This window comes from Gadus macrocephalus, chromosome 5, assembly GCF_031168955.1.
Source record: "Gadus macrocephalus chromosome 5, ASM3116895v1".
Taxonomy (NCBI): Eukaryota; Metazoa; Chordata; class Actinopteri; order Gadiformes; family Gadidae; genus Gadus; species Gadus macrocephalus.
In genome coordinates, this window is record NC_082386.1 from 15,013,675 (window position 1) to 15,079,321 (window position 65,647).

Consider the following 65,647-nt stretch of genomic DNA (forward strand, 5'->3'; position numbering starts at 1 on the left):
TGGTCCTTACACCGTATAGTATTATTAGTATTATTATTGTTATTATTATTATTTTATCTTGTCACGCACCAGCAAAAAGGTCACCCAAGTTTTTTTGAAGAAGGAATATATACAAGTATTTTTTTGTTCATTTCTCGCTCATCCTCAGTGTGAAAGAACAGTAAAATTAAGTGTTAGTTTTTTGTAACTAATGTAAAAACAGGTTTTATAGAATTGTACAGATGTTTCATTTGTTGCTGCTTCTTTTTTCTTTCTCTGGGTTTTTTCGGAAGTGTACTCTTGCAGGAAGAAAAAAAAGATGGGGGGGGGGGGGGGGGGTGTAGTTTGTGGCCATTGTGTAGTACCTCTGTGCCTGCAAATGTTGTTGTCTTGTTTTTGAGTTTCAGATGAAGAAATATATAAATCTATATGAAGATGACAGGTCTCAAACTCCAGGTTTCTAGGATTTTACGAAGATTGTTCGTCCTCAATACATTCGTTGATCGTTTTATTTTGCAATGTCGATATTTCTCACACCTTTTTAATTGTGCTCAGTGTCGTCGTCTCTACTTACAAACATAATTTGTCATTCTGTTTTGTACTTAAACGTCTGTGGCAGTCAGTTGCCCCTTCGCTCTCACTATATGAACTATCAATGTTTAGACGCATTCGCTTTTCAAATATTCTTCGCTAAATTTATAAACGTATCACGTTAAGTTTCAGGGTTTCGTCACGGTTGATAAGCACGCCATTGGTTTCTACCCTGGAGTTTGAGACGAAGCGGTTGATACAAACAGAAGAGAAACACGAGCCTAGCCTATGGTGTTTATGCTCTCTCTGGTCGTGTATTCGTTGGCCTTCCTGTGTTCACCGCAGCAGTGCATGGCCTGTTGTGCTGACTGTAAAAATGCATTTATTTTAAAAAATAAAAATAATTTTTATTTAACTTCTCATGGTCTGTTTTTATTACTTCTGGTTATTTATTGTTGTCATAGATAGACAAAGACATGTGTTTTTCTTTATGTTAACGCATCTCATTGAGTTGTGATGTAGCTTCATATCCACCAGAGGCCATACTTCCCCACAGTCCATTCTTCGCTGTTACGCAGAAATGTTTCATAGCGCTGGCCAGAGCGGACAACTGCAATTCCTTGGGTGGCACGGGTCGCACACCAAAACCAAAAGCCCTAACTGAATTTGAGGAGCTCTATTGGTGTTGTAGGCTCTAATCCTAAAACTATGTCAATTATGAGCTAAGAATCACGTGCTGATAAAGTTCATTATTTTACAGTTAATGCTACTAATTATCTGTCGTCCACAACAATCTTGTTTAAATTTGGGGCAGGGGGCAGCTATGGTATCATGGTGGCCATGGCAGCGACAGTGGTGCCAAGGACCTCCAAAAGTGTCTAAAACTACAATTTATATAAACACTACATAGCCTATTTGTGGACAGTGCTGCATGGATTTATTCTAAAAAGTGAACACAAACTTCACTTTCGCTGGCCCCTCTTGGAAAACCACTGACCTAAATCAATGCTTACTTCCTCCAAGACGTCTGGAACAAGCTCAGTCTCCAGAGTGCATAGGCTACATTAAATATGACGTGTCTGGTGGACTTGGCTGTACAGTGTGATACAGGCCACATGTTGGTTAATCCCATAAACCATATAAAGGTGTTCATAAATCTGGTTCCATGTAGGTTTAGTCGTTATAGACTTTGTCTCTCTAGGGTGTTAGTTGTTGGGTTTAATCCCCAATTTTCACATTCAATACCTGTAAGGCCTCCTTGAGCAAGATGACCCACCCTACCTGCTCATTAATGGCATCTCAAGTAAAATCACTTTGGGTTAAAGCATTTGCCTGATGACAAACAAGTACGCAGCAGAGACATTTCCTAAGTGGGAATGTATTTGCCATCAGGTTAGGGTCAATGCAAGGATTGGAATACAAGACAAGTCGACAACAGGTCAGTTACTGCCTTGGTGGAACGGCTTGACAATGGTGCAGAAACTGAGCCTGCACATTTATTTTTCCAGTTTGGGATTTTGTTCTCATTGTGTATGATGTAACTTCCTCAGTACTCCTCCTCGTCTGCACGCTACTCTAGCCTTCACACCATGGCGTTTCAGAACCATCATGTGGGGCCTCAGCAACAGCCAGTCTCCCCACTCCCTATCTGTGTTAATTTAGAAGGGGCTTAGATAACGTGTGTTGCTAGGATGAACAAATAGTCAAAACTATGCCAGAAAATCACCCAGATCTTTACAGATGTGTTTGATCCAACTCAATTTCACAGCCAAAGACAGATGTGTGTCATTTTGTGTGTCCACCCAACAACAACAGTATGAGAGAAGGAATTTGTGTTTGTGTGTGTGTGTCTGCATGTTTTATTGTGTCTCCCACTACGATCAAGAGTTCACTGCATTGTTGTTTAGCACCTTTAAGACGCTTTAGCCAGTGTCTGCTTCTTGGAGGCCAATGATGACATCACCGCAGCTAGATAGATCTGCCCAGAACACGAGAGGTGGGGTATCGATCTTAAAGGTGGCATATACCACCAAGTGTGTGTGATTACAAGCCTTTACAAGCCGTTTTGAACATCTACCTCTTCTGACATCACAAGTGGGCATGTCCACCTAGATGTATGATGGATAGATGAGCAACGTTTGCTACAGTCAACTGTATAGGCTGGTCTGATCTATCAAGCATTCATCTAGGTGGACACGTCCACTTGTGATGTTGAAGTGGCCGATTTTTAAAACGGCTTGTTTTAACATGGTGGCATTATATGTCCCCTTTATGGGACCGTGATTGGATGAGAGGCAACGTTGGGGTTGACTTTGAGGACTGTGAGATCTTGATGACCGCAACCCTGAAATGACTGCATGCATACCCTCTTCATGGAGAATCAATCAAATTTTGGATGGAAGGATAAAAACTTTGAGAAGGTTAAACTTTGGGGAAGCTAAGTGAGAAAGTACACTGAGTGAAGTGTAATAAGCTACACAGCATCTGTTGGCATTAACACAGCTGTGGCTTCCAAGAAGTTTGACCCCCGCACTAAGTTCCCATCAAGAGGACATTTGAGCTCCTTTCGCTGCCTCCAAAGTAATTTTTCTCAAGACAGTTGATGAAAGTACATGAAATAAGGAGTAAATATAAATCATTCAAAAAAGAAAGAAATCATTTGATTGACATTGACATGTTTTTGTGATAACAAGCCTTTAGTAAAAAAAATCAAATAAGAACACTGTGGATACATAATTTGTGATTATTTGGATGATTTGTAAAATATTGGGTGGCCAAGTTTTTTATAGCCAACAAAAGGCTGCAAACTTTAGCGGCTCAGTTGTATTGTGTATTTCCTAATGCATGCGTGTTTGAATTTCCTCCTGGTCAATCTCCAATAAGCCAAGTACTTCTTGGCAGGCTGTTCAGCGCAGGATTTATTTTGAAGTCTACTGAAAAAATACATGGAGGGTTTTGGAGAACTGACAATAGGGGCCGAGTGTGTAAATAAAAACAATTGTAACAATCTAACTTCTTTGGCTGGGGAGTTATTTACTTTTTCTCAAACTCGGGGTGGAGGAACAACGCAACCAATCATGATAGACATAAAAAACTGTTGTGCGTTTGTTTACCTCGAAATAGTAACAGGACGATATTGGAACATAAAACAACATGAAAGCACAATCTTTCACAACACTGGAAAGGGAGGACACTATATGCTGATGTCATCTTTTTTTAAGTGTGTACTCGTAAGGTTTGATACTTGTGCTTACAAGAAGCACATGTGTTTGCAATATCCAAGCAGACTTTCCTTCTCTCTCATGTTGTTTTTTGGGATAGTGAGACTTTCCAATATGGCTGAAATGTATACTGTTGAAATGTGTACTATAATGTATAATGTATATCATTCCCTTACGGATATTCTGGTTTTGTTTTCAAGCATGGGTTGTGATGAAAATGCTTTTGAAATAAAATGTCCTAAAGGAAATGTCTCTTCCTAGTCGTGGCAGATGAATTCAAACCTCTGATGTGTTCAGATAAATTAGCCCAGCTTAGTTTGCCTTTAGTGTGGTTGTTGAACAGGTGAAGGCCTTGTTGAACAAACCTCGCACACTGTGTTGGTCTTTGCCCAAGGGTCAAGAGATGAATTCCGAATGAACAGGAGGGGAGGTTAGAATATGGCTCAGGAAGTCTCTGGGTCCATCCCACACTAGGTATGGGCCTACTTGGTCCTATCAGAGGACTCAAATTGAGATGTGACCATGATGACCATTTTCTTAATTGCTATGCCTGTTAGCATAGTAATTACGAATCCATCAAAGAAACAAAGAAGTAGAATTGTGTGAAGCACACACACAAGCTCTGCTGCACACAGCGCACTCATACTGAAGAGGGTGCCCTATCAAGACCCCTCTTCCATCAGCCTTTGTCCTTGAGAAAATAAACACAATCTACGCCCTTTTTGTGTAAGTATGAGAGCGAAAGAGAGAGAGAGAGAGAGAGAGAGAGAGAGAGAGAGAGAGAGAGAGAGAGAGAGAGAGAGAGAGAGAGAGAGAGAGAGAGAAGAGTTATATTAGTAGCTACTCTTTTTCTCGCTTGAATGCTTCAATTGTTCTAAGCCTCACTTGTAAGTGGCTCATTTGGATAACAAAGTGCCCTCCCAGTGACACACGATAGGCCTAGACACGCTCTGTACACTGAGCGTGGATTAGTATGCATCACTTCCGCACACTTTTGAGTCCTTTTTATTGAAGGGGATCCACTTGTCCCCTGGCTCCTCTCAGCCTCCCACATCATTACACCTAATGGGATAATTCAACCCTACTCGCCCACGGAATCCTGTTCCTCTTAAAAAAATATCCCAGTCGCCCCAGCCAGTTCCGGCCAGCAATTCACAGAGGGCGTCAACGAACTGGATTTACAAGGACGAAGGCTTTTGTTTATGTTTGTTGTGTCAGATGCGCTCTAGCCCCTCTCTGTCCCTGAGGCATTATGGTAAATGGGGTCGATGAGGCAGTTGTTAAGGGTAGCCAGGTATATCATGTGGACCTGTGCTGCTTTGTTGTAGAAGAACAATAAAAACAAGGGAACGATCATGCACAAGGCTACTGTGAGAGGTGTGTTGTTGGGACGCAGGCTGAATGAAGATGAAGAGGGTCTGTTCTTCACGGTCCACAGAGGACACATTAATTTAATAGATGCATTTTCTTTTATCAGATTACTTTTTTTATTTGTCTTTAAAGATTGCCCCAGCTTTATTCATCCCCGGGCTACTATACAAGGGTTTATATTGTGTATTACCCTCTTTGTTCTCTGGTGGTGTCTTCTGTGTCGGGCTGAATGCCGAATCGAAGAAAATGTTCTTATAGGGGACTCTTGTCGGATCAATGAGGAATCAATTGACCCGTTCTGACCCATCTCTTTTCACTGCGCACTCGTTATATCTTACAAAACCTTGTGGATCTTTAGTGACATAAAGATTCTGGGTTTAATACGAACCGTTATCCTTTGTAATTTCTCAAAATAGCTATGTTCAAAAGTCCAGAACAGCGTGTGACTGAACAGCGCATGCCATGCCTTCCCTGCAATAAAGAAGAAAGAGACGATAAAGGGAAGAAAGAGAAATCTAAATTGGGAAGTAAAATTGAACGTTGGTTGGATTGCGAAACCTGCAAGGATGTGAGCTTATTGATCGGCTTAATGAGCATCCGCTGATGGCTATCTGGGAGAGAGACCTTTAATTCCAGAGAGAGAGAGAGAGAGAGAGAGAGAGAGAGAGAGAAACTGTAGACAGGGTAGAGAGTCCCACTCCAAGCTTGGTTGTCAACTAAGATATAGAATGAAGACAAGGGTCCTACAGCTCGATCTAATCTATGAATATCTCCACCCGGCATAGCAGTCACTCAATGTACATTGAGTATAGTTAAGGCCTACTTATTCTTCGTATTTACTTGTTATAGAAAGGTACCATTTTGGCATGCACGTGTAGAAATATTGCAATGCAATGTCTAGTTTAAATGATATAGTAGGTGTTGAATTGTATTAAGTTTAATGAAGCTAAAGAGGTCTTTTTGAAAAGGGTTGTCGTATTTATTTATTTTCCATATCAAATTACTTTCGTGATATTTTGTTGATGACCTGAGCAGGTGAAAGCCAACACATACCCACATACACAAAGAAACACACACACACACACACACACACACACACACACACACACACACACACACACACACACACACACACACACACACACACACACACACAGCCTATCAGTAAACTGAGCAGCAGACTGTGGAGATGGCTTCTGTTTGTTCCGTCTAATGATGCATGGCTTCATTATGAATGCCTGCCATGCAGATACAGTCACTCCAAAATCCAACAAATCAGCACACATCCGGCTATTAACTTTTCCCCAGACTGGAGGGATTCAATCCCTTGTTTCATTTGTTAACAAAATCCTGCTTTCAGGGAGTAAGGCAGCTCCCTGTTAATAGAGGAAGAGGAAGCACTTAATTTTCCTTCTCGAGCTAGAAACTAATTATGCTAGGTGAGAAGAAGTTGTCATTCCATTTATTTTTTTATTTTGTAATGCCTCTATTTATTTTATAGTGCCTTCAAGATTGTTAGAATTGTCAGTGAGATAACACCTTCTATTTTCTTGACCATGCCTAATAGGGGACATTGTATTGATTCTGTGTGGGTATTTACAACAGGAACTGTTTTCTTTCTTAAAATTGGAAGCTCAGCCTACCTTCCACACATATTTCTAGAGTTTGTTCCTCCTCTCGTTCCTTCGGTTTTCGACTGTATTCAACTTCTTCAACTGAAATTAGGTCCAGAGAAGGAGGATTAACCAGGTTATCTGTCCAACAATGGCTAAGCAAACAAGGGACTAAAAGGGGCAAAAAAGCCCAAGGAAGTATTTTTATTTTGACTGAATTGAGAGCGGAGACACTCTTATGCCTTGTCCTGCCAGCTGTGGTGTAGAGAGCACAAGAATAGCACAGGTGCACTGAGATAAAATCTCTCTCTCTCTCTGTCTCCATTTCTCTCTCTATCTCTTGCCATTTAACACATTAACTCAATTCTTTGTAAATAGAGGGAAGAGAGGAATTTCTTAGAATGTATATAAAGATGAATAATTTGCAGTGTCTGATTCAAACCCAATTTAACGGTGCCCGTATGGGAGAGCAGACCAATAAATAAAGCGAACCTAAGACCTCTTAGCATTTAATCATGCTGCACAATTTGGGAGAAATCTGTCCACAAAAGTACTTGATTACTTACAGGAGTATGAGAAAAAACTCAGATCTCTATGAAATGCATTTGCTTTCACATCGCCAACAGAAGCAAAAATGTAATCGTACAAATGGCATGGATAAAGAAATACATTTAGAAAAATACTATGTGTTTTATGACAAATCTCATACATTTTCTAACAGACACCTGCAGATTTATCAGGCTCTGTTAATGAGCGTGAATCACGATTCGAATCCTCAAACTCAACCACTTACCAAGTTTATTTTGACACCTTACCTACTTTTATGGTATGTGTGCTTAAGATAAAGGCATGTGATACACATAAAGACGATGGCGTAAAAGCTGACATATCCAACACATACAGAGATTGGGGAACTGAAAGTGTGTGTGTGTTTGTGGCGTGGGGCAGCATGTATGCATGATTTTATATTATGAGGTAAGCGTTAAAACAATGATTATTTATTTAATTTGCTAATCTTTTAAATGTACCTATGTTACTTGCTTCTCACAACTCTCAACTTATTTGGGTAAAGTTAGTTAAAGCAAGGCTAGGGATATGACAAGATATCTAAGGACACAGTTCCAAACGTCCTTTTCTAGGAGAGAGAGAGAGAGAGAGAGAGAGAGAGAGAGAGAGAGAGAGAGAGAGAGAGAGAGAGAGAGAGAGAGATCTGTAACCACAGATTCTGGCTGCAGTGTCTATTGCCTGAGCTGCATGAGTCACAATGTACCGGTTAGTGTTGAGCAACGGTGGCTTGTGGTGGGGTGAGTTGAGGCAACCGGCTGCAGATACAGTAGGAGTAGAGACTGTTAGTGCCATACAGTCCCTCGGCGTAGCCTGGCTCCTGATGTTCTGCTTTCTACGCAGAGCGAGAAAGCAGAGTGGCCAGAGACCGAGTAGTTTAAATTCCCAGACTGATCGACACACTCCTGATAGTGTGTGTTTGTCTGTGTGTACTTCCTGCCTGTATTTCTTTTGGGTTGCATGCGTGCATTTTTGTCGGTGTGTGTGTGTGTGTGTGTGTGTGTGTGTGTGTGTGTGTGTGTGTGTCTGTGTCTGTGTGTGTCGTGTTCCCTTTCACCCCGGGCTTTTTCCATGATCCCTCGAAACGCGGGGAAAGTGACTCATAACCTCAGAAGTGCATTTAGTAACAAGCTGTGGCTTGAGGAGAAACGTCCATACATGGTCTTCCTGCAGGTTTCAGAGCACACAGAGTCCTGTGTGTGCCTGAGAGTGGACCTCCTGTCACCCTCCCCCAGCAGAACTTAACCACAGACAGACAAACAGGACTCTGGAAATCAAGGTCTGAAGGTGATGCTAAAACCAACCAAAGGTTTGGCTCTTCACTGAATAATTGAAGCCTTACGGTAAATCTGCCTATGGATAAGGTGCAGCATGGGTGTTGCACTGCTAGGCTGATTAGTGTTGCAGAATATTCTCCAGAAGATGACCTGAGCATCCATATCTATTGATATAAGTTTGAGTCATGTTTGGTAACCACCAGCTTTTCAGCTTTTCAAACACATAACAACAAATGAATAACACTTTCATACTATTGGCCCAATAGCATGGGGGTTTATGCTACATGTTGACCAGAAATATTACACAAGTTCTATGGAGTTACACTCAAGCTAAACTGCACAACCAATTAATTGCTCAGAAGATTATCGTCCACATTGAGGACTGGAGTCATTGTCACTTCAACAGAAACACATGGAATCTGATGCACAAACACACACACACACACACACACACACACACACACACACACACACACACACACACACACACACACACACACACACACACACACACACACACACACACACACACACACACACACACACACATTCCTCTGCAACTTTGGGGTTGGCATGGTTATGGGAACACATTCTTTACGGCCACATAGTCCGACCTGAGTGCTTAAACACAATCACCCACGACACATAAAGGACTTTACTACTACTTACTACCTAGTTAGGCCTACAATATAGTTTGCAAGAAATAAAACGATTCATTAAAAGATAATAATGTTCTATATAAATCCTGCTGTTTAATTGGACATTTTGAGGAAGAAAATGTGAGAATGCTTTGACGCTAAAGTAAACCCAGTCACAAAAAAACAAAGGAGTTTAAGTACTTTCAACTATATAGACTTTGGAAAGTGGTTCTGCAGATCTCTGAGCAAGTGGGTGAGTGATAGAGGGAGAGCAAGAGAGAGAGAGAGCAAGAGAGAGCGAGAGAGAGAGCGAGAGGGAGAGCGAGAGCGAGAGAGAGAGAGAGAGAGCAAGCTACGTAGTAAGTGAACGTGATTGGTCCGTCTGTCTGGGAACCTGCTACTGCTTTTCCTCCGAGACAGCGATCGTGGTGCGAGAGCCCCTCAGCAGAAGGATCAAAGTACAACAAACTCCCGCTGGTCAGATACAAACGGCCGTTCAGGAACCGAAACCAGTCGCGATGTTAATTGCGAAGTCACTCTGTTTGAAAAGATAACAGACCGGACAGCAGCTGTTTGAAAAAAGTTGGCTTACTGGCTGCTTGGAGACTGCCAAACGCATAAACCACACGTGGATCAAGTCGCTGAAACGGAGGTGAGTACGACACAGTCGCTCCTTTTATCAAGTGTTTTATTTATCAACTTTAAATTGGAAGCCTACTGTGTTGTTCTGACGCTTGTTGTTTTTCATGAATAACTTTTAAAGTGAGGTGATTACCTGTCTCATTTTTGATACGTAGAATATTGACTACGTCAATAGTTGTTGAAAGAAGTGGCGGGTATTTGTTGCTGCGTTGCGTGTGGGTGTGTTGCGCGGTCACGCGTGTGTGCACTGGCGTTCCCGGATTTGTCCACGGTTAATTTAACAGTGAAAGGTGCAACAGTTGAACTAACTGTATGCGAGCATACTTGTTATTGGTTTGGTTGTTATGGTCCCAGATAGCACACACTGTGTGTGTGTGTGTGTGTGTGTGTGTGTGTGTGTGTGTGTGTGTGTGTGTGTGTGTGTGTGTGTGTGTGTGTGTGTGTGTGTGTGTGTGTGTGTGTGTGTGTGTGTGTGTGTGTGTGTGTGTGTGTGTGCGCGCGCGCGCGCTTGTGGAGTGCAATACAATACGTCACCCATACTGTAGAAGACAATACAACATGGGTAAACACGACGAGGTCTTCCCTCTCCCATACAACGCACTCCAAATAGTTGTACTCTGATCTCTCTGCCTGATGACAAATAGTTGGGCAGGTTCAGCTCTTTATGGTGTAACAAAGCTGCATGGTTTGACCATTTTAGCCCTCTGTACTTTAGCTGTATCTATTAATTACTAAATCCACAGAAGTTGTAACAATCAAATGTATAAATTACAAAAACATTAAAAGCCCATATTTGTTGATCCTTCTAGTCTGTCATTTATGTATTTTTATTCATGTTTCAAAAATGTGGATCCAGGTTTTAATCTGAAATGATTCAATGTGAATGCATGTAGTTTTATATTAAGATGAGGTGGATATGAATACAAGTCTTTATGTAGGGCTGGCATATGTATGATTGATATACGCTACTATGTTTTCTGCCTAAAAAGATTGATACAGGTGACCACTGAAATGGGGGCTAATGTTATTGTCAGTGAACATCTCCCTGTGAAACCTCACTGCATGTCACTGTGTTACATTGCTTGCGTTATGGTTCAATTAAACTAATATGGATGCTTCAACAAATGAGGGAACCCCTGTATTTGGTGCAAATTAACCATCCTCTCCCAGCCCCATGAAAACACACAGATAGAATATTCTACAAGTTCCCTGTATCAGTGCTTTTTCACCATGAAGGGAGTACAGTTTCACCATGAAGGAAAAGCCAACAACCAGTTGGTAACAAGTGCCATTGCAATGGTTGAACAGTGCAGCCAGAAACCCTGTGTGCATCCTCTAGATATTACACACACTTTGTACTGAAACCGACAACGAGGCTTCCTTCTTCTTCTTTGCTTTTGTTGGCTATCTCTGCAAAACAGGGTCTTTTGTCAGCCATGAGAGATGCTTATCTTACCCGTTGCCCTTCCCACTGCTGAGCTCTACATTTTGCACTCCAGCATTCTTGTATATAGAAAAGTAAAATAATAATTCCCTAAAGGCTTTGTCCTGTGGTCATGAGGTGTCAAGGCCATCATGTAAACACAAACATATCACAGATCTGGGTACCCTTTTGTTTCATTGCATTACAGTGTGTCTTTTATAAACTGCTTTATGTAATATAATACTCACTTTATCGGCCATCTCCTGGTCAATTACGACACTCCCTTCCAAACAAACCACTGGAGAACAACAAACCATTGAAATTTCCCTGAACCCAAAAATGTCCTCCTTATTCCAACTTTGTTATCTTAATAGTCACCCCTCTGTATGGGGTGACTATATACCAAAATAGACCACAGATACATAAATACTATACTAATAAACCACATATGCAATAAAAAACAATAATACTTTACTTTCTATTAAATTAATAAAACCAAAAATAAATCGAAACCTATATACTAAAAGGATTTGGACGGTTTAAGACCCCAGGTTAGTGTCGAAATGTTCAATGTCCAGAAGTAAGTGAGCCATGTATTTTGTCCAACTCGCCTCCTCTCGCGATGAAACTGAGCAGTTGGTTATTGACATCAATTAAATTTCAAACGAGTGTTTAGCATTCATAACTTTTGACCTTGATTTGTCCAACACAAGTAAGCCCATATGAACTGCCCTGGCTTGGTTGTTTTTTGCCAACAGTGCCCGCAAACTTACAAATTGATTCGGTTTGGATTCAGAGTTGACACGCCACTGGGCATGCTAACTGACCAAGAGACTAAAATTACTGGATAGAATTCGGATCGAAGATAGTGGCTGCGTAATAGGCAGTTCACAAAACTTAGATACAGCAATGGGACCTGATAAACCCTTGTTCAGGATATTAATGATGCCAATAGATCGCCATCTGCCCAATTTCGGAATCCCCCTATAACGCAAAATGGGGTGGGTTAGCCAAAAATCATAGTCCATTTACATCTGGACACAGACAATGTCCACAGTCGACCTGGGGTCTTGACGAACTGGACTAGTCTAGCTATACCTAGACTAGGCCTTATTGCTATAGAAGTAAACCGTTAGCTCTCTGGTCTTTGTCAATATCCTAGGGTATTCAGTTGGTAATTTATTTTGTGATTTAGCTACCATGCTAGCGATATCTATTGACGGCTGTTTGATAACCTTATTACCATTCAGGAATTTTTATTGTTCTAAGAACCCGGGCAGTTAAAGATTGACATAATGTATGGGCTTGACGCACACTATTAGTGGCTGGTCCATGGCTCGCTATTGCAGTATATATCCCAGGAAATAAATGAGACCGGCTAGTGTTTATCCTCCGGGGTAAGGGGTCATTCGCTAGATTGCATCTGTGCAATAGACCAGTTCCTTTTAATCATAGCGTTGTCTGAATAGTAAGTCTACTGACGGTTTGATGTTCTGTGTCAAATGGCTTTGATTATTGTCTTGAGCAAAAGAAGAACACATGTGATCTGTATAAAAGTAGTGATCTGTATAAAACATTAATGGTTAAAATTGTTCCCAAATAAAATGCCTTAATGGTGTATTCAGAAAAATATGTGAAATACTATGCACGTTTTGGCCTCGGAATAATTTATGTTATTGTGTATTGTGTGTTGCTATGAAATGGTGTGGCCAGTTTAATGGCTGCCCAAGACATTGATCAGCGAACAGCAGGCACAAATGCAGACCGAGCGGACAGTCCGGCCTCCATCATTTTAGGAACATTAACAGCCACCATCTGTGTTTGTGTTGATGTGGGATCACCACTCGCTCCCGAGTGCTATTTTAGCTCTGCAGAAACAGTCTGTTGTTTGTCTAAAATTGTGATGCGTGAAGCTGTGTGCTCTAGCTGGTTTGATGTCATCAGTTACTCCTTAATGTTGGTAACAGAAGTTAACCAGGATTACGCAAGTGGACGTAGTTGAGGTGAAACTTTCTGTTTTGTTTTGAAATGTCCCCTAGTTCGCCCGCAAAGGGAGATTGAAAAGAGGACCTGTTCACAAATGATATTAACATTCCTCTTGGGTGATCCGAGCACAAGTGGACAGCTCTCAGTACAGGTGTGAATGCAAGTGGGGGAGACACATTGAGGACGCTTTGAGATCAGATCGGTCAGACAACAAAGAGAGAGGCCATAGGGCCTTATTCTTATAGCAGTGTCTACGTGTACACAAATGTGTCGGGGACCACATAGAAGAACCGCTCTCACATCTGACGTCCTCCTAGTGAGCTGAAGTATGTACTCATTGACCCCCTGCCCGGCATAATCATCAATAATCTGTGATTATTATAATCTTTTTGTTTTGTTTCAACAGTTTCAGTTTCACTGCTGGTTAAACTGTTTCAATTGGGCCGCTCGGTTGGCACCATAAATGTTCGGAATGTTTTCAAACAAAATCTGTTGTTAAAGTGAACGTACGTTAGGAAAACAGCAGGTTGAAGATCTGAACCAGGGGGTGTTTTGCACAACACAAAATCGTTTCTGCATGTTTAAGACTAAAGGTGGAGATTTCTCAGTTGGGCGGCCTTGGACGCTTGACCAACCCCAAGGGTGTCAGCGAATAGGATATTGGTCAGATGCCACGTGGAAACATGTTTAAAGGCACCCAGTGCAACTTTCGAGGCTTAAAAATAAACATTCAATTTCTAGTCTTTTTTACACATAGTAAGTTTCAATAACTCCATACCATTACATACCGACATTCAAGCAGCAAATATGAGACGTCGTTGTGTGGTGAGAACTGATAGAAAATCGATAACAACAACAATGCCGCCATTTTCTTTATTTTTTGTAACCTACAATAAATAAAGCAGGCTTCCAGTCAATGGAAAAATGGCTTCTCCCCACCGGCGATTGTTGTTGTTTACGATTTTCTATCAGTTCTCACCACACAACGACGTCTCATCTTTGCTCCTTGAATGTCGATATGTAATGGTATGGAGTTATTGAAACTTACTACGTGTAAAAAAGACTAGAAATTGGATGTTTATTTTTCATTGAATGTTTACATAAAGTTGCACTGGGTGCCTTTTAAGGAATCAGTTTCTATTCAAGATGTAAATTTATGCAGCAAAAAGTACAGATGGAAACTTTGTAGTGAAACAGAAACATTTAGCCTACTTCAAATGAGGGGGGTGTGTGGTCTTCTGTCTGCCTCATTGTTGGTAATTAAGGTCTTAGCCACCATTCTTCTGTATCCTTAAAGTGATAATAGGAGGTAAAATCAGAGTGCCTCTGCCGTGCACTTACTATCCAAATAATAACAGCTTTGTGCCCATGGCCTTGCACACAAAAGCACAAACAATCACATAAGTATCCATAGTGAGGTTTGGGATAAGCTATAGTTCCCTGGTTGGGTGCTCTCTAATTCATGTGGATGAGGCACTTGAATGTTGGTTTCACATGGAGCAAACACGGTCGCTCACTCACTCACTCACTCACTCACTCACTCACTCACGCACGCACGCACGCACGCACGCACGCACGCACGCACGCACGCACGCACGCACGCACGCACGCACGCACGCACGCACGCACGCACGCACGCACGCACGCACGCACGCACGCACGCACGCACGCACGCACGCACGCACGCACGCACGCACGCACGCACGCACGCACGCACGCACGCACGCACGCACGCACGCACGCACGCACGCACGCACGCACGCACGCACGCACGCACGCACGCACGCACGCACGCACGCACGCACGCACGCACGCACGCACGCACGCACGCACGCACGCACGCACGCACGCACGCACGCACGCACGCACGCACGCACGCACGCACGCACGCACGCACGCACGCACGCACGCACGCACGCACGCACGCACGCACGCACGCACGCACGCACGCACGCACGCACGCACGCACGCACGCACGCACGCACGCACGCACGCACGCACGCACGCACGCACGCACGCACGCACGCACGCACGCACGCACGCACGCACGCACGCACGCACGCACGCACGCACGCACGCACGCACGCACGCACGCACGCACGCACGCACGCACGCACGCACGCACGCACGCACGCACGCACGCACGCACGCACGCACGCACGCACGCACGCACGCACGCACGCACGCACGCACGCACGCACGCACGCAGAAGTTACTAGAGTCAAGGCGACTGCAAACAATGTGAGGAAGAGCGAGCTGAGCCTCTTTAGGCCTTCGTTGGACAAGGCTCTGTGCAAAAACACTCCCAACTGTGCCAGCAATGTAATTATCAAAGCGACAGACTAATTTATACCAGTAGTTCCTCCTGAAATGCCTCTTATAAAGCTCCTTCAGCCACCAATTTGGTTCTTCCCTGCACTTTGGAAAGAGATTAAGGGATATAAAATAGGCCGCTTGGACCTCCAGTTTCCCCTGGGTCCTTCTGCTTGTGACTATTGTGGCTAACGGACTCCACGCCGAGTCCCTGGATATCCCTTCCAGCCTTCAGGCCCTGGCTCCTGCCAGGGGTCTCTAAGCATCTGTGGCCCCACGAGGAGAGCCTGGATTGGCTGAGCTTGTTGCCGCGGCGCCGGCAGAAGTAGCGGCGCCAGACGACTCGGAAGTTTTCCCCTCTTCGAAGATGTCTCCGGGGGCACCGTGAACAACGGAAACAGATTCCATATTAACGCCCTGGGCAGGAGCGTAGCCCGGGAGCACTAGCTCCTGTTCCCCTCTCAGTCAGCTGGGGCGGAGGAGGCACATGTCTGATAAGGTGCTAGTGGAGGTAGTTTTGCAGGCAAATAGAATGAAACCAGTGATATATTGGTGTAGCTCTACCCCTCGCTTCCCCCTAACACAGCTCCATCTGTTCCCTCCTCTCTCCAGCCATGCTCGGTGAGCATTGCATCAGTCAACCCAGAAGCCAGGCAGCACGGTGGCTTGCCGGATTCTATTCACTGCCTGGCGGCTCCTTTTTAGCCTCCTTCTCCTACAGCTCCTCGTTCGCCTCCCACTCATTCTTTCCATCATTTCTCCCTTCAATCCACAACACCCCCTGCTTCCACGATCACCCACGATGCTTTGCTTGGCCACCTCAGGGGGATTTGGGCTACCCTCTGCCTGGTGACAGATCAGTGGGGGCCTCGCTCTCGCTCTCGCTCTCGCTCTCTCTCTCTCTCTTCCCCCCCCCCCCCCCCCCTCTTGAGTGCACATTGGATGATGGAGACAAGGAGGGGGAATGGGTGGTGGGGTGGGCTCCCTGAACGGATTAGTGATGACAGAGAGAGCCTCAGCTGGTTTACACTGTGAAGTCTCCCCTCCCCTGCTGGTACTCCTGCTGACGATGGAATAGCACAGTCATAGAATGACCATATGTATGCAATGCGGACATGATTACCACTGTCCCTGTGCGGACATGGTAATCATGTGAGCCACATTCAGCACTTAATGCTCCTTGACACCGTTTTGAACCGTATTCAAGCCATATATGAGCAAAAGACAAATTTGTCATCTTTTTTATATGGCGTGAGTAGCTTAAATCACTTTCCTAAATACAGCCGTTATTTTCATTTGTTTTACACATGGTTGTTTGGCAACTTTTTGTGGAAACACATTTTGCAGTGCAAGCGTCTTTAAATGTGTGGTCTTTTCTTTATGCGTGCCCAAACAGTATTTGTAGTTGGTCAACTCGGCTGTAGATTGCTTTGGAGCAACAGTAATTTGCAGTTGGAGAACAGAATATTGCTCAATAGGGAGTCATTGTTTTTTGTGATGTAGGTTTGATTTGCTTATAGGTCAATGCTCCAAGATATTTGGAAATAAAAGGGGTCAGCCATACATAACTGTTAGAAATAAAATATTCTCCACTACTCCACACAACACAGTTAGCCTTTTAACTAATTAGTATTTTTTTTACCTAATATTGACCATAAAAATTCCTTCACAATCGCTCCTCAATCCCAAGAGTCCAGTTGTGTTTTGCCAGATATTTTAGTTTTTTATAATTGTCAAGGATTTTTGCCAAGTCTGCTTTAAGAAACTCTCTCAGACTAGCAGGCTCGCTCTACTGAACTCTATTTATATTTGTTATGAGAAATGTTTAAAGCAGGGGAATCCAAAGTACATTTTAATTTTGACAGAATTCGACTTGGGTTACAACCTGGAAGAATAACTCATTGTACGTTATTCATGGAAATATGTGGTTCTCTTTCCCTGAACACCATGTTGATGATATTATCATTAGTACTATTCAGCTACTATGTTGTCAGAGTACGTCACTTGTTTTCATAGGGCCATCCATTACTTTATTTTGTCTCTGCACCTTTTAGTCAATTGTCATGCTGGGTCTCGGTCATATGTAGCAGAGTCTTTTTTCCCCTTCAGGGATTAATACCGTTTGTGGTACTGTCTCCTGAGCTCACAACAAACTACAGCATGCCACCCTTTCCTGAATAGACAATGCATTTTCCTCCTGCCCAAATGAATGGGAGATTCTGATCCTCCTCTGGTTTCACTTGTTTCCCACCCAGACCTGCTCCTGGCTGCCCTGAGAGATGAGTTCCAAGTCCACTATCAACAAGGAGGTGTTTACGCCCAACGATGAGAAGATGCTTGCAGCTGTGCAAGTGAAGCGGCGCACCAAGAAGAAAATCCCCTTCTTGGCCACTGGTGGCCAGGGAGACTACATGACCTTCATCTGCCTCTCAGGTAAGAGGCCAAACAAGGCATACTTGTTTCGGGTCAACGTATTTTATGAAACGACACAGTACAGTAATATAGAGTGTTTGAATAATAATCCCTCCCCACCACCTCCCTTTATAAAAACACAGTGACAAAGAGCAATAACATTAATGAATTAGGTACATTGATGTAAAATAAAGATAAATTAATTAAAAACTAATAACATAATGACAATGCAAAAAAGTTAACCACATTATTTAGTGCTCCTGGGTCATGGGGGTGCAAAATAAGTTGTTGGGATACGATAAAATGGTAGTCGATCTGAACTTAAAAGTATCTGAAGAGGTCACATTTTTATTGGTTGAACGTGGCTTGAAGTCTGTTGGTGTGGCATACCAAAGCTTTTAGGGAGGAAGAGTAACATGAATGTGGTTCCATCTGGCACCACTGAGTTTCAGGGTACAAGGCCAAGTGTAAATTGTTTTGCATGTTGCCTGGCCAATAGTAAAGTTACAAATGTGCTAACCCCAACCCTCCCTCTGATCTGTTCCTCTTTAATAAAGAATTCTGAAGCCTTGGTGCTTTATTACCCAAAATTAAAGAGAGTAATCTATAAAAGAGAGAGTAATGCACCAAAAGAAGAAGAGGGAGGAGAGGCCAACATTTAATAGGTAGTGAGATGTAAGCTGCACCTTTGAAGGTCTTCTTTGACGTTTGTTGTTGGTGCAGGGAAATTGTTTTAAGTAGTTATGGTACATTTTGGGTGCAAATCATACTGCATGATATCCAGTTCAGGTGGATCGATGGGAAAAAACCCCAGCTTTTTCCTATATTGAGTTAATAGCTAGATAACGTACCAAAACATCACCAAGGTAGACTGCGGTCATTGGGGATCAAATCCAACCCAGTACTCTTTTGCTGAGAGTGGACCCTGACCGCTACACTCTCCTTCCCACACTCCTACTCCCAATCGTATGGCTTTTATCTCCTCTTTCTATTTCATTTTGGTTATCAGGATATCTTTATCTCAATCAGCCTTTTCTTTCTGTTTTGTTTTTCAATCTGTCTTACAATCAGTTGTTTTATTTATTATTACAAACTGCCTGTATACTTCCTCTACAAAACAATCTGTTTGAGTTGGAAATATTTCTTGATAATTCACATTTCTATCCTGAAATGAGAATTATTTTAGTTAACAACACAACTGCTTATGAAGATGCCTTTCTGTTCTGATCTCAAAGTTGTAGTCAGCAGTTCTTGGCAACATTACATTATCTTGGTTCAAGGTTTGTCACAACTTAAATATTGACTAGTGGGAATTTATGTCCGGCATGAGTGACTCCATGTTTGCTTTAGCGCTCCCTGTACTTGCTTTTAAAAGGTACACAATCTTTTTTTCATACTCTGTGTGCCTTAATTAAGGCATTTCTTTAGGGATAAACAATATTCAATATTCCATCTTAATTTGCTTGCTGTAGTTATTAGTTCTAATGTTTCTTCTTTATAAAAAACTATTTTTTAAACTGTGCAGAAATGTGCTCTTTTTGTGTTCTGTAAATTCCTAGCTTTAAGAGGTTAAGTAGAAGGGTCGGCTAATTCAACCATAGCCTTACTGAATCCATCAAATGAGGATTAAGACTTTGGTACCAGATGTAATCTGGATTAAACAAAATAATATTGCTGTAAATCCATGTTGCGTTGCTGGCTATGCAGCCTATTAAGGAAGCAAGGCTTACATTGTCACATACTAATGCCAAAGACTTACTTAAGTGTCCTCTTGCTCAGAAGAACAGAACAATTACAATTGAAAAGGCCAACAACAGTCCTTTCTTTTTTATTTATACTGTTCCTAGTCCTTCCATTAATGTCCATTCCATATTTGTAGGCCTCTGCATCTCATGTTGGGATGTTCAAGCCTTCAGTTGATATGATGTGATCCGTCTGTTCTGACATAATCTTCAATGAATTCACTATTTTAAAATGCTTCCTTACCTACTGATGTATTCCATTCATGGTCCATACTGTAGTCTACATAATGATCGACGTAACATCATTTGCCATGTAATACTACATTCAAGTGCAGTTAATGTCCCTATCATAATCACCACCACCAAATCTCGTGTTTCTTTTGTTGGGCCACCAACAACAACAACAACAACAACAACTGTTATGGTTGACTCTTAATGATGTGACATGGTCGCTTCTTTCCATTGGCGAGTCGTGAAGGAATTTACTGTTGTACTGTTAGTCATGTGGACTCACTTTACACTATCCAAGCATTGTTCTCTCACTGTGTTTGCGTGTGTCTCTGTGCTGGGTTTGGTCTGTATGTGTGCTATCAGCCTGAGGATGACTATTAAACCAGCCAGAGCTGCTCTACTTATTTAAAGTGTGTGTGTGTGTGTGTGTGTGTGTGTGTGTGTGTGTGTGTGTGTGTGTGTGTGTGTGTGTGTGTGTGTGTGTGTGTGTGTGTGTGTGTGTGTGTGTGTGTGTGTGTGTGTGTGTGTGTGTGGTTGTACAGTATGTGTGTCTGTGTGTTTGTCACATGGCTCAAGGGACAGATAGTGGAGGCTTTGAGCCAGGCAGTGACATCGTTATGCACTCCACAGTATGTTTGAACAAAGAGACATCCATAGAAGGAATAGACACAGTGCACTGCTGTTTCCCAGTCACAGGCTGACCGCCACCAAGCAGTCCCAAGAACATTACCAGGGTGTGACAGTGATGCCCATGCACCCCATTATTTTGTCTAAAATACAGTGGATATATGTTTAAAAATGACTGTCAGAATCAGAAATTCCTCCCAATACCATAAGGGTACTGCAGCCTGCTCGAGCTGATAATAATAATAATAATAATAATACATTTAATTTAGAGGCGCCTTTCAAGGCACCCAAGGTCAATTTTAGTACATAGAGGAAACTATGCAGCACCCCCAGACTGTGGCGTCCAAGAGAAAGTTGAGCTTTTTGAACAATGATATTATTTAAGTGAATATTATTATAACGTTATAGTATAACGACGCAGTGTGTGTGGATGGTGAAGCTCTGTTTGAGAAGCAATGTAATCAATGTCCTCGTCTGAGTGAGGGTTAGGCTTCCTGGACACCTTAAGTATAACGCTACGGTGTTTGGTGGATTTCATATACAACATTACTTGTTATGATGCTCATACACAACGACTGTACTAAAAGAGTATCATAAAGTTGGTGTGGGTCGTTACCATGGGGATAACACGCCCACCTCCTTCCTAAAACTCTCAACCCAAAACATTTTTTTTTTTTAAATATCATCGTTTGAATTCCATCTGAAATAGTGGGTTCACTGGCTTTTTAACACAATCGAATTCATAAACTAATATGAGCTATAATCAGTAATATGTTAGTTAAAAACAGACAATAGGGGTGATATACTCGACACAAAAATGTACAACGTACATGTACATTATGTTATTTAAATGACAACAAGTAATTTACCACAAACAATGTAACAATTGGCCAATTTAAAGAGTTGCAAGTAGAAATCCTACATGCTGTAGGTTTCACATAAAAAGGTAATTTAAAAAATACCTTTTTATGTATTTTGTTCATTCTGGTAGTTTGTATATTGCTAATGAAATCCATTGTTGACCACGTGACTGCAGCCTTGGAAGCATTTGAACAGCGCTGCAGGTCATTGGGTGGGATCGAGGGATCGATGGCTCTGTGAAGTGGCTGTTTGGTTGCACATGTTGCTGTGTTTGTTTTAGCCTGAGTACTACTACATCTATCATTGACCTCCAAGAAAGCTGGACAGCCGCCCCACTTTGGCCATGCTTTGTTCTTGTTTTTGTGTTGCAAGTGTTGTTGCTATAGGAGAACCGAAATGTTGAATGATCATTGCTCACTTCCTAGTTTTAACCCTCAAGGCAGAAAAACCTTAAAGTTCACTTAGTTACCAGCAAAGCACAACAATAATAATACAATCTGATGTGCTGCTAAATGGACAGCAGAGCAGCTAACTCCCTTCCTTTCAGAAAAGAAGACTGGTCTCAGAGGGACTATTTTGTTAAAAGGTCACGGTCTTGTTGTGGTTTGATTTAGACAGATCGCTAATGAGAACAAGGGTTTTGTGTGAGAAATGTAAAAAAAAAAGTTGTTTTAGTATCTGTTGAAGTTCATTGGGCTGTAAGAACTAGGGCGGATGAAAAGAAGAAATGCACTACCCTCCTGTCCTAACTTTACCTTTACACAGTGGTGTGTGTGTGTGTGTGTGTGTGTGTGTGTGTGTGTGTGTGTGTGTGTGTGTGTGTGTGTGTGTGTGTGTGTGTGTGTGTGTGTGTGTGTGTGTGTGTGTGTGTGTGTGTGTGTGTGTGTGTGTGTGTGTGTGATGTTATGAAAGTGGGAGCTGTAGTGTAGAAAGCCTGTAGCAGAACTTGGTATTTCAATTACAGAAGTGAGAAAACGACCCTAAGGATATATCTGATGGCATTAAGTCGTAGCTCGGGAATATAACATTTGTAAAGAATCAATGTATGGTGTGGAGTTGTTTGTTTGTGTGAAATGGTCATTTTATACATCAGTGTTTAAAACTAATGATTGTTCTATTGTAAGGTTTGTATAGTATTCTAAGGGACTAAACCAAACACCTTTTTTCCTACAAAAGTTGAGGTTGTTGCGACATGACTGTTCCTGGCATCCTTAGCCACTAACAAGTTTAACAAGCGTAAAAAGAAAGACAAGGAACCCAAGTGCATTGCAACACCTCCATTAAAACCATGTCCGTTCAAGTGTTACTGTTCTCCTCACCCTCTTTGTGTCTCAAACAGAGTGAGGCGGGATAAAGGGTAAGATGGGAATATTAATATTTTCAACACTTCACAATCACAACACTCATGCCTGGATGTGCAGCAAGAATGCATGCCTGATGCGTTTCCAAATCCTAGAATGGGAAAACTCAACAAGATGAACACGTTTTCTCATAAGAAATCCAACAGCAGCGGGTTAAGATTGAGTCTTGAATATAAGTGGAAAAGCCCCCTAGTGAGGGTTACCTGTGGGAGAATGTATAGTGGTACAGAAGCTAGTAGATCTGAGCTTACCCCCAGGGAGCAGGAGCAGGATGAGGGGTTGGGTCTGTTGCTCTCTGAGGCCTCTGTGTGTGCTTGGGATTTGGGAATTCTAGAATGCCTTTGATCTCCTTCCAACATGCATGTGCATAGATAGAAGCACACACACATACTGCACACACACACACACACACACACACACACACACACACACACACACACACACACACACACACACACACACACACACACACACACACACACACACACACACACACACACACACACACACACACACACACACACACACACACACACACACACACACACACACACACAGAGAGAGAGAGAGACCGTGGCTGGATGCAGGCCAGTAAAGACATAGACACTTACTGACTTGATGTGTCTTTAGTCTTTGATCAGGGGAGTCCATGCTGTGACTCCATGGAACACCCCCAGGTGTATAACCCATAACCCAGCCCTGCTCATGCAGTGTTTGGCAGAGTAGCAGTGGGATGCCAGAATCTGTGCTGCAAATAACACACAGGGGAGTTGATGTTAGTGGACACGGTGGTGGGTTTTATTTGTTTATGTTGAGGAAAGACAGTTCTTCTCCCATTCTCCTGTATGTGCCTTCACACATTCTCCCTTTTATTTGTGTGTGTGTGTGTGTGTGTGTGTGTGTGTGTGTGTGTGTGTGTGTGTGTGTGTGTGTGTGTGTGTGTGTGTGTGTGTGTGTGTGTGTGTGTGTGTGTGTGTGTGTGTGTGTGTGTGTGTGTGTGTGTGTGTGTGTGTGATTGAGATAGAGAAAACCAGACCTTGGGGGCTTGAGAAGCTTTCTGCTCAGGAAAACAGAAGCAGACAGTCTGGTGGATAGATGCAGAGAGGAGGATTCAGCTGTTTTTATTAAACAAATGTGTGTGTGTGTGTGAATAAGAGGGAGGTTAGACTAAGTGCCTTCAAATGGAGGCAGCCTTTCGCAATCCTTGGTGGGTGTATTTGTGAATGTTTATGAATGCATTAAAGTGTGTGGGTTGGTTTGCATTTTGAATGAATTGAATGTATAGATGTATTCTCTGAGAGCCGTCTTCCCATTCGTGTTGGTGTGTTTTATGTGGCTTTTGTAAGTTGTGTGTGTGTGTGCGCCTACTTCAGGGATGATACGTCACATTGTTTGTCCATTCCCTCAATCCACCATATCAAACCTTTTTCAACAAAATCATTCTATGGCCATATCTTCATGACAATGAGCGTATTTTGATTTGCTTTAAATATTCCTAATTAACAGCAATGGCACATTATTTCCGACAAAAAAAGCCAATTCCCAACTGTCCACAGAAAAGCATGTTAATTGACTTTATTCCTACGACTCTTTCACTCTATGTCTCACTCCCTCATTCAACACTGATGAACATGTTCAGTGATGCTGACCATGGACTGCGGGTTTCCATTCCGATTTACAGTACAAGACTGTGAATGGAGCACTGGATAATTTACACCGCATTGCCTTCTTCACCTCATGGCAATGCTTCAACGCCGTTCAACAACAGAACGCATCACATCTTATCCATCCCCCGGGGTTGTGCAGACGGGACGGGCGGGTGGCCTGTGGGATTCACACAGCTGGGTTAAGGTGCCCCGGCTTATCACAAAGTCAAATGAGCTCTGTGAGCTCGGCCCTGCGTTCGGTGGTACAAACACACTGTCGTGAATCTCTCTGTGTTCATATTTGACCACTTACTGTCTATGCGTTTGTGTGATATACATGTGGTTGGCTGGGTCCTTGTGACTTTGCAGGTTACAGGAGCTCAACAGATAGATGATGGTTTGGTACATAATATAGATAAAATATGAATGGGTTTCAATGGAGAGAAAGGTCCCAGCCTTTATATGCCCTGGATTACACATATGATGTTTTTGGATTTAAATTATAATTTTCACACAAAGAAAACAAAAAACAAATTGCGACAAAGTTTGATAATGTTAGGTCTTGTGTGAGGCCGCTTTGTGAACTACAGCTCTTCGCTGCTCTCGACGCAAATGATATACGTCACCACCACTCTGGTACAGACATGGCGATCTCTCTGCTCCACTTCACCGCTTTTTTCCAAGGGGAGGATAATGGCATTGAAAGAAGTGAAAACCATTATAAGTCGGGGCATTTGTCGATTTTGAGTTATGACGATGGGGAGATTGTCTGTCTTGTCAACGCCAGTCGCAGGGAGCGTGACGTCACATACGAGACATGTAGTCTTTATCATTGTGTTTTCTCTACAGCCATTAACTGAACAATTGCACAATAAACGGTCAAACTGTTTACTCAAAAATTATAATTTAAATCCACAAACAACATATGTGTAATCGCACGTTTTTGTGTTTTCCAATATGTGTGTTTGTATGTGTGTGGTTCGGGCGTAATTTTCTGGGGCTGTGCAGAATGGTTCCTCCTGTGGGACTGTCATGGGGTTAACATAACCGCAGTCTTGGAAGATGAATGCATGCCTCCCGGTGTACAGGCTGGAGAGTTGTCAGTCCAAGCTCCCCTCAGAAGCAGATACTACAGCTGGAAATCACCAGGCCAAACTGCCATAGCATGTGGCCGTGCCTCATGAGTAAAAATGCCCATCATAGGAGAGTAGAGCTGACAAGTATTGATTAGGTAAAATACCTTATTCATGTGCATTTGTTATTATCACTTAAACTATTAATTGATCAAAATTACAATCGGTGTATAATTGTTTTGGCACAAGATATGAGATTTCCTTAATGTCAAAGGTTAACTCAAAGGTTTGAAAGTTTTGAAAAGTGAGATGAGAGCTGAGGGCAGAAGTAGGGAGGCCTCATGTCAATCATGCACATACCGACTGCACCTGAAGATGGATGTGCCTGTAACCAGGTGTTCGAAAGGAAAATAAACACACGCATTGGATGATGACTGCATGCATAGCCCTTGTTTTCATCTGTTTCTTTCCAAGTGTGTGTGTGTGTGTGTGTGTGTGTGTGTGATATCATATTTCATTTGAAATGTTGTTTATATTCTGAACATTGCTATTCATTTCCGCCAACATCCTGTGGATCTCTCTCCCCCCCCCCCCCCCCCCCATGCCCCTTTACTGTCTGTGTGTGGCTGGATATGCTGTGTGTAGCAGTGCACCCATGCCCTCCTGCAGAGTGTGTTGGACTGTGTCTCAGTGGGTGGCCCATCATTGGGTTCATTTGACTGCATGCTGAAAAATAAACCTTAGTCCAGCCAACAGCTGAAGGGCCTTATTTAAACCACTTATCCGCATATGAGCTAGCTGGTCTTCGTGTTGTGTTGCTGATGGCTAGCTGTGTGTGTGTGTGTGTGTGTGTGTGTGTGTGTGTGTGTGTGTGTGTGTGTGTGTGTGTGTGTGTGTGTGTGTGTGTGTGTGTGTGTGTGTGTGTGTGTGTGTGTGTGTGTGTGTGTGTGTGTGTGTGTGAGAGATGTGTGCACGCGCGTTGAAGCATCAAGACACGTTTCATTGACGCTGACTTCCCCCTTTCCAAGTCCATTGGCCAAATGGACTTTCCCTCAGTGTCCTCTTCCTTTAGCCTCCTGTTCAGCCTGGGTCTCTCCTTCCATTCTGGGAAATTCAATGGAAAACATTTTATTGTTTTTATTTCCGAGCAGTTATCCAGTGGAAGTGGTGGGGTGATGGTTCCCTTCAACACAGGATTAAGATTGTACATCTTTGGAGGATGCAGTTAAATTGCAGTGTCGAAATGCCCGGCCATTGTTGCTTTAGCCCAAACCCTGCCTTTAAAGATTGAGAAATGAGAAATTAATATGGATTTAGAATTGGATTGGGTTGGCCTGTCCTTGCTTAGTGGCACCCCAGTGATGAGTTATTGTTGAGCTCAAGGGTTTCAGTGATGCAACAAAACTGTTTTTCCTGACCAAATATGCAATCCTTGTAGAGTATATCCTTGTTTTCGTTTTTTGCATTCCTCTTCACAACCCAGCTAATTGCTTTCATCTGCTCCGGAAAGAGGCCTCAATGGAATGTAAGGAAGAACAGGACATAAACAATCTGTGAATTCTAGGAAAAGGTATCTCCGGGACTTTCAGTGTGATCCAATAAGGCTCTCTTCCATTACCTGCCGCTGCATTTGAACTCACAGCTGGTCGCCGTGACATCACGGTAGGCTAGCCAACACATGAGGTGGGGTTGGTCTTTGGCATTCTTTCTTGGGCCGTTTGCAATATCACCGCTACGGATTCCCGCATCAGTTGGATTTCCTTTCCTCGTTGATGTTTGATTAAGCGTTGCACAAGATGGAAACTTTGAGGAGACGTTTAGGAAGCAGCCGCCAGGAAGAGGAGTATGTTGTTCCGAACCGGATGCCACCACACGTGTTTCTGATCATCTGTTCCTCTGACCCGTGAATTACCTCACTCGTACAGGAGTGATAGTGACCCAACCCGGGGCTGACATCGCCACCTTGGTGGTGTTTCAGCAGTTGTTTTCCAGTGAAAAACCCCAAAAATACGATGTTTGATGAAAGAAGATGGAAGCATTTAAAGGGACCACAGACTGGCAGCTGCGTCAGCGGCAGCCATGCCTAATAATAAGATTCCTTGTTCTTGTCAAACTATCTTACTGAAAATGTAATAGGCAACTTTATTTAAGCATTCCCCAGCAAATTGGATTAATCCATATCCAATCTGTGTCCGAGGGAAATGAAGATTAGATAGTCTTTATGAATACAATTTTTGACACGTATAAATGCTTGTCTTGAAAACCCTCTATTTTAATGCACAATTGTCAACAGAACAATGATTTCCACATAATCAGTGTGATTCATTGTATCATATTTCATTATTTATATTCCTTTTATAAAAAGCATACTTATACTTGCACGTTTTTAACCGGAACTGCAAACTTATACAATTTGTTATCTCAATGAAGTCAATATAATACATTTTCACTTTCCTACAGATTTTTATCATGGAATGGCAAAAATATTAGAAGTCTGAAAAATCAGGCTGCATTTTTCTCCTGATAATTGAAATCCCAGACATTTCATATGAGACCCCCTCTTTGACCATGTGTGTTTCATGGAACATCTAGCCTCTATATATTTAGTAACCGTCTGACGTACAGGGATCAGATTATTTCAGGTAAATATCGGAGAGATGTCTAGCCATCTTATTGCAGAATTATTTTATTTTTTTGCTCTAGTCCAACTGGAAGCAGGAGGGTTAGCAACGGATATGTTTAAATACCTAAAATGAGACGGTCCAGTCGGTAAATGGGAGTACTCACCTCCTAATCTTTGCATCTAGAATTACATGTAGTATGACACATGTTATGATTAAGATTGTGTTAGACATGATTTGTAGTTTTTGGCTTTGGTTCTCTTTAACCTGGCAAAAACTGAAATAATTTGTGATCTAAAAGATAGTCAGATATACGGGCCCATATAATTTATTTTTGATTATTTTTGAGACATGATAACTCATGAGCACGTTGAGGAGCACGTTTAGCACCAGAGAGGTGTCCAATATCCCCTGAAGAACAAAGATTAAAAACATCTGCAGGAGCTGAGGAAAGATCTCAGCCTTGCCCTCTTGCTCCCTTTTCTCCATCACTATCAATCACACCATCAGACACATGCACACACACACAAATCTGCACCACATCAGACTTTTCCCTCTGCTTAAAACGTTCAAGTAATGGATAAATGAAAGCAGGAGAGAGGGGGCAGGAGGCAGTCAGGGACGAACAAGGGGATAAAATGGCAAAAAGAGGGGATAGGAAGGAGAAGGATTATGAAGGTTATGAATAGCTTTTATCCACATGTCATGCCCACATCACATCATATTACATTTCAGTCTATCCGGGCATCTTTCTATCTTGACTCATTATTTGAATCCCCCAGCTCCTGGCTCACTGCCTTACCTTCATAGTCACCTGCCACTTACCCCTGAGCTCCACTGAAAAGGCTTTGTCAGGCCGCCATCAGCCTCGCGTCAATTTGCCTCAATACGTGTGACAAACCTTTTGTCCATTTTAAAGAATCTCTATGAGGATTGTTCATTTGTGAGTGAAGATGGCGAGTTCACCCTGCCGTGTTCACAGAGAATTGCAATTTTCTTTTCACTCGGATAGAGCCTATTTCATTGATAATTACGGCAGCCGAATGACAAAGTAGACGGAACACCCACTAAATGCGACCCTGATGGCTCCACTGAAGCTAAGGGGTTAGGTGGACCATCAAGTAGGCTCAGTGACCTCCTGTCAGCTCAATTCAAACTCATTATGGAGCCAGCAAAGCACCGGCTCAAAACGAGGTAATATTCACCTTGTCTTTCATTTAGTCCACCCTACCTGAATAGATGCACCTCTGGCTTTAATATACTTTAAACTGAGCAACTATTTACACTACATCATGTTCAGGGTTCACAGTCAACCTTTAGTGTATGGAGGTTGGTTCAAGTTTAATTTGAAGGGAAAGGGAAGACATTTTTAGGTGGGCATATTTCATCGAAGCAAACTCAATGAAAAAAAAACTCCCAGAGCAGTATCGACCCAACCTTTTCTGTAGTAAATCCCCTGAAACTCATGGCAAATATTAGTTTTACTGTCGTCGCCAGCTCCAAAGTTAGCAAAGTTGACCTTGCTGTAATCATTGATCCATCCATGTTTTGTGTGATTTATGACTCTACACTGCAGCGCTTCAGATGTAGATGTACGTTGATTTCAGCACACATCATGAACCAATAACTCATCAATGGAACATCTCATTGCGTACAACACACCCAGCTTTAGTTCGATTTGGAGTATGAAAACCCTCGCTCAGATCGGGTTCGCGCGGCAATGCACGATTGACACCTTCAGAGGCAGTAAATTCCGGGCCGTATCTGATTCCACTGTGGTGCGCTATCCGGGAGCCGATAACTCTTACATCATTTAAAAGCTGCCCGTATTGATTTTGAAGTGTTCCGCATGGGGATTTGCTGAGCCAGTGTATCTGGAGTTAACTCTATCAGTCTCTTAAAAAAGAGAGGATTGGATTTATGTTATCTACAATCCAGAGTTCAGCAGAGTGCAGGGGAAGGGGTTAGTGTGTGTGTGTGTGTGTGTGTGTGTGTGTGTGTGTGTGTGTGTGTGTGTGTGTGTGTGTGTGTGTGTTGGGGGAGGGGGGGGGTTGTGTGTTGGGGAAATTGAATGATTTAATCCTGTGCAAAATTATATTTGGCAGTGGGTATATTTGATGGTATTCTTCAATAATCATCTTTCTCAACAATTGCCTGTGTAAAAAACACAGTGAGGGACCATAACAAGTGATGCTCATATGAGTCATATCCTAGTGGAGTGGTTAACACGGCCGAAGATTTCTGCCGACGGGACGAAAGTTCTTTAGTGCTGTACCGGTCAAATTGGCTGCGGTTTTGGACCAAGGGTTCGGCCCTTGGTCCAAAAGAGGTTTATCTATCACTTGACTTCTTAATCCCATCTACTCAAATCAAAGTGAATGGGGAAGGGGCATGGAGGAAAGCAGGGGAGGAATAGAATGAGGCTATGAGAAAGGGCCAGAGAGATTGAGATTGAAAAATATATTTCACGGTTTAAAATGGGCAGAGGGAGAGATGGCTGACAGCAACCGGTGATGGATGCCCTGCCTTGCTACAGAGTTTAAGGCTGGAGTACGTAGGAGATCGATGGACAGATCTGCAGGGTTCTGAAGCAAAAAGCCCAGAAAATTCCCACTTCAAATAGTTGAAATTTGAATGAACAAATAATGATTGCAATGAGTAGTTTCTCATTTCTTTCAATCCACACGGCTTGCCTTGTGGCTCAGAATATACGATTGCAATCAGCTACGATTCAAACAGACATCTATCGGGATCTATGGTTTCAGTTATTTGACCACACGCACGCACGCGCGCGCAGAGGATATAATATCACCCATTATAACATAAGAAATAACTTCCTTTTTTTGGCTTAATCTCATCAACCACTTTCTTATTGTTGTTGATCATGGACTTGAAAGGTTTTAAGGACAGAGGAATGACGACGTCTAATCACATTGATGGCTAGGATAAGCTCACAGTGGTTTATTGTCACAGGTGTTCAGAGAAACGTCTGGCCAAGAGTATTCCAGTAAAATATCAGCTAAATATTTGTCTGAAATGTGTTATCGGCTCCAAAATCAGGAATACAATCTCAAAGTAATCCTACTCAGGCGGGCTGCATTTTGAACAGCTTTTTTTTTTGCCTTAGAGGGAACGAGAAGTGGTTCTGCATGCCTATTTATGATGCATGCTTCGACCCTGTTGAAGCTTAATGTTTATATTCAGTTACACATCATTTATACACTGTGTACACTTTGTTTGAATTAAACTTCATAGGAAAAGTTAGGTTCTGCTGAAGTAAAACAGAGAAACGGTGCACACTTCAATGTTTACTGTATGCACATGGTGGTGACTCACCTCCATGACTCACCTCCATCCATCAGCCCTCCCCCTGCTCTATGTTGGGTCCGATACTGTTCTGTTTATTTCTCAGGATCTCAGGGTCAGCTTTTCTCCAACACCTCTAATACTTCACCATTGCCATGAATATGTGCCTCATAATATGAGCTAGCCGATTGATTTGTATTCCTATGGTCCACATTGCTGCAAGTCAACATATTCACTCTTTTGCCATTCTTTTTCGCTTGGATTATCATCCAAGTTTGTAGTAGTCTCAGAGGTATTCCCCAGACACTGATCATTTATTCGAGGTATCTGCCCTATTTTAATATTTACTGCTTCCTGACCCCTGACCAACATGAGGATGTCTCAGATAAAGTTATATTCTCTGTTATTTTACCACTCCCTCCATCTTTCCTGTTCCTTGATTGACTAGCTGTAACAAAGGAGCAACACTCCCTTTCTACAACGCCCCTACTTAGTTCTACCATTCCTTACCTTTATTCTATCTTTTTGTGGGATTTATTATTATTTTCGTCATTCTTCATGCTTTGCCTTATTGCTTCTCTACTTTTTTTTCCTTTGTCATATTTATCATATCCTAATTATCTTCAATATTGTTATCTTCAAATATGATATACTGTATCTAGTTAAATGTATTCTCGCTCTTCTTCTGTTCTTTGAGGACTTCTCCTCTGTCTGACAAACAGCTCGAGCAAGTGTGTGTGTGTGTGTGTGTGTGTGTGTGTGTGTGTGTGTGTGTGTGTGTGTGTGTGTGTGTGTGTGTGTGTGTGTGTGTGTGTGTGTGTGTGTGTGTGTGTGTGTGTGTGTGTGTGTGTGTGTGTGTTGGAATTTGAACAAAAAAAACTGAAGGGAAATACTTTCAAGGTGTTTGTCCAAAACTACTGATATTGAAAAAATGCAGTGACACAGAGTGGAATGAGGGAAATGGCATGACACACATTCTGCGGAAAGTGGAATGTAAATACCCTGTATTTATACCCTGTACCTGTAGTTAGTATCTCTGTGGTTTACACATGATGCCTCCTCATAGTATTTTTAATCACAATTAATCCAACAATGTAAATATCACTTGACGTCATTTTCCCAGTGTTATATGAACTGAGCAGTCTGTTAAAAGAGGGATGCATTAGAATACCTTTATTTGAACTAGAACAATGTACTCTGACAGGAAAACTATTTGAATTCCATGTAGAGCATTTATCTTATCATATATCTTTTAAGTTTTCTGTTTTCAGTTTAAAGTCTAGATCCCACATTCCCTGCATGCTTTCATGTAATGAGACTAACATTTTGGTCCAAGGGAAACATATCATTTTCTTTGAAAGAGAAAAGAAAGCATTTGAATAAAAAATGTTGACTGTCGAGAAATAAACAATGTAAGTATTGCCATAAGCATACCTACAGAACAACCTTTTCTGCTACATCTGCTTACTTTTTTTCAATCAATGTTGGCTTTTAACTTCTAGAGTATGAAGTTGCCTTCCTATATCTGCTTTTTAACGTGTGTCTACATTTTCTTTCTAACTCGCCAGAGTCGCCACGGATCAATGAATTCCGTGGGCGGGCATGTCTTCTACCCAAACATCAGCTGGATATTACTTTCTTTGTTTGTTTAGGTCATTTAATCAGACACACCATCTACCGATGAATTAGGCAAGCCTTTGTTTATGTTCTTCCCGTCCCCCGACCTAGAGACCTGTTAAGGGTTGTAAATGAAGCGTTTTACTGGGGAGGCCACAGGCGATATAGCAGCTAATGGCGTATGCTTTCTTCACCTAGCCTGACCTCAGTGTTATCCGAGTGTTCTTTATCAGCGCATGAAATAAGGCCTGAGGAACTTGCCCATTAGTATTAATCGCATCCCATTTTTTTTTAAGCCAATAAGCCTTTATTTAGGTTATCCGGTTGTCTGCCTCCATTAACAAATGATTTATGTGCGTTGCCATTAGTTGTGTCTTTGCTCAATGTCCTTCGAGGGCTTGTCGATGGGTGCTGTCAGATTTGTGACTAGACTTGTTACCGTCACGTCTCATCCCCTTCCACATTCTCCTCAAGACACGTCTCTCATGGCTGAGAAGTTCCATTAATATGCTTTCATAGCTTCGTGTATGGGCCATATTTTTGTGGATTGAACGGATTATGTTAAATGTTTAATGGTACATGATAATAAGAGGGATGTCTACTAGGCATTCATCATGTGTCTGATGATCTTCTTGCTCGTGATGTTTCAAGGTCATGGATTTTCCCCTCACGGTTTCCAATTATGCAATTCCCGCTAAACTCAATAACGAATTGAGTTTATCAATAACGAATAACCCACGACAAAGGTCCGGGCTTTGAAACACTTGGGCCGCTGTTCCCCAGTGCTGTGCACAAACCTCTGCTCGGCCTGGGCAGCAGGCAGCATGCTCCATCGTAGTAAGCCCCCCTGACTGGCATGCCTGCTCATTGCGGTAACAAAGGTCATCCTAAGGGAGCAGCAGGAGTCGCTCTCTGCTTCCCCAACACTTCCTGTCCGCAGGCAGGGGTCTGCAGAAAGACACGCCGGGATGCGGAGGAATGCCATATGCTGCTCAGCCACCAGCCTCACACCTTTCCTAGCACAGCCAGTCACTGATGAGAATGAAACACAGCGCACCAGAGCCCTGCTTTGGGTTAACCATCTGTCAATTCTTCAGTGCTGTGATTACTAGGCTACCTGTAATGCAGCACTGGCACACTTCTACTATCAACTGCTTCAGGCTAGGTAGGCTACGTGGAGGCCAACCTTTCAGAGGCACATGACAGGTAGCTATGTCTTTGTAGACAAACTACAAACTTCTCGTGTTGTTACCGGTACTCGCTTTGAAAGAAAAGGGGCTATTCGGAACACATTGGATATCTTTGGAAAGCAATGAATTGTATTTCCCTTACATGGACAGGAACTTGTTTATTGAAACTCAGCAAGGCAAGAGAAGCAAAATATATCCCAGCGAACTCCCCCTCTGGATGCACAATTATGAATTTGGAATTAAACAACCTGTTTGAATCTCGGTCAGACAGGCAAACGCCAAGTTTCAGATACAAGTGCATCCCTTTAATTCTCCAACATAGATGGTAATGTATTTTTTCATTCAACTATCCACCATAAGTTTAAAGCTTTGATAGGGTATCTTTTTATTGTGAATATGCCAACTGCTGTGAATAACTTGGCATTGCACTTCAATTCAATTTCAAGAAGGCTCTGGTTGGAACACAATGCTGGGATCTCTGAGGTCTTAATACCACAGTCTTTGTAGTACAATTCAACCTATGACACAACTTCCTTTTTTGTTTATTTAAGGTCTCGAAAATCTGATAAAGGGGTTGTATGAAGTTTAAATCCCGGTTGGGCTTAAGGGTTATCGCCCCCAAATGTAATAAACAATTACCTTATAAGTGTATGGCTACATAACCATTCTTCATTGAAATCTACAAACAATTGGACAAAAACAGCACCAAAGAAACAATTTCCTCAAGGCAAGGTTGGATCGCGCACAAGGGGTCTGTCCTGTCTGTCCTGTCTGTCCTGTCTGTCCTGTCTGTCCTGTCTGTCCTGTCTGTCTGTCTGTCTGTCTGTCTGTCTGTCTGTCTGTCTGTCTGTCTGTCTGTCTGTCTGTCTGTCTGTCTGTCTGTCTGTCTGTCTGTCTGTCTGTCTGTCTGTCTGTCTGTCTGTCTGTCTGTCTGTCTGTCTGTCTGTCTGTCTGTCTGTCTGTCTGTCTGTCTGTCTGTCTGTCTGTCTCTCTGCCTCTCTCTCTCTCTGCCTCTCTCTCTCTCTGCCTCTCTCTCTCTCTGCCTCTCTCTCTCTCTCTCTCTCTCTGCCTCTCTCTCTCTCTGCCTCTCTCTCTCTGTCTCTCTCTCTCTGTCTCTCTCTCTCTCTCTCTCTCTGTCTCTCTCTGCCTCTCTGCCTCTCTGCCTCTCTGCCTCTCTGCCTCTCTCTCTCTCTCTGCCTCTCTCTCTCTGCCTCTGCCTCTCTCTGCCTCTCTCTCTCTGCCTCTCTCTCTCTCTCTCTGCCTCTCTCTCTCTGCCTCTCTCTATTATATATATATATTTCAGACCACTCTTGCTAAACTTTATTGTATTTACTGCCCCCTTCAAATAAGCCATAGAGATAAACAAACGGTTTCAAAACCTGTTTGAGAATAGATTACATTCTCTCATTGTATATTATCGTTTTATTGCCTTTTGTGTCTTAGAAATCTGATTTCGGACATAAAATTCAAGAAAAGAGCACAAGATGGCAACATTTTGAAACAACGTCATGAAATGCCCCTGCCCTCCCTGCTCCCACTCTCCCTGCGTTTGTCTGGCACTGAGGTGTGCTGCATTTCACGCAGCTGTGATCTATAGGCGAGATAAATTCCCCAAAGCCCTGATTGGTCACAAATGAGCCTGGAGTGGTCTGGAATCTAAATTGGATCACACTGAGGCAGGCACAGTCAACTTGAAGCAGATATTCTCACTCCAAATTTCACTCGCTAATGAAACAGAAGCACTCAAACAAAAAGTACTAATTTCAAATAAATTGCACTCAAAATAATAATCATTTACCCCCTCCCCGATAGTAGGCGGGAGAATTATAGAAACAAAATAAGTGTTCTGTCCAGTCTTAACGACAGCGCTGTGTGATGTGAACAAGCGTAGCTCGGCTGGCTGGATGGCGTGAATAGGAGGGGTTTGGGAGGGTCAAAAGTGCAATTCTTTGATACATTATTGATATCAATGTTGATCAGCATTGACCAAACATATGTCCAGGTTATTTTACATTTAGGGCATTATGGTACTATCTAGTTAAAATGTTACATCATCATTAACAATCTTTAATTTATTATTTATTCAAATTTATTGTCATCGCAAAGTGCAATTCCAAAGAAATCAGTTAGCATCAAACCACTCTATCCTATCCAAAATGTGTCAATAAGTGGACGATGATACTAATGTTGTCATGGTGAATTCCATGCTGGCTCTTGCAGTACCTGGATTCTTTAGCAGGGGAATCGACCAGTGCCAGTAACACGTGCCTCATGGAGCTAAGCGCTAGGCGCAATCTAAAGGTTAGACAGGATGTAGACTGGCACCTTGGCATCTCCATCAATGTGTCTGTTCAGCCCAACAGGCTCTTGTGACAGCAGGTTTCTGGGGACCTCCACTGTCATCTCTGGATGGGTCCGGGGCTGGTATTTCACTTTTAAGGGCATCGCTAGGCACCCTATCGGGCTGCTTGACAGCTACGCATTGCAATACTTCCCGCAGTTCTATGATCTCTCTGTCTATGTCATTCCTTCGCTCCATTCCACTCTCTCCTGCTGGTTTTTCCCGGCTCTGTTTCAAAAGTCAGACACATAGAGATTAAAATAGAGAGTTATCTGGCAATTAATTGTGTACGAAGTTGTTGATGTTACCTTTTCTGCGGAAAATATGTTCTCTTTTCTGTAAGTATTGGAGAAAAACTAAGTTTGGATTGATTGCTTCATGTTATTCAAACAATTCCCCTGCTGTGCAGTGGAACCTCAGTCCAGATGGAGGCTGCTCGACTGGGGGTAGAAGCAGCACAAACCTCAGCTCTCCCATATCCGATCGGTCACAGAAGCTCTTTGTGTGTGTGTGTGTGTGTGTGTGTGTGTGTGTGTGTGTGTGTGTGTGTGTGTGTGTGTGTGTGTGTGTGTGTGTGTGTGTGTGTGTGTGTGTGTGTGTGTGTGTGTGTGTGTGTGTGTGTGTGTGCCAGATTTCAGATGAGTGCTAGAGTTTTTTTTTTTCTTGGCCCATATGTTACACATATTTGGTAATTCAGTGTAGTAGTGAATAGAGCAAATATACAGATATAAAGTATGGATTGTATGTTTGAAAGTTTTGCTTGCTGCATTTCATGCGACATCAACCAGTGTAGGTGTGTAGGCTAGTCACACTGATAAACCCGGCAAGAAGAGGTTAAACAAAGTTGTGTTTAGTGCTTGGCTCAGCGCTTCGAGGCACCATTGCTTCGGTAAGGTCCATGCTATATATTTCGGCTTCCTCTAAATACATGCAGATACTTTGAATTTAAACAAGAGCTTTGCAGGTTTACCCTTGATAAAGAAAATCCACAGAAAAATACAGTTTGAGTAAAATACGATTTTATTTTTAGGTGGAACGCTGGTGTTATAGGTTACTAGAATGGAATGGTGATTGTGCAGACTGCCGATGTCCTTGTTCACGTGTACGTATTTCACTGGTAAGTTGTAATAAAAACAAAAAAAGTCAGACGAATTTCACTCACTCACTAGCTGTGCCTGACAGATTGTCTTTCTCTGTAAGGATGTCTTCATGTCCTTGATCTTGTTGAGGTGTCTCAGGGGAGATTACCCTCTGAAGTTTGTGTAGAGATCTGACAAGGGAAGGAAGAATGACGTGTCATATGCGACTTTGAGAGGTCACGTTCAGCGCTTTTATAAGGGCAACTAGATGGACTTTTCTGGTTTCAAGTCCCAATGACTTGTGACTTTTTGCCTCAATCTTCACTCTGACAATAATCCCACCTTTCCGAACATTTACTATCCCAACCAACCTGGTCTCACAGGAATCTACGGATGAATAACTCGAAATCCGTGGACACATCACGGAAACACGCCGATTTCCGTGATGTGGCCACGGAATTCGCTCCAATGCAAGTTAATGACGCTGATGTTCCGTGGCTCACACACGGATCCCCGTTTCAACGAGCGAGTCGACCACGGGGGCTTAACTCAAAACCCGGGGTGGTCTCACTGAAACACTTAAATTGTCCTTGTTGTGTCCACGGAAGTTGCTCCAATGCAAGTAAATGACAATGATATTCCGTGGTACACACACAGATTCCCGTTTCAATCTGTGTGTGTGCTCCCGTTTCAATCTGTGTGTGTGCCACATTTGACCACAGCGGGGGCTTAACTCAAAATCCGTGGTGGTCTGACGGAATCACTTCAATTGTCCGTGATGTGGCCACGGAATTTGCTCCAATGCAAGTAAATGACACTGTTATTCCGTGGCTCACACACGGATATCGACGTGTTTCTGTGATGTGGCCACGGATTTCGAGTTAAGCGTCCGACCGTAGTCATTTCACGGATTCCTGTGAGACCATGTTGCAACCAACGGTTTATACCTCAACTTCACTACTCTTTAGAAGTTTATGCATACTTTACAGCACCTCAATAGGGAAAGGTCAAAGGTTTAGATGTGACTGACAGACTTCTTGGAAACTGTAGGAAACATTTCTATGGTCTATGGTGTTAGGGCGAGCTGTAAGACTGTCAAAATGAGTGTCTGATCTGTAAATCAGCTTCTCTTTATTGAAGCATCCACTCAAAGCTGACCTTGATGGGATATTGACTTTAGCACAAGATCCCATGAATATCTTTTGATATCTTGCTGTGTGAAGCTTTTCATTTCCTAGTTTTATGTTTTATTTTGTTCTCCATTCTATTATCTTGTAAAAAAAAAAAAAAGTGGTTTGGGTACTGGTGAGCTGTAAATGTGATATAATTTGTGAACTGATTCTTAACTAATGCAAGTGCACTCGAGCATGACGATGCCAATAAGAAGGGGCGTTTTCTATGAAGACACAAAGAGACACTTATAGACATAATACTCAATGCTCTGAAAAAGCATTGAAAATGATTGCTGATGCCGTTAAAGCCTCTTGCCATTGTAACCCAAGGCTTCGTGAAACACAAAACAAACGGCTTCACAATTTACCAAATAAATTGAAAAGTTAGCAGAATGTTTTCAGATGTTTTAGTCCCTTGGTACTAGTTTCTCATGTTCATGGCTGTCATGTTTAAATGCCTGGCAGCTAACCTATGTTCTGTTATTCTTTACACATATTTAATCTTTCATGAGTCGCCTTGTATGTAAGCTATTTTGACAGAGTTGTTTCTGCAATAATGGATACAGAGGGTGGTCCATTTGTTGCGCTAAGACCTATTTAGCTTTACCTAACAGGACACAGATTATACACAGGATGAGCTCAGCAATGAGTCCTGTTAAGATGTCCAAGTTCAAAGAAATCGACCCACTATATTGACAGTTTTGATCTTTTTTTTCTTCAAGCAGAATCATGCCTTTTTGGCAATGATTATAAGTAATCTGCTCCCTAGCTTAATATTTGGGTTATCTTTAATTGGTTGAGGACTTTTGCTTAAACTGTCTTCTGTAAGGCTCTCCTGTAGACTTTTTTTCTGCACAGTTGAAGGGAAATTGAAATATTGAGTGTTAATTTAAGCCGCTCTGGAATTCTTTCCTTCCGATTTGTGGGATATAACTTTCAGTATTTTCAATATTTAATAAGGCGGGATATTTTACGTTCTTTTCCAGCTTTGGTTGTTTTTAAATGCCAACCTTTTTTCGTATTATCCTTCCTCAATACGGATTTTGTTTTGCTGGCCGGTTGATGGATTTCTGCGTGAGGCCGGGGTGCACCGGCTAAGAAGTGCACATTGCCAAGCATAGACAGTAATGTGGGCACCGCGTTGTACGGACCTGGGCAGCATGGTCCGCCTCTCAGCTTGTATTTTATCCTTCTTACATTGGGGATAAGGAAACAAATCCATCCTTTCCCCATCATTATAAGTCTAAAGAAATCCATTGCCAAACACAGTAGCTTTTTATCAAACTCTTGTTACGCTGTTCATTTCATGTTTTACTGCTTGTTAGTACGTCAGATTTTACCGTGGCACAGCAGATTATCCCTGGGGCCCTTGCCCAGGTCAATTGGTCTGGCGAAGCTTACGCTTCAAACCGTTTTATGGCTTTGCACTTTCCTGTTTGTATTTGTATGCCTGTTGTCACCTCCTTTTCAGTCGTCCTCCTCTTCTCCTCCCTTGTTAGTGGCTCCCTCAGGGTACTCAACTTTATTCATTCATCCAACTCCTTTAATGTTTGAAGATGAAGCAACGAGCTGATGTCCACAAATTGGCCAATTTGCCATGGATAAATAAATGTTACAAATAAAAATCATATTCACTTTATTCAATCTAGAAATGGGTCTTTAGCCCTGCAATACTTCTGCCCATTAAAATTATTCCCTGCATTCCCTGCATTCCCCCCCGCCCCCCCCCCCCCCAAAAAAAACACTATTACAAATAAATAAAGCAATCAACACAATTTAACCCATGAAATTCCAAGTTTGTTGGAGCTGATAGTTTCAGTGGAGAGTAGAACAGTAGCTCTGTTTCAACAAGACCCGCAAGCCATTAGAGGCATTAGAGATATTTCAGTGCAGCCGATGTAATCAAACTGTGACAGCCAAACCCCTGGGTCAGTGGCCCAGGGTAATTAACTGTTCCCCTGTGCATCTATGGATCCTGGCTGTGGAGGAATCTCTTATTGTGATCAGGCTATTAAGGGCTCCGCAGCACTGCAGGATATAGGAGATTGAGTGATGCCGCATTGTAGATTCCTGTGTGTGTGTGTGTGTGTGTGTGTGTGTGTGTGTGTGTGTGTGTGTGTGTGTGTGTGTGTGTGTGTGTGTGTGTGTGTGTGTGTGTGTGTGTGTGTGTGTGTGTGTGTGTGTGTGTTCTAATGTGGACTTGAATACGAACAATGCCCTTGTTTTAACCTGTGAAATTTCCCCACCGGTACCCCCTGCCAAGATGGCCAAGTTGTCCAAGTTCAACCATGATTAATCTAGAATCCTGGTTAATTTGTACTTATTTGTGCCAGTTAACTTCAAGCCTTCTAGCCATCTTCTTCCAAATGTTTATTTTAATCATTCTCCCAACACTTCCCAATGAAAATGTTCTCCAGTGAGATGTTGTTAGTCTTCCTCTGCCTCAGGTTGTTCATTCTTCAATCCGCTGACTGAATCCTTTCCATTGATCAGTGCACTGTCCCAGACTGACACTACCGCAGGCTGTGAATGAATGCATCACGGAGCCATTAGCTAGGATTTAATAATGGGCTGTACTCGCTTGCCACCAATATCAATGAAATATTTATATTAATTTGTCTTCAATGAGCATATCAAATCAACCCTGTACGTTATCATCTGTTCTTCTGAAATGCACTATAATGGTATAATAATATTTTTTGGTACAAGGTAGGCTTCATATTTAAGTACAAATTGTTAAGAAATATCTTCCAATTGTAAGGTATTGCTTCACCTCTGAGACTTTAATCTATTGGCTTTGCATAGCTGATTAACAATTTGTCAAACTGCCTTCCTTTTATTGTGCTTTTCCTGAGCACGTTTATAATTGGATTGAAAAGGGAATTGGCTGGATGTAAATCAAGACTTAATCAAGTCAAAATCGAGAATCATTAAAAAGCCCTTTCAGGTTGGAATTACACTTATTTATGTTCCTCAAGGTAACCGGATAGAAGGAAAGTTTTTCATAAGCTCAGACCAGCTGAATAGTGGCCTGTTCACTCTGGCATCACTTTCATCGACTGAATTTCTCGAGTTGGGTGACAATTCCATTTAGCCTACCATCATAAAAATATTTAATCTGTTATCATAACATGGCAATTGAGGAAAAAACGTGACATACGAGATGTAGAGATGTGTTATTTGAAGTCGACTATAAAATAGAGTAGGATCACTCAATTGTATTTTTCCATACCGTAGCTTCTTCTGTGCACGTGGTCGAGGCGTTGACTGCATAAAATAACGTTGAAGACAATACAAGCAGGGATGAAAGTAATACTACAGTTGTATTCATGAATAAAATAATCAGTATTCCTCTTGCTTATTAACGACAAAACCCTGCCAATTTGATGTGCAATTAGCATAGTAGCCGGTATGAAATAAAAAATATATGATGTCCCTACAGAACATTTAAACCTAAATAAGTGGATCGGATGCAAGTCAACATTTATATTTAACAAATAATCATATGGGGTTGGAAAATTCAAATAGAAAAATGGGTGTTATAATAATTATTGGGAATCGAACCCAGAACCTCTTCGCTGCGAATCAAGTGCATACTTGGGACACACTGATTTCCACAATGAATCAGTTTCCCTTTGTTTTCATTATAATCATCATTAGCAGAAACACTGTGCATTCTCTTTCAACTGATTTTCATAACCATTAGCATTAATTATTCTAACTTCATATTCTTGCTAGAAATAAGCCATTAAAGTCAAAATACAGCAGTTAAAATCAGTGGGTTGTTTTGTTCTACTCAGTTAGTTCTATAATTACTATAATTTGATCACTTCAAACTTGAGTTGCATCTTTCTGGCCATACAGTTGGTTTGCAAAATAGGTAAACATCGCCGCCATAGAAATAAAATGTAAATGAATGAGTCAGAAGTTGAACACAATAGTCTTACTGTGGGTAACTGTTGTGGAGTGCATTGTTGCTACTCAATTGAGAGTGTGTCGAATGCTGCCAGTCTCTTTTGTGCGTGTTTTCTGAGACATATTTGTCTTCTCTATGACATAGTGTGTGGTATCCCTCACTGTGCACCACCACCGCTCTCTCAACAGCCCTGCTTGGTTTCCATCAATGCAGATCCAGGGCTCATGGGGAGATGCCTCCTTGCTGGCAGCCTGTGGAGGCGATTGTCCTTGGGTGTAGTGGATGGGCTCATGCTAGCAGCTTGCCTCATCCTGCTTGACAGGCTCTCTCCGAAGATAACGGTGTGTCTCAGCTCTGGCAGGATGGCAGTGCGGGGGTTTGCTTTAAAATAGACCTGTAATCATGGGACCTAGACGGTGAGAAAAGGACTCTGAGACTTTCTAATAACGTGCCAGCAGATCCAGAATTCAACCTGTAGGGAAAGTTATTTTATTGCTGTTTGGTTACTTATCTGGTCATATAGTTTCCTAAGCGATGGTAGTGCTTTTTAAGAGTACAACATGATTACACCTTCAGTGTTGTAATGGTGGGTCATTCTGTGTTGATGTTATGCTTAAGACCCAAAGGCCATGGACCATATGCCTGGCTTGAATCCGCAAACACTGACATCACAAAGCTTTGGGAGGCCTCTCCTAGTAAAGCTACACACAGCGAGTTCTTGCTTCAGTTGTTTAACGATATGGCTTGCAGATGTCTAGTCTAAACACCAAAATCCCTTTTTACTTTTGTTCAACTGGTTATTACATGAAGAACACTGAACCAATATTTGCACAATATATATTGACCTCACCTGTAGTGTATGATTGGTTCTTGGGGTTTTACACTGACTGGCGGATGAACCCGGCCTGTTCTCCCAAGTAGGTACCTTGGCTCACTACATTGTGGAACCAAGTCACTTTTAAGTGTGTACAAAACTGAACCATGCTGACTTTCTAGAGGACTCTTCGTGCTGAGTTCCAAGCGAAGGTCATCTTCAGCTAAAAGGCTTACATTTTTTTGGCATCCAAATGGAGGTACCAATATTGGACTAACTGGAAGATAAAGCAGGAATGAATGTAGATGTAACGTTGCCGGTGGATGGGTCTTAAGCATTTGTGTGTTGTCCCTAGTCAGGTGCAGCTGCCACTCGCTCAACAGGTGCCTTTTATGGGATGCAAATTAGATTACCATGGTTACGGTAACGGATGATTTCTCAAGGGATCCATAGCCCACCTGCTGGATATGGGAACTTTGAAATGCTTCTGAAGATGGAAAGACTGTTATTTATGCAAATTTTAACTAATAAACAACCTTTTTGCTATTGTTGCGTTCTCTTGTGTATAATATTTAGTTCATGCCTATCAGATTTTGGTCATTGTGTAATTCTTTTAAGTTGGGCCTTCCTGGGCGGTCTTCATAATTCTGTTTTGATTGTGCTGAACGCTGGCCTGAATCTAGCTGTGTGCATTGCACTGCCAAAACACTTATTTTGGCACGAGTTGCACTGGATCACATTTCGTTAGCAAAGCACTCTGTTAAACATGAAACGCAAATGCTCGGGCCCATTTTCAAAGTATAAAGTGCACACACTTCGCACATGATCATTAAATTCATGTAAACAGCATTGCAAGGAACCACAACTGTGATAAAAATGTTTGGCTGGTATGTGGATTCCCTTCAGGCAAAAGCTCATGCCCTTGGCAATGAGCACATTGAGGCCCCTGTGATTCAAAGGACATTATAGCAAGGCACAATGACAGCGAGTGGCTGTGAACCATACTTTAATCTTCCTCAGGCAGCCATCTTCAGGCAACGCTTTGGTAGATTCTCTATAGTAGCCACCCATTTTACATTTTGTCTTTTCTAGATTCATAATAAGTCATGTGTTCTTTTTAGATAAGGGTGTTGAATCCCAGCCAAAAAGGTTTGAACACCAATGCCCACAGTGTAACTTTGAGTCTACCTGGTTATTACTGGACGTGTGCTTTCTGGTGATAAATTCATTCATATTTATTTTGGTATCCTTGCCTTTTCTCATTAAAGAAAAACATGTTCAGAGAATTAATTAAGAAATCAGCAGGGATCACAGATGATGGACCCCTTCAGTATTCGGTGACTTTTAGTAATTGCTTCGTAAGCCAGGGAGCGACTTGCCCTAAGTGTGAGGCAGGGTCCGAATATGAAATTGCCTCTTTGATTAAGACCTCAGTATAGCGAGTGGATTGACTGTGCAGCAGTACTGCAGCCTGAGACGACAGATATGTTTTTTAGAGGTTTACCGATGCATAATAGGGTCTACCTCTCAACATTATGTCTGTAAGTATATAAAACATATCGAATTCAACCTTATCTTTTGTGCAAAGTGATTCATTATTCATATCCACTTCCTGCAAATAACCCTTTGCATTTATATTTTCTCTATATCTGAAATATATTTGGAAAAAAGTTCAAAGATTACAAGATCATCCAATATATAGGTAGACTAGCACCTTTATTGAGTTTGCATATTAAATAATGAACAAGAAAGGAATGCTTTGCTCCATTATGTTTTACTTTACAGTACAGCTCCCTTTCAACTACTGTGCTCTGCTAGGGATTTTTTTCCTCATCTGCAGTCAGGTGAGTCGTGACAGATCTCCAGACACATGAAGCAGGGCAGGATTACAGAGAGTCTGGCCAGTAGATGATGGCCATAACACCACACATGAAAAAAGACTGGCTTTCTCTCTATCATTTGTCTATTGCTCGCACTCTCACTGTCTCTGTCTCTTGCTTTCTCTGTCCAGCAATCTCTCTCACTCTCTCTCCTGTTCTCCATCCCCCTCTCTCGCCCTCTGGTTACATCCATATTTCGACCTCCTTCACTGTACATCCTCCCTTCCCCCTTTTTCCCTCGGATCCCCAAGTTAATCATGTTAGGGCTGCAAGCGACACTGTGCTCTATACAGTACTGTTTGCAGTTCACATGGTATTGAATGACCTTTATTTTTACGGTTTTACCCTTTCACATAGTGGTGGATTATAACCCCCCACCCCTGAAAGGACATTGCCAACTTGTGACCCAAGATGTATCAATTTAACATGGTGGTGGTCTGTGCGGTTTGGGATTGAATCAACGTGATGAAGAACAAAATGGTATGAAACGGTGGCACACCTTCCCCACAGCCTGTCTGTCTTCATCTTCCTGTCTCTCCTTCTACTGTACTCCCCCCCCCCCCCCCCCCCCCCCCCAGAGTCAGGCCACCCTCACACAATGAGCTACAGCTGTCCAAATTGACCTAGCAGACCTGTGCAAACATCCCTTCTGACGCAAAACCCATCCCCACTTTTATTATGAAAATCCACTCTGAATGGAGAATAAAGGGTGCGGCTTCTGAAACATATTTCAGGAAAACAAAGCACTGGTGAACAGCAATGCATGGAACCATTATGATGACAACAATGACCAAGATGTTAGCATTTTAATTTGAAAAGTACCAACACTCCAGTGATCAGTACCAGATATAGAGTAAGGCAGCACCTGGGGACAATCTGGATATCGGACATGACACGTGTGCAGAGCTAACATAAACCAGGGTACCTGCGTAAAGCATAACACAATTATGTTATGGCCTTCCAGGAGGTACACAGAAGGTTCAGCAATCTAACCAATCAGAGGAAGCCCTCGGGTCACATGACGAAACTGTAGCCCCTGGATGATCCATTTGCAGTGAGCTTTGATCTTGGCATGGAAAGCCTCAAGTGTAGAATTCCTGAGTGGGAATGACATGGAAGTGTATGGGAACGCTTGGAGTAACAAGGTCATGGCAGGTCAGTGTGATGTCATGGAGCAGGACGTGGATTGTGGTGTTTTGCTTGACGACATCCTCTGATTAAAATGAGGAATTCAAGCTGTTTTGTATATTGTCCCAAATACAGTTAGTAGAAAAAAAGAAAATTCACCATCAGCAATTCATTAAGAGAGTCATTATTGATGAAGTAAAACAACCTTTTTGGCACAGTTTGGAAGGTCTTCTAGGTGCATTCTACACATTGTGGTACTTATGATACATATGTTACGCCCCAGTCTAGGGGTGCCTAGGGCCTAACATGAATGAGCCCTTGTCTTCCTCAACTCCCAAGTAGCCACAACCCAAATCATCAGTGGTGTGAAGGAAAGATTTATTTATGCAAGGTAAATAAATCTATAGATATACAAGATAAACTTCAGGGCGGACCAAGGCCAAAATAACAAATAACACAAACCTATCTAGAAAGTAAGAAACTAGCTTTAAGAAAACAAACTACAAATCTTACCTCCCTATCTAAGTAAAACAAGAGAAAACACCGTAAACAAAACTGGCAGTCCACCCTTACGATCACACACGTTAACTTTCCACTATCAGGTAATGTCCCACAAGACAGAACGACAATGTGGCCGGTTGGAAGCGGAAGAGGACGAGGGAAAAACCGGCTGCCCTCAGACGGCCGCCATCTTGGCTCCTTTGTAGTGGTTGGTTCCCGGCTGCAGCCAACCACAGGCCAGGGCTCGAAACTCGTCCACCAATCATCTCCGCGTCCTGGCACACTCGTTTATGCATGTCAGGAGAAAGAGAAAAAAGCACAGGGCACACAAACACACAGCAGAACGAACACAAGAAATGACCATAGTCATAACACATATATTTTTATTATTTCTGTACAGATGCACAGTATAGACACATCAGGCTCTAACACACGTTTAGAAGGGATAAATACTGTACTTGGATCACCCTTTGCTTTTTTACAGGAGTCTGCTGTACTTGATCAGGCTGTGGCTTCCTTTAGGAAATGTATCATCAGATTCTTGTTGTTACTGGAAACAACAGTGGAATGTCTATTGTTAACGTTCTCTGTTGATTCTGCCATCCACAGCTGTTACAGAGGAAGCATGGGACTTTTGGTAGTCTGGTTGACACTGATTACACGCAGGTTTTTGATCCCAACTGCTCCAGTGGTCATAATGTAGCCAAGAGGTGGTGATGGACTAATCAGCCACAAATCATTAATGGCCGACATACGGCCAAAAAATATGACCTGTGACTTACCGATCAACTTGAAATCAACTAATTGCAGGAGCCGATAACATGAACTGTTGTTGTTCAGTTAGGGAGACAACAATTAATGTTAAGCCTGCTTTGATATAATTCCTCTTTAAAATACACACACACACACACGCACACACACACGCACACCTGGAGACCCAACACACACACAACTCACATTCAAGGTAGGCTTCACTTTGCTATGGACATAGCCCAATTTGTTGATCTCAGTGATGGGATGTTATCAGCCTGCATCTCACTGGAGAACAGGCTTCACTCAGCTTAAGTTAAGAAACTTAAATTATGCAGGTTTGTGCTAAAAAATATTGTTAGTCGAAACTATTCAAGTATCTATAACCTCAAAGGACAAGGCTACTCCCCAGTTATTCCTTCTGCTTTATGTGAAACTCACTGGCTGCTCCACTGCTTTAATGGATATGGCTTTCTTGAAGCATACACTTTATAACCACGCTGTCTGCTGTAGCTCAACCCTGGTCTAAATTTGCGAGTGTAGCCTCCTTTCATCGAGTTCAGAAAACTTTTGGAAACTTTATACACTTCCTTTGCATACTGCTTATTTGTGTTTTTCTTATATTTGAATTGTTGTTTTGGAACAGTTTACTTGTCCCAGTGCAAATACATTCATCCAGTTTGTGCAAAACTCACTTTTCCTAAATCCAAGTATGCTTGCGTTTTTTATGAGTTGCACGTGATGGAGTTGTGAAACTGAAAGACATTTTTCCATAAAGAATTTCACCATAGGCTAAGGCCGACCCCAACAATAAACCTAATCCTACTCTATGTTTTTTATGAGGGTTTTTCTTTTTTATGTTCCCAGTTACGAATAGGAAGCCATCCCAGTTGTCCATTACCAAAGTCAAGCAGTTCGTGGGCTCCTCTGCCTTCACCAAGAGGTCAATGTGGACCATAGACCAGCTACAGCAAATCAACGGCATCGACCCCAACAGAGTGAGTATGTCCATTCTGCACTGATCTACATTGTTAAAAACCCTCCCTCTGCAGTTCATGGGAGAAATTGTTTCTTCTTCAGAAGGCTGCATAGTCTAGTGTGGTTAGAGTGTTTGACTCAGAGCCCATGGGTTCTGGGTTCGAACCCCGATGTCCACAGTCTACATCCTTGACCAAGATGCCCTAACCTGCTGATTAATGACATGTGTCCATAACAATTTATTCTCTCTGTTAATTTTTACAAAAGCGTCAAATGACTCAATGACGAATAGTTTACTTGTCCCCACCCATCACACCATTGCTGAAGCTTGACTCATGTCCTTCTTGCGTGCGCGTGTTTTCCCAGGACTGTCCTGAGTTTGACTTGACGTTCGACAACGCCTTCGACCAGTGGGCCGCCAGCTCGGCAGGGGAGAAGTGCACCTTCGTCCAGATCCTCCATCACACCTGTCAGCGCTACACACCCAACAAGAAACCCGAGTTCGTCAACTGTCAGGCCAAACTGATGGGAGGTAAATATTGTCTGCGGCCGCAAGCAGTACTGTCCCTCCTTAATCCTCACACGCACACGAGTGCTATTTGCAACGGTGAGGTCTTCTGTGTGGAATAACCACCATTGGTACACCTTATGTCTCTACGTCACAGGCGTAGCCTAAAGGCTTAGTTATGGTTGCACGTCGACGTGATGCACTGGGGTTTACGGACCCATTACATCCATCCAAACCTTACTTGCGTCCACCACCAGGGCCTGATGTGCGCCTCCATAAAATTGGGAGGCAAAAACTTTAAAAATACTATTAACCAAAACCTTTCAAAGACTATGATCAGAATCGGGGAAATCAAATAAGTACATATTTTGCATTTACGTAGAGACCCACGGTTATCCACGGTTGTTCGTCTTCGAGGTATGATTCTATGTGGATGAATCACACTTAATTGACGACCAAACCAGTAGCTCCGACCATCCAACTAACTGTTATAGTGAGTGTGCTGTGTGTAATTACATTCTTCACTTACTGTGTGGTCAGAACCGGAAGACCACTGTTCTGTTTTTGATGTGGTGTTTTTTGGATTTAATCAACATTACTATTACTCATTAATTATGTATCCCGGGAAAACTCCCAATTCCTGCCACTCCCACATGTAAACATTAACATCATCCACTACAAACACACATTTTCAAATATCCTAACGTTTGATTTTTAAATGAATGGTATTTGCATGTGCATGTGGTTAATGTAGATGATCAGTCTGAAGATTGTGTAGAGATAGAGTTTGTTTTCACAAGGGTTTGGCGATATAATCTCTGCCGTGGCCATGGCGCCTGTCGGGGGTGTGGAATTCTGAATGGCATAATCAATTATCGATCTGTTTATCATCATGTCTTCAAACAGCACTGGGCCTACTGGTTTATTCATGGGGTTATTTATGGAATTACATACTCCCCCCCCCGCCCCCCGAAACATCTCCAACCTCAACCACCAAACAATAACCCTTCCCATGCTACAACCAAAGGTTAGGTGTGTGTGTTGGTTGCACAGTGTTTGTGTGTGCAATTGAGGCCATCATTCTATCCATTCATTGGATATGGAGGGTTGTTGTACTGTGTGTGTGTGCGTGTGCGTGCGTGTGTGTGTGTGTGTGTGTGTGTGTGTGTGTGTGTGCGTGTGCGTGTGCGTGTGCGTGTGCGTGTGCGTGTGCGTGTGCGTGTGTGTGTGTGTGTGTGTGTGTGTGTGTGCGTGCGTGCGCGTGTGTGTGTCTCATCTGTCTCTGTCCGTACGTAATGTGTCTTGTTTGTTGTGATACTTTTTCTCGTACTGTGTGTTTGTGTGTGCGTGTGGGCAGTGCTGTCATGGTGTGAGGTATAGCACTGTGTCTGCACTGCAGGAATTCATGTGGGGAGCAGATGTAGCATCACACCCGCACGCCTACAGTCCTTGGTTCTACACGCTATTATCCCATTGTAGTGCTCAGCCTGGCTGACATCACAGGCATCACACAAGTTAGGGGATTACAATGCTTTCCATGAAGGAAATAAGCCCCTCGTAGCTAGCTTTCATAGACACACGTTATTACATAGCACTTTTCAAGCGTAAGCAATGCGTCTCAATAAAACGTTCCAAAGTAGTTAAGAACAAATGGAGTGTTACAGGACGAGGAGCGAAGAGGAGGCCACCGCCGGTTCTGTCCATGTCGGTTTAAGTCTCACACCAGTGCAAAACAAAACACATCAAGCTGCTCGGGTGTGGGACCATGACTGCGGTGGACTCTTCTCTTCAGAGACCGTCAAGGAGTGGACCTTCTGAGGAACACAAAGAAGGATATAGATTTTACCCATGGGATGTCGCTTTATGTAAATTCGTTGGATGTCAACATAGGGTAGAAGAGGAAAAAGATTGGTCATACATCATTCGGTAGTTAGTAGCTCACCCCCTGGGGAGGAAGTTGAATGTCCAGAGATTGTTTATTTTGCCAGAGACTATTAGGTGAATTTTTTTCCAGGGAGAGTCAACCTAATAAGCTGTGTGAAGTGGTCACTAAGGGCTATACAGTATGAACTGGAAGGACCCCATCTCAGACAACAGGAATGAAAGGCAACATGATCAACCAGCCATGCAGTTAGATCCTCTAGAAGAGACAGGCAATCATCTCATCCTTCAAACTCATGTTTTATTGGTTGCGCCGTCAACACAATACAACCAATAGCCTGACACTTTTCCCTGCATTTTAGGAGCATCAAGAATTGTAAAAACATACAGGGAATAATACGTCAATTTATGTGGGGGATTTTCGATGCCTTAGTCTTTTATGTGCTGGGGCCATCACAGCGTTTGGAGGCATTGTCACTGGTGACAGTGTGGAGCTGAATTTAGTGGCACTTACCCTGTCAATTTGCTGGATACAAAACCAAAGGGGTTTTGTGTGTGGTGGACATAATTTGGTCTATTGCTCTTCTTTAGCACATATGGCCGATAAGTGTAAAGTGTTAAAGGTTTGTGTATGTATGTGTGTTTGTGTGTGTGTGTGTCTGTATCTATGTCTGTGTATATGTGTCTATTTTACACAAAAATACCATCACTTACTCATCTGGGATTCCTATTATGTATGTTGTTGTTTTTTACAGCCATTCTTTGTCAGACATTTTTTGGAACTGCCTTAGGTTCTTGTCCAGTGACACCAAGCCAATAGCATATGACCCGTTTCAAGTGCATAAATAGGGCGTGCACGGTGAAGTGTTTTAGATGTTCGTGAGGCTTGTAATTGGTTGCTAATTAAAAGATGTAACACGTTGTGTTTGCCTTTTGATCAGGGCACTCCCCCACGCCCTGTTTCCTATTTACTCTCCAGAACCTTAAAACGTTTTCAGTTCTTTCAGGTCAGTCAGTTTTGTTTTTTAAATGATGCATTGAAAAACTTTTTTTGGTCCGTTTTATCAGGTTAGAGCCTCTGCATTGAGATAAACATATGACTGTTTATTAGAGTAAAGTGCTGTTAAATAAATAGGTGAAATATCATTTATCTTGTTGCAAGTTTAATATTGGTTGAGCTATTACTCCTTGGGTCAGGTTACTGGAAGGGAAGTCATCTTATTCATGCAAAAAAAGCAGTCACTTGTGAAGCTTCCCATTAGCAGATGCATAGATAAAGATATAACACACCATTTTGATCTAACAATAATCGAATTGGATTGGCCTAACCTGCTTTAACACAACTTTTGGATTGAAGTGCTTTAACATCACCGTGTTCTCATTTTGACAGTGGATTTTCCAACAAAAAAGTAACAGTTTGGGACTAATTTCAAAAGATACAAAATATTTGTAAATATAAGTTAAAACATTTTGACTTTCATTATTTTCTCATGACAGAGGACCAGGATGTAGTTGTTCGTTGCAGGGTCTTTTTGAGCAAGATGAGGAAAGAGTTGGTTGTCCAACATGGGCATCTACGCAGACAAGGTAAGACAGGGGTGTCTCATAAAGTCATGAAATCACATTTTAATTAACCCCGTTTGTTGATACACTTCCAGCACTACCCAAGGACTTTTCCCAAAAAGGCCAGCTTTCCTGATTACCTGTGTTTACCAATAAAGCATCAACTTCGACTTTGTCCCGTGTTAACATATACAGTACATGTTTGTTTACATTCCTGGCATTCTCAAGTTATTCATCATGTATCAGAGAGAGGGATGATGACCCAGGATAAGGGGTTTAGTTGTTATCAAAAGGTCATGTTTTAATCCATTACTCTAAGGACAGACGGGCTATTCTGGTGCAGAGGGAGGGTGTGTCAGCTTAAGGAGAATTACAATAGCGTCCCTGTTTGGAGGGACCGGACGGGGCTCTGTGTAACTGAGTATATTTCCTTGTTCCTTCACACCAGGCATCCCTCGGTCCAGACGGTTATGCTGAAAAAGAGAGTATCATGACATCTATCAGCTGATTAAATTCCCTCTCAGACGAGTATTCATGGTAACCTAGTACCTGTTTATCTGTCAGATGTGCCGTGGCTCTTGTACAGTAAGGACACAATGTTCCAGGGTATCCCCCATATTAGCATACATATCTCTTAGCATAAGCATTGTTTGATAGTGATGCAGTGATTGTTGAAAAAATAGGGTATATTCCCTTAAAACATCTGGCTAACACCAAAAAAAAATCCTATTTGCATTTCTGTATTTTTTCTTAACTGTAAGCTGGTTACAGCTTGTTACAGAGTTCAAACAATATGCTTGAGCAGCATTCAACGTTTACAAAACCAAAGCACACATTTGTCTCTCTCTATCTCTCCTTCTCCCTTTTGTGCTTTATTTCTTTGTCTTTGCCTCCAGTAGATAATCTGACAAGTAGTTGGCCTGCATGGCAGTCCATTTGGGGTTTCACTTGTTTTGTTACCAAATAGCAATTCAAGAGAGAGAGTGATGGAGAGAGATCATTTTGTGCAACTAAATCGTATGGTTCTACGTTCAATTCTCCGGCAGCAACTTTGGAAAGTAAGTAGGGTTGTAGTAAGCTAAATCAATTCTTGTTAGACTGACATACCTGACATAAGTCATTGGGTTTCGGATCAACTCTTGGTCCGAGTCCGATTCATCTAGGGCAGAGTATCTACGGGTCGCACACCAGACAAGTTATTGGTATTAATAATCAATGTTATTTCTAACACAATAAAGCCTATCACTCAAAAATACAGTCTGCATATGTCCCTCCCTCCCTCCCCTGAAAAGAATGGGTAAGAAGCGCTTTCGTCTTTATGAAAGTAGCTGCAGCGATAGTCCGATCAATGGGAATAGAGTCGGACAAGAGCATATCAACCAAACCAACCGACCCAGAGGCTGTCATCCCTGGTAAACAGATGGACGACTTGATTAACATGGTTGTTTTCATTGAGCGTGTATGTTATCGAAATAAGAGCAGACTTTCTTTTCAATGGGCATTATTCTGCAGTTCTGTCCACCTACACATGACAGTGCATGTAATTACATGCACCAACCAGGAGAATATGATTACACTCTGTCTCACTGCAAAGAAACAGCCAGGCAGGAAAGTGGATGGGAATGGTGGATGGAAAAAGGTGGACCCGTTTCGTTATTGGTAGGCTCCCAAATGGCCGTGGGTTGTGTGTGCCGGACGCTGTCCAGGGCTGGGTTTGTGGGGGCTGAGGGGCCGTGGAGGGCTGGGTTTGTGGGGGCTGAGGGGCCGTGGAGGGCTGGGTTTGTGGGGGCTGAGGGGCCGTGGAGGGCTGGGTTTGTGGGGGCTGAGGGGCCGTGGAGGGCTGGGTTTGTGGGGGCTGAGGGGCCGTGGAGGGCTGGGTTTGTGGGGGCTGAGGGGAATGGGATTGCCGGTATTATGCTTGCGGGCGGCTCTGAGCCATAGAGGATTAAGAGAAAAGTGTCTGGAGGTGAAGAGGTCTTCCTTCCTACAAGGACGCTGCATCCTTCATTGCAAGCCCTTACATTCCAAGGCGGAAACGTGGTGAAGCATATTGGGTAATAATGATAACAGTGATCTTTATTTATATGCTGCTTTGCATGACAGATGTTTCATGGTGGTATTAAACCACTAAGGTGTTTAATAACAAGAACTCTACATGCGCGGATAAACACCATCATAAGTTACTGTAAAAATATCGAGTCCTGTTAGATGGACAGACGCCTCCTTCCATCCAACCGGTTTTCTTGCCGGTTAGAAAAATGTTGATTAAATACCAGCAATTTAACTTTCCCCAAGCGGTGGTTGAGTAGAACCCGCAGAGACAGACAGCCTAGAGCCTGTGGTTTGTACCGTCACCCCTAGAGAATCTCAGTTCAGGGGAAAAAACTCCTAGCTGTGCTTGTGCATTTGCATTCACACAATGTGCTTCTGTGCGTCTCGCGTTGTTTCAGTGTGTGAGCTTTGATGCAGTGCAGCGCCTATAGTGTTCGCCTTTGTGTTTGTGTACGTGTGTGTGTTTGCTGAACACTTAACGCATCGAATGAACTTCTTTCTGAATGAAAAAAAGATTCCTCTCTGTCTGCACGGGGGCGGTAATGTGGAGGCCACTGCACCAGTGCCCTCTCCTCCTATCTATCCATCCGCCTACCTCCCTGAATGCCACAGGACAGAGGAATGTACTATATATTGCACAGCTCCAGTCAGGGAATCACAGAGTCTTAATAACACCCTCGGTCCCTTCTAGCCTTGCACTCTCTGTCCTCAACATTTCCCTCACACTCATTTATCGCCACAGTTTTACGGTCCAGGAAGGAATTACCTCTTGGTATTGTCCCCAATGGGCATGTCTGTATTTGTTTCTCTATTTTCGCTGAGACAGTTTGAAGTTAAGACATAGAACTTAAATTTGCTCTTATTTGGCCTACATGGGTGAGGTGGGTAGGCGAGTGCTCGGTATTTATATATTAATATAAATATTTTCTGAATATAATGAGCATACTCACAACTTAGGCTGGGGTCTACAGTGTTTTGCAGTCCTCTCTCGCACACAGCCCTAGTTGTGGCTTTTTTTTTGTTTCACTAAAGAATAGCTACGCGTCATAAGTGGCACTGCAAAGCAAAACCCCCCATTGTCTTGTTGGGCATTTCAAGGGAGGCAATTCACAAGCAACAATGGACTAAATAAGTTCCAAATCAATGCCATTGTTTCCCTCTCCCAAAGTGTTTTTTATACCCATATCTACATAGTGTTTCCCAAGGTGATGGATTATACCAACCTGGGTGAGTGCCAGCGCAGTGGCAACAATGAGAAAATGGAATTGGTTTTTGGTTTAGTTCATTGTGGGCACAATGCACCCACAATTTGGGCACAACAACTTTAGGGCTTCAGGTGAATTGCTTTTTTAACCGGCTTGTCCGCCTGACAAACCGGCGCTTCCCGAAGTTGCATTGTGCATTGCGACCTACGGTTTATTGACATTCAGTCATTAAAGAGCAGGTCCTGGGGTGGACATTTTCACGTCAAGAGAGCAGAGCCCGTTTTGGAGCGGTCGGGTTTCACAGGTTTTTCGATTATTTGAAAAGTGTCCACTTCTTGACATTGAGAGTGCCTCGGCGATGCTGGAAAACGAAACAGTGAATTACTCTGCACCTGTTAAGAGAAAGGTAGCAGCACACACGGGTGACGGGTTAGTTTCAGTTCATCTCTTCTCACAGAAAAGCCTGTTCTTTGGGAGGAAACCGCATTTGCTTGTTTGACGCGTTGTTCTTCCATGACTCCACTTTGATGTGCTTTCAAGTATTAACGACAACGCTTTGGGGCCACAGATTGAACCACTCACAGAAACTACAATGGAACAGCTTAAGTTCAAGGTCTCTATCGTACTTCTTGATCCCCGCCAATTGGAATCATTCTGTCCTATAGTTCTCCTTTTCTCTCCCGCCTGCCATCCACTCATACCCATGCATACGTTCCCTGGTCCTCTGCTCCCCTCAGGTAACAGCATACTGCACACAGCGGCTGACAGCGTGACCAGTGCGGTTCAGAAGGCCAGCCAGGCCCTGAATGAGCGCGGCGAGCGTCTGGGCCGCGCCGAAGACAAGACCGCCGACATGATGAACAGCTCCGAGCAGTTCGCCATCACGGCTCACAAAGTAAGACCCCATGGCGATGGGGGAAGTCAGGGCGACTGATGTGACGGGAGGGACGTGTAACAAGTACAATCCAGGATGTAGCCCTCACTGTGTGGGAACCGTGATACACGGAGGTTCTTTCCTACACAACTCTCTGAGTATTAAGTTTACGTTCTGTCCTTTTAGCCAATGCGACTTCAATCAAATGATTTCAGAGTTTTATTGATTACAGCCAATTTCAAATCAAATGGTATTATCAGGGAATGGTGTAAAACTAAATGAAAGGCCATTAGAAGACAACATAGTTTTTATAGTTTTCTATGGACTTGTGTCAGGCATTAGGGGCTTTTTTTGTCTTCTATTCACATCATTACTCTCGATCTAAACGTATTCTCTTATTCTCTCTGCGGTTTTCCCCATTTGCTCACTCCTATTGTCATGCTGCTTAACGAGGCTGTAGCATAATTTACCGTACTCTTGTGCTTCCTGTTTTCATGAAAAACATATCAATAAGACAGGGAAAATCCAGGGCTCGAGCAAACCCAAACCCTTGATCAGTCATGGAACTTGCAGTCAACCACGTAATGTCATTCACCATCACTGGTTGAATATTGTTACCCACTTAATCTTTACATTTATGCAATTAAAGTTCTCCATCAATTTCAGCTTATTTATGTAGATCTGAAGTAGTCTCATTGGTAACCCACAAATCTGTTGTATTGTCATTATCATACACCATCCTTTAGGTCACAGATCTTTCGGTCAAACATGGGCCCAGGTCCAAGTAGACCCAAGAGGCTCAGGGTCAAGCACTAGGGCCCTAGCTTAATAAGAGTTTGAGAAAGGTGGATCTTACATTCTGAGACCATCTGTCTGTAACCCTGCTGTTCAGTCTTCAGCTTATATAAATCACAGTGGATAGCAGGAGCCATCTCACACACAGTAACAAATGTAGACGTTGGTTCAAACTCAGGTGCAAGTTTCCAAGTCCAGGAGCTTCCAGAAAGGCTACGGAATCAATACTTGTGTTCAAAACTTTATTATTGGGCTCACGCAAGATACCCCAAAACAACCACCAGGGTCCTTCCGTGGCTCAACAACTTCTTAGCTTAATCTTCCCATGCTTGTTCCCAGGATTCTTCCCATGATTCTTCTCCCATGCTTCATCTCAATTCAGCACATGACAAGGGCGGAGCTCTCAGTTATCATACTTGTTATCTAACAAAAAGGTGTAACCCACTGGTTACAATTGGGTTATAGTTATTCGAATCAAGACAATCATGAACCGCCTGCACAATAGTACAATCGTCAACAGATACCAAAGACTGCATTCACAAGGCTGTCTTTGGGCTCCTTGTATTGACTTGATTTTTAATGGTGCATTTACGGCATGTGGATGATGGTCGGCACACACATCACTCATCATTCACCCTTCATTATTAATTAATCACACATGGTTGTCCAAAGACTCAGACAGTGATTTCCGATAAAGGCTTGAAAGAGCGGGTAGGGCTATTGCTTTTTTCCTAATGCTTTGCTGCACTCCATCTCAACTCAATAAATGATCATCAAAATTATAATCAGTAGTTGGTTCATAGGTGAGACAGTGAGACAATAACGCACACGTTCTCACCTTCCCACCTCCCATTGGTTTGTCTATCCAATTGCCAAACGCACTATAGTGCTGCTCTGCTTCCCCCACCTGATCAATCTCTGAACTGCAGTGTGTGTGTGTGTGTGTGTGTGTGTGTGTGTGTGTGTGTTTGTGTGCGTGTGCGTGTGCGTGTGTGTGGCCAAAACTATAATGGTTGCTGCACTTTTTTGTTATTATTTGCGAGAATAACCAGGCAAGCGCCACTAAAAATTATAATCTATTGCAGGACAAAATAATAAAAAGGGGATTACTAAGCACATTTTTTTGTGCTGACTTGCATTTTTCGTTATGAGGACGTTTAAATATACATTACTGGTACTGTAGGAAGCTGTCCTAACCCAATTTAACCCCCTCTCCCTCTCCCTCTCCCTCTCTCTCTCTCTCTCTCTCTCTCTCTCTCTCTCTCTCTCTCTCTCTCTCTGTCTCTCCAGCTTGCCATGAAGCACAAGTGTTAGACCAGTGCCAAACCCAGCTCGCAGGATGCTTGGAGAACAGCCGCTAGCCTGTCACCACAGAACGGATGGAACTCAGATTGTATTGTTTTTAATCTTCTTTTTATATGTATATTTGCGGATTTGTTAACAGGTAACACATAATTATTTAATACCGGCACATCTTGACGAGGATGGACACAGCGAGCTGGCTGAAGTGAAACAGAGAAAGAATATATATATATATATATATATATATATATATATATATATATATATTTCTTGCGATTTCTTACTTTAAAAAAGACGTGACAAGCCGAGACAACGATGTTGCGACGAGCCGAAACAAAAGTTCTCTTTGTGTCGTTGTGTGGTGTGGCCGACCTCCTCCTCACCATCACAGGCCATCATTAGTGTCCTCCCTTTATAAATTACTCAAAGGATTCCTCACACTGGTTGTTCATGTCTTCTGCTGTTCATTTTTATTTTTGGGAATACATTACATTATGTTAAGAGCCCTCTTTGTTGTGGCTCTTTGACCAATGTGTTTGCGTGTGCAAGTATGTGCGTGAGTGTGTGTGTGTGTGTGTAAAGGGATCGAGAAGCAAGGCATCTACTGGAGATGACTAGTGTACAACTAGACGGGCACATTGATGGACAGAAAACACAACATCGCCTGCTTCAAACGTACGCTTGAGACGACGGATGAAATCCCTTGCAAACTAAACGCTGCTTTGACAGTTGAGTGGTGTCCGCTGTGGTTTTCCGATGTACGGTTTTCAAAGGGCCCACGTTGGCGGCCCTTACTTTAGTGTCTACACATGTTTCAAGCACTTGAGTATTAGCCAGAAACGCAATGAACACTTTGTATTCGGATTCGCTTCTGTGATTCAAGCATGCAAGAACGGCGGAGATTCAGTGCTCTTATTTTACAAATAATACAGAAAAATACATTTGTTAAAGCCATGTTGTACTCTTTTCATCTGAATAAGCTTTGGAAGGTCTTATAATTCACAGGTCAAAAGGGAGAAAAAAACCATACAGTAGCAATGTACACCAGCTTCAGCATTGTATAAAAGCATACATGTAATTCCTGCACACTGTGTTCAGTGTTACTCGAGCAGATTTGTCCTGTGAACTTGTGATACTCCCTGGCTGTGTTTAAACTATGATCATAAGCTTATCTTGTATCATATTTGTTTTATTTTGTTGACATGTCTTGGTTACTCGTGAAGATATGACTACGTATATGTATATACTGAAGAAATTACTCACACATTGACAGTGTCCCCAATGACAGCAGTAACAGCATCAATGTGTACTAGTGAGTTTGAACCTCGTAACTGGCTTAGGGTTAGGGTTAGGTTGTATTTATGATTGTTCTTATGAATGTTACACTCTCACGATGCGCACTGGCATTGTCCTCCTTGCTGATCACTTGTTGACGAGTTCAAGGTGAAAAACATCTACTGTGGACTCTTAGTCTGCTGTCTTAATGAATTAATTTTTTGGCTTACTTACTGGTCTGCTCATACTTCAACCTAACACTTTGGATGTTTGTTGTTTTAATAAAAACAAAGAGGAGACATTAAACTGGATTGTGTTTAGTGTGACTTGCTTTGTTAAGTGAGAACTTGTACTATTAGGAATGGAAATATACCCATCTCGATATGGCATAAAATATGTCTGCAATATAAATATGCATTGATTTATGCATAGGTTTTGTTTTCACATTGACGCCTAATATTACATCATAAAATAAGGCCATTACTTTCTCTCCCAATGCAGAATGACGTTTTTCAAGACTGATGTCTTTATTGGGAAATGAGAATGAAATTGGATTTTAAAATTGACTACATCGTCTTTATCCCCCTCCTATAGACCCCAGCCCAGTGGATTGAATTGGGAACTATTATTAGGGATCTCTGATAAATCGTTTATAGAAACGCTGACCTTTTATTCCATTTAAGCGCGACAGTTCCAGTCTACACCACTAGTAGGTGTAAAAGCATTATATATTTATTAGCCCTCGACTTCAATTGATTTGCTCGGTAGAACCAGTGCCGCTGCTAGCTATTTTGGGGCCCTAAGCATAACTCCTTTATGGGCCCCCCCCCTCCCCCCGAATTCCCCCTACCAGCCCCCTGTTGACGGGGGGGGGGGGGGGGGGGGGGGGTGGTAGCAAACAATTGTTGACGGGGGGGGGAGCATACGTGGCCGTGTGCGACTCCTAACACTATGGGCTGGTGGATAATTCAATTTATTTATTTTTTTATTGCCATGGGCCCCCCTTCTGCCTTGGGCCCCCCCACAACTGTCTCACTTTCCCCCGTAGTCCGTCGGCCCTGCACTCAAGTATTGGAATGTCCAAAATGTTTTAAATTAAATAGTTATCCATAAATACAAACTTAAAACCAGAAGTATACAAGTAAGAATTATTATTATTATTATTATTTATTTTTTTTTGGGGCCCCCCTCAGGACTTGAGGCCCTACGCGCAGCGCGTAGTGCGCGTTATGGGAGCGGCGGCACTGGGTAGAACCGTTTAATTGTATTTATTAATTAGGATAAGAAGTTTGTTGGATATGCCTTCAATGAATACAGCCTACAATAAGATGCAAAAGAAAATATGGAAAATGTGTCCTATTAATGTGTCCTATTTAAAATATTAATCAGAGAACAGCAAGTATTTCAACCATTAACACGCAAACTTTTTTTGCATCACTGAGAAAACCTCAAATTTGACGCACTCACGATGCTTCCGGAGGGATTATACGGTACGGTCTCACACAAGAACGTCTCCGGAGCGAGCGGTTATCTTCACCTTGAGGAGGTAGAGGTCCGTTGAGATTCCGCCCAGCCACGTGGGTGTGATTACTTCATCATCACGACCGCTCGGCTCGACGGCCCCTCCCCCTACGGACTAGCAGTGCTGCTCCGACTGTCACCGGCCGGCCAGCGAGATAGCCAGCCAGCCAGTGGACCTCAGGTTCATTTTAATCTTCAGAGCTTCCCGAGGCCCTATCAAATTATAACACGTTAAACCCACAGGGTGAGTTCGCAGAAAGAAGCCGCACTGCTTTTCATGATGACTCACACTACACTTTTAGTACACTACCACTAACAGTGGAAACTGTTTCTGTCATAGTGAGCGCTGCTGCATTTTCCCCGCAAAGTCAAAGTTTAATAATAACAGCAGCAAGATATTGCCTCTCCCCCGGAGGTGTGTGGGAGTGCAAGGAATTATTAATTAATTTCATTTTTTGTATGGATAAACCTCATGGGGGGATTTCACAATAATATAGGCCTAATTGAACCAGTGGAGGATATTGTATAGTGTCTACTGTCTAGGGTGCTCAACTAAAGGCAGAATGGTACTGGGTTTGGCTCCCAAGCTGGGTTTAACCCCATAAACCCCAACTGCCTGTCCCGGAACCCATCCCCTACTTGCTCATTAATGACAACGATGTATCCAAGTTCACTGCAATTTGATTTGGGTTAAAGCATATCCTAGACGAGGAAATGATAGCCTTTTAGTTTTGTTTAGGCAGTTATCAATAACACGCTTAAAACAATGCAGACTTGTATGGTCAAGTGTTTACAGAAAGGGAGACTCCCTTTGTATAAACCAAAATACAGATATGAATGTTTTATACACTTTTAGAATATATTCTTACAAAGTTGAGGCTACAGAAAGGAATGCCGCAATAGATCGGAGATGCAGAGATTCTGAGAAAAGAGAGATGGAGTGTGAACGTCACTCGCCCATCATGAGTTGGCAGATGTGTGCGGTGCGAGATTGCAGACCAGCTGTTTTGCTCTAAATCGGGCGGGCCCCCCCAGCCCATACCTACCACCCACCCCCTCTGCCTTTGAGGCTCCTGTGGAGCCCGACGTCAGCCCTGCTGGATTCATCCTTCATCATCCTAGCGCACCGCCCGACCTCCCCGCACACTCTTCGTCCTCGCGCTCTGGTTCTCTCATCCCTTCTTTTCCGGGGTGCTCAGGCATCTCTATCGGGTCCTCCCTGTTGTTTTATTATGCTGTATTTGGAAATACGTAAAACACAGGAGATGTAACACATGGCACAGATACAGATACGAGATTGAGGGAGAGATGATGGATTGACAGCAGGCTTGAGGCAAGATGGATGGACTGATGGAAAGGCTGCCTGATTAATTGAGTCCCAATCCCATTGCTACCCCTTACCCCTTCCCCTTATCCCTCCCGCTTGTTTTGAAGGGGGAAGGGGGAGGGGCAAGGGGTAGAAATGGGATTGAGCCTAAGGCCCAACGTCACAACAAGGTGGAACACACCTCACACCTATGTTCGCCTCTAGAGGATACAGGCTGGATGACATGGATGTCCTCTTCCCTGTGGTTTTTGAGATAGCCTCTGAGACTTTGTAGGCAGGACCTAAAATAGTATTAGGCAGATTAGTCAATTTGGTGATATTTTGTTCATATATAATATACAATAAAGTATAATTAAAAAATTGTAACTTAAAATGTATCATATATTTAAAACGTTATGATTACAAGATTATTTTAAACATTATGATGATGTGGATGATGATGACTATAAGCGTTATCCAATACAGATCATTAGATATTGAATGCTTGTGTCATAGTCGTCAGACGTCCATAACCGGTCCGTAACCAATAATGCAGCTGCTTCAGTACCCACTCTGTCACCATGTTTGATAGATGTAGGACTATGAGTTATCCTATTAATCTGCCCGCACCAGTCAGCCACTCTCACCATCGATCTAGAGGTGGGCATCACACTGATTAAATTCAATCGTGTGTGTGTGTGTGTGTGTGTGTGTGTGTGTGTGTTTATGAGTGTGTGCAACCCTCTTGTTAAACCCATCTTGTCTGTTTTAATATATGAGCAACAGAGTACAGAGTCAGTTTTGGTTGTGCTTGATCACCGGCTCCAGCCCAATCTAACACTTAGTCCCTTGAGGTTGCCACATTCCCTCACTTCTATGTAGGCTACTCCTGTCTTCTTTGATAGCTGTCTTTCTTCTGATATTCCTAGCATCATAAGATCTTTGTTCCGTGGTTTGAAGCGTGGCAATTCCTGGAATGAAAACTATCCCAGGAGAAAGTGCGTGTGATCCTGTTACCCCTCCTTCCAGAACACTCTGGACCATCCGTATTCACAGCGACGCCCCGCTCTCTGTTTTGCAGCGTGGTCGTCGTGGCGACTCTAAATTACATTGGAATATGCAGGAGAGGGGGGGCTATTCATAACGAGGTCTGTCACTTGCTGTTTGTCTATGAAACATCAATGTACTTAATAGTACATTGACTGACCGCAACCAACCACATTGTGGTTGGTTGCGGTCAGTATGCCCAGCAGGGAGAGGCGGCGAAAATGGCGGATGTTTGTTTGTTTGTTTGTATTTGCTTGTTATTTACGTCTGCATTGGGAGTCTGGTGGGAACTGCAGTGGGAGGCAGCAGGACTTTGTATCTGTCTCCCCGTTGACTGGGGAGATCTATCTTCTGGAGGCGGGAAGAGGAGGAGGAGGCTGGGCCAGAAACCTGTGTATCAGCAAAGTTACGGCAGCCATGACACCAACGCGGAAGGGAGGGTATGTGTTGGTGGGGGGTGGGGGGGGGGGGGGGGGGGGGGGGGGGCAATTAACATGAATTAATCACATTGATTCAGGCTCCATCTCCCTGGCTGGTGATAGCTCATGCACATACACACACAAATACACCAAAGTACACACGCAGACACACACACAACCCACATGCACACACACCACACATACACTCACCCACATATGCACACACACATTATGCAGTGGCACATTCGTGCACAGCACACACCCACAGCTCAGATCAGGTTTCCAGACTGGTACCACCTACGTCTGTCCCAGAGCACAGAAAAGGCTCCTCTTAGTTCCTCTTTCTCACAAGAAATAATGCTATTTTTTTCTCAGCAACCCTCGGTTCCGGGCTACTGCCCGGGTGCAGTACCTTTCACTAACACAGAGGTGCGCTGTAGCTTAAGCTGAGCTCTTGTTGGACAGAGGAACTTAGTTGAACCAAGGACCAGCCGGGACAACGTCAGCTGCTCATATTAGTGCCAGCTCCTAAAATTTACCCAGGGCACCTAAATCTGCTGAGCGCCCTATTTCCACCCGTCCTGTTTCCACCGCACTACGACTTTTCAGCCCGACTCATATAGGAAACTTTTTTTAATGTATATATATCTCTTTCCCTCTATCATTATTCCCTCGTTACGCTTCACCATCTCCTCTCCCCGCTCTTAATTTCTGAGAGGCAACGTGTCCAATACCGCTGTAGTCAAATGTTTTTCAAATCCCTCTAATTCCGATAATCTAATTTTCTGGATAAAGTCACAGTGATGGTCGCCACTAGGGTTCTCTCTCTCTCTCTCTCTCTCTCTCTCTCTCTCTCTCTCTCTCTCTCTCTCTCTCTCTCTCTCTCTCTCTCTCTCTCTCTCTCTCTCTCTCTCTCTCTCTCTCTCTCTCTCTCTCTCTCTCTCTCTCTCTCTCTCTCTCTCTCTCTGTAGATATCTGCTGCACCGCATCCCTCTTCTTCCCTTATAAGCAGCAGTTGATAAGGGAGGAGAGCAGGCTGCTTAGCATTAACAACTGGAGTTTGTCTACTTTCCACTAGTTAAAGAGAATCCTACG

At 42.8% G+C, this 65,647-nt stretch overlaps 2 protein-coding genes across 6 annotated transcripts in view; both read left to right on the top strand.

The window, feature by feature from the left end:
- The window catches only part of fermt2 (FERM domain containing kindlin 2), a 39,901-nt gene extending 38,976 nt beyond the window's left edge, over window positions 1-925 (top strand). For all 4 annotated transcript variants that reach the window (XM_060052697.1, XM_060052699.1, XM_060052700.1 and 1 more), the window contains one exon: window positions 1-925. This exon is cut by the window's left edge and continues 1,574 nt beyond it. The gene's annotated coding sequence lies outside the window, so the exon portion shown is untranslated.
- Window positions 926-9,543: 8,618 nt separating this feature from the next.
- stxbp6 (syntaxin binding protein 6 (amisyn)) lies at window positions 9,544-60,570 on the top strand. 2 transcript variants are annotated; one of them, XM_060052702.1, is made up of 7 exons: window positions 9,551-9,846; window positions 17,814-17,991; window positions 48,694-48,824; window positions 49,171-49,336; window positions 52,691-52,780; window positions 56,751-56,908; window positions 58,973-60,570. In XM_060052702.1, the coding sequence occupies exons 2-7, from the start codon at window positions 17,838-17,840 to the stop codon at window positions 58,994-58,996; spliced, it is 723 nt and encodes a 240-aa protein (XP_059908685.1). In that variant the 5' UTR covers window positions 9,551-9,846; window positions 17,814-17,837; the 3' UTR covers window positions 58,997-60,570. The 2 variants fall into 2 exon arrangements, with proteins under 2 accessions (XP_059908686.1, XP_059908685.1); XM_060052703.1 differs by lacking the exon at window positions 52,691-52,780 and having other exon boundaries at window positions 9,544-9,846.
- The last annotated feature ends 5,077 nt before the right edge of the window (window positions 60,571-65,647 follow it).

Coding starts and splice junctions, on each gene's coding strand:
- stxbp6 (XM_060052702.1), top strand. CDS start 17,838: ATGAGTTCCAAGTCCACTATCAACAAGGAGGTGTTTACGCCCAACGAT. Junction 48,825..49,170: donor ACGGCATCGACCCCAACAGA/GTGAGTATGTCC, acceptor GTGTTTTCCCAG/GACTGTCCTGAGTTTGACTT. Junction 52,781..56,750: donor TGGGCATCTACGCAGACAAG/GTAAGACAGGGG, acceptor TGCTCCCCTCAG/GTAACAGCATACTGCACACA.